Source organism: Gossypium hirsutum, chromosome D13, assembly GCF_007990345.1.
Source record: "Gossypium hirsutum isolate 1008001.06 chromosome D13, Gossypium_hirsutum_v2.1, whole genome shotgun sequence".
Taxonomy (NCBI): Eukaryota; Viridiplantae; Streptophyta; class Magnoliopsida; order Malvales; family Malvaceae; genus Gossypium; species Gossypium hirsutum.
Genome location: NC_053449.1, coordinates 11,763,656 through 11,834,999, shown reverse-complemented (window position 1 = coordinate 11,834,999; position 71,344 = coordinate 11,763,656). Strand labels below are relative to the sequence as shown.

The window sequence follows — 71,344 nt, the reverse complement described above, 5'->3', positions numbered from 1 at the left end:
ACATTGAAAATGTGCTTAAAAAGTTTGATCTTTTCAATTGTATACCAACATCTACACCCATGGATCCTCAAATAAAATTAGTATCTAATGCTGGTAGGAAAATTGATTAATTGAAATATACAAGTCTAACTGGTTGTCTTATGTACATAATGACTTGTACAAGACTAGATATTTCATATGTTGTTGGAAAATTGAGTAGGTACACAAGTAATCCAAGTAGTTTGCATTGACAAGCTTTGAATAGAGTACTTAGGTACTTAAAGAAAACTATTAAGTATGGATTGTGTTATAATGGATATCCTCCAGTTTTAGAAGGGTAATCGGATGCTAGTTGGATTACAAGTTTGGAAGATCATGCATCTACTAGTGGATGGATCTTCATTCTTGGTGGAAGAGCCATTTCTTGGGGTTCCAAGAAACAAACATGTATTATTGATTCCACCATGGAAGCAGAATTTATTGCATTAGCCACTGCATCTAAAGAAGCTTAATGGTTAAGAAATTTACTTTATAATGTACCTTTATGGCCTAAGCCAATTTCACCTATTTCTATCCGTTGTGATAGTGAGACTACTCTAGCAAAGGCATATAGCCAAGTATATAATGGAAAGTCTAGACACATTGGTTATGCCCGACAATTAATCTCTGATGGAGTGATCACTATTAATTATGTGAGGTCAAGTGAAAATTTGGCGGATCCTTTGACAAAAAGTCTTGCTAGAGATGCAGTAAAAAGGACCTCAAAAGGGATGGGACTCAAGCCCATTAATTAGAGTCACCCATAGTGGAAACTCGACTCAACGCTTGGTATAACGTCAAGTTTTGAGTTCAATGAGTCAAAGTACATCATTAGTATGTGACTGTTAGCACTATAAATAAATTCATCCTAAGATTAAAGTGCTAGGTACCCGTAATGATAAGGGAAGGATGAGTAATGTAATCTTAATGGACCCATAACATAAATATGTTAGAGTTTTATAATTACGGGAACACTCTTGATGGGATCTACCTATGTGAGTGGAAGTGTGGCCGCTTCTAGGAGCTCAAGGGCTTAGCTCTGACAGCACTCATGAAAAGAGGACATAAACAAATGGCCATAATAGTGTCCCTAGATACTATGCATTGACCGATGTTGAAATCATTGTGTGAGATGTATTCGGTTAATCAAATGGAATTGTTGGTTCAAAACTTAGTCTACCATGCAATTTCGATTAAATTTAACATGTTTTCACTAAGTGAATGTTCAATCGTAAGATACCTTCATTTATGCAAATTTATTTCCAAGAATATCAAAATCCAAAATATTTTGAAAATGGGGGGAGATTATTTGAACATTTTCAAATATTTATAGTGTTCCAATAACTATAAATGAATGGGTGTAATTAATCAAAAGTTATATTATTTGATTTTTTGAAAAAGAATTATAACTATTTAAATAATATTATTCGAATAGTTATAATATTAAATGAATAATTATGTGTTTACTTTAAAGACATTATCATTCAGAAAGACACTTATTGATGAAAGATGTCTCTATGAAGAGACATGAAAATTCCTATAAATAGGAATGAGATTTCATTTGGAAAACACACCAACAAATTCTAATATTCTTTCTTTCCTTCCTTCATTTTCTAATATTATTTGATTATTTTATAAAGTATTATTGCAAAAATCCTTTATAGAAATTGAGTTTCTTGTCATACATTGCTCAGTGTGTAGTGGGTTATTCTCGTCAGCGCAAAACGTAAATAGTCATTGGCTTCATTGTATCCTCAAGGTTAATTTGCTTGGAACTCATTTGCACACCGAAAATAGGTGCGGACGAATGTAACTTTAAAGATAGTGACTTAATACGTGCCTTAGAGCCTTGTCCTATTTCTTCTTTTTTTTGTTTGAGTTTCGTTCGTGTGTTCGAGATTTTCTTCACTGGAGATTTGTAATAACATATAGTGGTGAGTATTCACTAATCTTATGACATGCCATCTATTCCCAATAGAACCACCTTGCAATTTTGCCAGTATAACCAATCATACAGGCCATAAAATCTGATATTTAAGCACTTAATTCATGATATAAAAATTCAATTTAAATCATGTCACTTAGCAATTTTAGTTCAAACATAAATCAACACAATAAGTGTCTTTGTCCATGGATCTAAAATCAATCATAAAACCATCATCAAGTGCTCTAATATACAGTAATCCATGCTCGAATTATTATTCAATACAATCCAAATCAATCATACCAAACACACAATTCACAATTTTCATAAACCATTTACAAAATGCTTATATAAAATTAAAATCAATTTTAATAATCTAAACCATTTGAGATACAATTGAATCATTAGAAACACCATTCAAAACCTACCTTACCGAAAACTTATGGTATAGCCAAAACACAAATTTCAGCCCCTAAATGACCTTTCCTACACCAAACACCATATCTAAACATAATTTCTAATCTATCAAGAGAAAACATAAGCATCAATTTCATCAAACAAAGCATTTCATAATTTTCTGAAAAATCAACTCATGTTTTATGTTAAAAACGATTTTGTCAAAATTGATTAACCAAACGAGTTTAATCTTTTGTTTTCTGATAAAAAAAATTTAATAAACATGATTTGAGCTTAAATATCCATTTAAACTTGGATTCCAACTCAAAACCATGAATTCACCGTTGATGAATTTCATGTTCAAGAGAGAAGAGATCAAGATTTGAAAAATCATTTTTGTAATACCCGATTTTGTCCCAGGTAAAAGACCTAAAATACAAACGGGTTTGTAAGACCCAAAATGAACCGAGGCCCGAATACAGCGGCCCAAAACAGATGAAAAACCCTAGGGTTTCTAAACTTCGGCCGCCGCAACTCCAATCTTCCACACAGGCTGGATCTCCATGCAATCTTCACCGCACGACAGGGAAAGAAACAAAATGGAAAGAAAATCAAAAGATTGAAAATCAAATCCAACAGATTTACTTTCTATGTTGTTATTTTATTATAAAATAACCATTGAAATATTGTAATGGGGGGATTGGAAAAAAAAACACAATTATTTTTACAGCAAAAACACAGTTAGTTCAATACCGAAAGAGCAGAAATCGTTCCAAGGTTGATATTTTTCTCTTTATCTTTGTTAATCTACAGTTTTTTTTATTATATGTTTTTATCTATATGCTAAGAAAATAAATAGAAAGAAAAGGAAAGAAACGACCTGAGTGGTACCCAGAATCGCCGTGAACGGTCAGAAACGGAAAGGTTTCTCAGAGATTTGAGGCTCCTGCAGCAGTGTTTTGTGGGTTTCGGGTCCAGATCTTGGTTTAGGGGCTTCAAAGGGACAGGATAGGAGATTTTCTCCTTTTCCAGCCACCGCAGATGGTGGTGCCAGTGCCGGAGATCGACGGCCGGGGCAGTGGCCGGTGACCAGCCGATGACCAGACTGGAGGCCAGACAACTGGGGAAAGAGAGAGCTTTTGAAAGTTTTTTTTGTTTTTTTTTTGGAAAAAGGGTTAAAATGAAATTTTTTTGGATATTTAGTGGCTTAAATAGCCAACTAAAACGACGTCGTTTTGAGCATGGGTCGACCCGAATCCGACCCGACCCGGCCTAGGATCCGCGTGTTTTTTTATGCGGAGGGGTAAATTGCGCTTTTAGCCCCTCCGCCTTTTAATATATTTCCAATTAAGTCTTTTTTTTATTTTTTAGATTTACCCTCTTATTTATTTCAATATCAATTTGGTCCAATTCGCAACAGCGCCGTTTTAGAGGAGAAGGGATAATTTCCTTTCCTGCCCCTCTACGTTCTTTGCGCGTTCAATATGGTTCTCTAGTCTTCAATTATTTACGGATTGGCCCCAGATTTTTGTCTACAGTTCAATTTAGTCCTTTTTTATTTTCTTTATTTTTAAATTAATTGATAATGTAATTATTTTATATATATATGTAATTTTTCTTATCTATATATGCATATATATTTCTATTTTTTTAATAAATATTTTTCTATATTTGTTTTTTTAAATGAATATTTTTATATTTATACGTATATATTTATGTTTTTAAAATGATTAAATATTTACTTATTTTTTATTTTATTTTTATTATTATATATACGTCTAATTATTTATTTTTATATATTTTCATAAATACATTATAGATTTTGCTATATATAAATTTTATAATTCTAGATTTTATATGTAAATCCACGTGCATGTTTTTTTTGAAAAAATTCAATGTATATATTATGTACCTTTTATTCTTTATTTTTTATTTAGTTCTTTCATTTGTTTATTAATTTTTGTTTTCATTTATATTATTGTGCTCGTTTATTTAATACTTTGCATGTCATCGTTTATTTTTTATGTATATTAGTTTCATTTGTTTATTTGTATACATTATTTCTCTGACATGGTTATATCTATTATTGTTTTATTTATTATTGTGGCATATATATTATAATATTACGTCATCTTTTTACTCGATTTTAAAAATAGAACTTTTCAAAATAGGGATAATACTCGTATTTAGGATTTTTAAGAAAATTGAGCCCTAACGTATTGGGTTCCGATTTTCTTCGTAAAATCTAACAATCGAGGATTGCTCTTTAATCAAACAAAATAAAACTTGTCATCGAGAATTCAATATGTTGTGTCCTAACGTATTGGATGTGACATGTTGATTTCTCGAGACAAAGATTTTTTTTTTAAAAAAAATAAAGGAAATATTGAATGTTTGGGATCTTAGGAAATTGTGCCCTAACGTATTGGGCTGCGATTTCTTCATAAATTTTAAACAATTAGATTTTTTTAAAAATTTTATTACATGAGTTTTTTGGACTAACTTATCTTAAAGAGAATAAAATGTTGTGCCCTAACGCATTGGGTGTGATATTTTTTTTTAAATGAGAAAGTCATAATAAATAATTTAATTTAATTAAGGATCGCATTTTTTTAACTCTCAACTTTAAGATATTAATTAATCAATTTGGCACCAATTTTTGGGCGTTACGAGGGTGCTAATCCTTCCTCGTACGTAACTGACTCCCGAATCCGTTTTTCTGAAACTCGTAGACCAAAGTCATTTTTTAGGTGATCCAATCACACCTTAATAAAAGATTGGTGGCGACTCTCAATTTTTGTTTTTTTTAAAGTCGACAACTAATTTTTGTTTTTTTTTCAAAAATAAAAAAAAGTTAGTTTTGACAACTTGGCGACTCCACTGGAGACTTTTTAAAAAAAAATAAGAGAGTCGAGCACAAAGTTGATTAATTTTTGTCTTATGGTCGAGAAAATTTTATTTTTTCTTGCTTAATGGATTTAAGTATTATTTGCATTACGCATTACATGAGTTGAATAATTTTACCCTTTTAAGTGGGAGCGAGAAACTAGTCCTTCGTGAGGTTTTCACCTTCGTGCAGGGTAGTGGACCGCTTCCGGGATACATCCGTACCTATGTCTTCGTGAGATTTTCATCTCTGTGCAGCCATAGGGAAATGTATTCCCCTGAACTGAACTCGGTCCATATGAGCCTATAATGGGTGAGGATTGAAGAATCTGCTAGTTCGGGTACCCTTACTCTAGAAGCCAAACCTCATATAATGAACCTTAGGAATCCACCCTAGGTAGGACTACACTAAACCCTAGTAGATATCCGAGTAGGTATTTTACTATTATATTATATGTTTATATGGTATTGACTTTTCGTGTTTTATTTACATGTCATGGCATTTCATTTCATTATAAAAGGCGTCGGTTCATATTCAGTTGCTAAATAGAAAGCTCATCATGAAAAAAGTGTTTCTTGATAAAGTGGAGGATAATGCGGCTGTTCGAACTTGGTCTAAAACAACACAGCAAGAAAAGGGTGATAGTTTGGTGGACGGGCATATGTCAGAATTATGGGACTTTACGCGCATCAGTGTAACTCAAAACAATTTGCAAGAAGTGAAGGATATCTGGGGTCAGTGGAGTGATGAGGTTAGACAGTTATTTTATGATAATTATGGGGATCTACCTTATTTGCTTGATCTAAAGGTAGACAAGCATTTGTTTCAAGCCCTTCCCCAGTTCTGGAATCCTGCTTACAACTGTTTTACATTTGGGAAGGTCGATTTGGTGCCTACGATAGAGGAATATGTGGCTTTACTTTGATGTTCAAAGTTTCAAGTGGACAGGGTCTACTCAAGAGCGGTAAATGTGCCAATCTTTTCAAAGAAGCTGATGAGTATAACAGGAATGAGTGAGCAGTGGGTTGTTGCATGGATTAAGCAAAAGGGTGATAGTAAATGCGTTCCTTGGAGAAGTTTGAAAGATGCAATTCTAACACACCCAGACGTGAGAAAGAGGTTAGATGTATTTGCTTTAAGTATATACGACTTGGTTGTCTTCCCCAAAGCCTTGGGGTATGTGGATGAAGCAGTCACCGATTTATTCGACCATCTTGATAAGAAGGTTACACCGATTCCAGCAATTTTGGCAGAAACCTTCAGGTCATTGAGTGCATGCCGAAAAGTGGGTGAGGGTAGATTTATTAGATGTGCATAGCTACTACTCGCGTGGTTTTACAGTCACTTTTGGAAAGTGGATAAGGTTTCGTATCGGGTTTTCTCTGAAAATTATTCACCACTAAGGGAGATAGTTGCTACGCCGAGGAGAGATGACATTTTGGAGGAAAAGTGGATGGCAATTCTTCAAAATCTTCAGGAGAAGGACGTGGAGTGGAGAGCTCCTTAGTTGCTTCCAGATGAGATTCTGTATAGGTGTGGTAATTTTGATTGGGTTCCTCTGCTTGGTATTTGGGGAGCTGTTGGATATGCCCCATTATTGGTGCTAAGGCAGTATAGGTCAAGGTAATTTATACCTGCGACCCAAGGGATAGCTGATTGCGAATTTTCGTACAAGGATGATGGTTATGGAAAGAAGATTTAAGAGATGTCTAGTGCGTGGAAACAGACTCGTCGAATGAAGAGTTTAGTTGTGGGTCCGATGACAACTCCTGAGTATCATGAATGGTGGGTTAGGAGGATCAACGATAACACACCTAAGTTAAAACTGAAAAATAGCCAGTCAATAGAGGAATCTTTGCGAGTCATCCCTTCTGAGTTGGAAATTATAAGACAGGATTTTGAAAGAAGAAATGCGGATTTAGAAAAGAAGATAGAACAGATAGAGGAAGAAAAGACGAACTTGAGATTAGACATAGACGTTTAGAAGCTCGAAACTGAGAAATTAAGGAAAGAGAAAAACAAGGTTGAGGAGGAGTTGGATAGTCTGAAGACGGATTATAAAAAGTTGCGTTTGTCAATAGGAACTATCGGGTTGGGGAAAAATTCAAAACAGTGGCGTAAAGAACTTCGAGAAGAAAAGGACAAAGTCGATAGATGGGAAGGAAAATTCCAAGAGATGCAGATGCGAAACGAGGCCTTAGAAAAGAGTTTGTCGGATAGCCAAAGAGAAAAAAGTGAATTAAATGATAAGGTGACCGAGTTGGAAAGATCTCTTCATCAGTATCGGAATCGAAATTCTGCAATAAAATTGAAAGCAAGCTTGAGCAAGATTGAGGAAATGAATAAAAGAATCGAAGAGCTAGAAATGGAGCTGCAAAATTGTGAGATCCAGATCAAGTACTTGAAAGCAAATGAGAGTCGTAATAATGAATAGCTCCACTACTTTCAGAGTCAAGTTAGGAGCAAAGATCATCTTATGGAGGAAGCTGTGGTCTAGATTCGAGAAGTAGCTGATCACATACAGACTTTAGCAGTACAGGCTGACATGCTGAGTGTGAAGTATGAATTAGAATCGAATCGGGGGCAAGAATTAGCTTTGTTACTTAGAAAGATTAGAGTTCTGGGTACTAGGGCAAGGTCTTATTTGTAATTCACTTTATGTAAAGAAATTTAATTTCTAGTAAAGTTTTCTTAAATGGAATTGAATCAAAATTCATGCATTGTATTTGCTTCGCATGCATTAAAAACACTAAAAGATTCTAATTAATTTAAGCCATTCCTCAGATAATCTGGAAACCAACCAACCTACCAAACACCGCTACGGTACTCGATCGAAAACCAAAGACATGGACCAAAGGCTAGAATAGTTCCAAAAGGAAATGCAAGATCAGCTTCAACAACAAATGAATGAGTAGCTTGAGAAGATTCAACAAAAAATGATGGATAAAATGATGGAATCTCAGGGGAATATGATGGCTAAGTTGACTCAGTTGTTGACTGGAGGAGTTGATAAAAGGAAAAGCTCTGTGCTTAATGTTGAAGAAGGAGACAATGAGGGATCTGTCTATCCTCCAGGCTTTACCCCTCAGCAAGTTGAAGTATATCCGCACAAATCCTCTGTCACCATTAAGCCTTAGCAATTTCAGGTCGGCATTGCAACGCCAACGAATTTTCAGGCTGGATTAGACCCTAACCTCAGAGACAACCTTGTTAATCCTGCTATCTCTGATTTCGATGAAACATCTGAAAAGGAGAAAATGAATAATGAATTGCCAAAACAGCTAGAGGAAAGGTACAAGTGGTTGGAAGAGAAATTTAGAGTGATGAAATGTGTCGAGAGCTACTATGGGATGGATGCTAAAGAATTAAGCTTGGTTCCGGATTTAGTACTCCCTTACAAGTTCAAAATGCCAGAGTTTGAGAAGTACAATGGCACTAGTAGCCCCGAAGCTCATATTACCATGTTTTGTAGGCGAATGACTAGGCATGTTAATAACGACCCACTACTGATACATTGCTTCCAGGATAGCCTCACAGGGGCAGCGTCCAAGTGGTACAATCAATTGAGCCACACGAAGATTAATTCGTGGAGAGATTTAGCACAAGCATTCATAAAACAACACAGTCATGTGACTGACATGGTACCTGATAGAGTCACTCTACAAAATATGGAGAAGAAACCCGGTGAAAGTTTTAGGCAATATGCACAGAGGTGGAGGGAGGTTACTATCCAAGTTCAGCCGTCTCTTCTAGAAAGAGAGATGACAATGCTTTTTGTTAACACATTAAAGACCCCATTTATTACTCACATGTTGGGAAGTGCTACTAAAAGTTTTTTCGACATAAGTATGAATGGTGAAATGATAGAAAATGCTATCAGAAGCGGGAAGATAGATGTGGGAGAAAGTAATAGAAGGTCAGCCTCAAAGAAAAACGAAAATAAGGTCAATAACACCAGTTATTCAAAGACTATTATGGTGAATCAGCCGAGAAAGGTGGCTATTGACAAACAAGGAATCGGCACAAGGCAAAACAGGGAAAAGCCCCAATTTACGTCCATTCCAATTTCGTAGAAGGAGTTGTATCAAAAGTTATTTAATGCACACGTAGTTTCTCCCTTTTATTTAGAGCCTCTACAGCCTCCATACCCCAAGTGGTACGATGCAAACGCACAATGTGATTATCACGCGGGAATAGTGAGGCATTTCATAGAACATTGTACGGCGTTCAAAAAGCTGGTTGAAAGACTTATAAGCATGGGCGTTGTTAAATTGGATGATTCGCCTAAGACAGAGAATCTGTTACCTGATCATAACGGAGTGAACATGATAGGTGGGAGCATGGGTAGAAGAATCAAGGAAGATATTGCAGAAGTTAAAATTCCTTTGAGATGGGTCTGGAGGAAGATGATAGAAAGGGAATTATTTGTTTTGGATTCAGAGAGAAGCTTTGAAAGAGTGGAAAACTACTGTGAGTTCCATCATGAGAAGGGACATGAGATTCAAGAATGTACTGAATTTAGAGCTTTGGTTCAAGGCATGATGGATAACAAGGAAATAGAGTTTTACAAAGAAGTTGAGGAGGAAGGGAGTATCTGCACATCCGAATCCACGAAGGTTCCAAGAGTAGCGCAGCCGGTGGTCATCATTTCGCGACCAAAGAATAATGAAGTGAGAATGCCAGTAACACCAAGGATCATAATAAAGAAACCTGCAACCTTTTCTTACCAAGATAGTGAGAGGGTTTCGTGGAACTACGAGTGCAATACAACTGTCTCTGGAAAGGAGACTGCAAAGGACCAAGGTGTGTGTGCCGATCCAGAACCTGTGAAAGGAAAGGCCATAGCAGTGGAACAAAAAAGGAAAGTAGCTGAGCCTGTGCTATCTATCAATGAGCTAGTGAAGGAGGAAAAAGCTGTGGAATTCCTTAAATTTTTAATCATAGTGAGTATAATGTGGTCGAACAGTTTCATAAACAACCGGCTCGCACATCCATACTAGCCTTGCTCTTGAATTCTGAAGTACACCGTAGTGAGTTGATGAAGGTGTTGAAATAAACCTATGTAGCCAATGATATTTCTGTCAATAAATTGGATCGGTTGGTCAATAATATCATTGCTGATAACTTCATGTTCTTCAACGATGATTAGATACCACCTGGGGGCACGAGATCTACTAAATCTTTGCATATCACTACACGATGTAAGGGGTATACTTTGCCAAGAGTGTTGATTGATAATGGATCAGCTTTGAATGAGTTGCCATTATCCACACTTAACAGTCTTCCCATATATAGCTCGCACATGAAAACATGCCAAAATATAGTGAGGGCATTTGACGATGCAGAAAGGAAGGTCATGAGACGAATTGAGATACCCCTATTGATCGGCCCAATAGTTTGCAAGGTAGATTTTCTTGTGATGGATATCAAACCCTCCTACAATTGCTTACTAGGGAGACCATGGATACATTCGGTGGGGGCCGTACCTTCATCGTTACATCATAAACTAAAGTTGGTGTCAGAAGGTCGATTGGTGACGATAAACGCTGAAGAGGATATTATACCGGCCGTATCCAATAAGGCGTTGTATGTGGATACTAATGACGAGTCGGTGGAATGCTCTTTTCGATCTCTGGAGTTTGTGAATGCAACATTTGTTCCTGAGGGAAGCAAGATTCTGGTGCCTAAAATATCCAATACTACAGAGATGGGTTTGTAACTGTTGGTAGGAAAAGGAGCTTTACCCAGAAGAGGATTAAGGAAATACCTGAAAGGGAGAATTGAGGTTCCAGTGCTGAAAGAAAAACAAGACAACTTTGGCTTAGGGTATAAGCTAGACAGAGGGCAAAGAAAAAAGGAGTTGGAAAGAAGACATGAAAGAAGAAGGGCGCGTTTAAGTGGGAAGGAGATCAAATGAAAGCTAATGATAATTCCCTACATATCCAAAACCTTCGTATCTGGTGGGATCATTCATTCTGAGAGAAGGATGTCAATTGAGGAAAGCATCGAAGAGACGTTGGAAAATATGCACATCAATACCATAAATGAGGATACAAATGAAGGGGAAAGTTTGTTAGACATATGTCCTTATGAGCTTGGGAGTGTTCTAGATAATTGGACTGCAGAAGAAATACCTGAAGTCTTTAGAACTATCTCAGAGTAATATTCAGAACAAACTTGTTGTTTTAGCCTAGAAATAATAAGAACTCTTTTGTGAAAAAGGCTTATGTTCAAATATCATTATTTTAATGAAATACAACTCTTTTGAGCAAATATTCTTTTATTCTTCCCATACGAGTAAATGCCTTAAATTATTCTTTCAATTATAATCATATTGCACAGATAATTGTACATAAATTGATACATTCTTTTGTAACCATATTAGGTCCTTGTATATCAATGATGTGAATGACGCTGCTACAAACTCAGAGTTTTCTTTTGAACGAAACATGTGTTTAGAGGGATCGTGGGACTTTGAAGGCGACGTAGATGGTGGTTTATCTTTGGATTTGTTGAGAATGGTAGAACAGAAAGAAAAACAAATTCTACCTCACAAGGAATCAATAGAAGTTGTGAGCTTGGAAGAAGGGAAATATGTGAAAATTGGAACTGAGATCTCTGCCAAGGCAAGACGAGACCTCATTGAATTACTCCAAGAATTCAAAAACGTCTTCGCATGGTCATACCAGAATATGCCCGGATTGAACACTGACATTGTGGTACATCGCCTACCTATAAGGGAGGATTGTAAGCCAGATCAGTAGAAACTAAGAAGAATGAGGCCCGATATTGTGCTTAAAATAAAAGAGGAAGTCAAGAAACAGTGTGATGCGGGGTTTTTACAGGAGGTCAAATATTCTGAATGGGTAGCCAACATCGTTCCAGCTCCTAAAAAAGATGGAAAAGTGCGAATGTGCGTGGATTACAGAGATTTGAACAAAGCGAGACCAAAAGACAATATAGCAGCATATTCACTGTTTTCCTTCATGGATGGTTTCTCAGGGTACAATCAGATAAAGATGCACTCTGAAGATATGGGAAAGACTACATTCATTACTTTGTGGGGAACATTTTTCTACAAAGTAATGCCATTCGGACTAAAGAATGCGGGAGCAACATATCAGAGAGCCATGGTAGACTTGTTCCATGACATTATGCATAAAGATATTGAGGTTTATGTTGATGATATGATTGCCAAATCCAGAATAGAGGAGAAACATGTACAGGTCCTGAGGAAGTTGTTCCTAAGACTAAGAAAGTTTCAGCTCAAACTCAATCCAACAAAATGCACTTTTGGAACCAGGTCAGGAAAGTTGGTGGGCTTCGTAGTCAGTGAGAAAAGAATCGAGATTGACCCAGACAAAGTTAAGGCAATACGAGATTTACCGCCACCATGTACTCAGAAAGAAGTTCGAGGTTTCTTAGGAAAACTGAATTCTATTGCTCGGTTCATTTCACAGTTGACTGAGAAATGTGACCCCATATTTCGTCTTTTGAAGAAACATAACCCAGGTCTTTGGAATGAAGAATGCCAGGAAGCTTTTGAGAAGATCATGCAATACTTATCCAAGACTCCAGTGCTGTCACCGCCCAGCCCAGATAGACCATTGATTTTGTATCTAACGGTGTTCGACAACTCCATGGGATGTGTGTTGGGTCAGCATGATGAGACTGGAAAGAAAGAAAATGCGATATACTATCTCAGTAAGAAAGTTACTAACTGTGAAATGAGATATTCGTCTATTGAAAAATTGTGTTGTGCCTTGATTTGGACGACGAAGAGATTGAGGGAATACTTGCTTTATCATAGGACTTGGCTGATTTCAAAATTAAGGCAATACTTGCTTTATCATAGGACTTGGCTGATTTCAAAATTAGACCCTTTAAAGTATATGATGGAGTCAATGGCGTTGAATGGAAGAATGGCTAGATGATAAATCTTACTCTCTGAGTTCGATATAGTATATATGAGTCAAAAGGCCATCAAAGGGAGTGCGATAGCAGATTTCTTGGCTAGCAGAGCTTTAGAAGATTATGAACCACTGGACTCTGACTTCCCAAATGAAGACTTGATGTATGTGGCAAATGCTGAAGAGGATCCCTAGGAAAATCATTCTTGGAGGTTAAACTTTGACGGAGCTTCGAATGCGTTAGGCAATGGGATTGGGGCAGTTCTGGTATCTCCAAATGGAGATTGTTATCCTTTCACCTGCAAATTGCACTTTGATTGTACTAATAACATGACTGAGTACGAAGCTTGCATCATGGGTATTCGGGCAGCCATAGAGCGGAAAATTAAGACACTAGAAGTATACAGAGATTCAGCATTGGTAATATACCAACTAAGAGGGGAATCGGTGACAAGAGACCCTAAGTTGATCTATTATCGAAGATTGGTTCTGGATTTGATTGAAGAGTTTGAAAACATTAATTTTCACTATCTCCTGCAGGAAGAAAATCAGATGGCTGATGCTCTTGCTACTTTAGCCTCCATGATTGAAGTGAATAAATTAGAGGATATAAAGCCCATTCAAATTAGTATTTATGAAATCCCGGCTCAGTGCTACAGTATCGAAGAAGTGGAGAATGATAATCGCCCCTAGTACCAAGATATATTGCTATATGTGAAGAATCACGAATATCCTGATCAGGCATCGGAGAATGATAAGAGGACATTGAGGAGGTTAGCTATTGACTATGTCCTAGATGGAGAGATTCTATATACAAAGGGAAAGGATCGAGTACTGTTGAGATGTGTGGAGGTTGTAGAGGCGAAGGAAATTTTAGAAGAAGTCCATGAGGGTGTTTTTGGAATGCACTCCAACGGATTCACCATGGTTAGGCAGATCATGAGATTCGGATATTACTGGTCCACCATGGAAAGAGATTGCATCAATCATGCTAAGAAATGCCATAAATGCCAAATTTATGGGGATAAAATGCATGCGCCTCCTTTACCTCTTCATGTTATGACTTCTCCATGGCCTTTCTCCATGTGGGATATGGACGTCATGGGACCAATATCACTGAAGGCTTCTAATGGACATCCTTTCATTTTTGTGGTTATTGACTATTTCACTAATTGGGTAGAAGCAGCCTCATATGCTAATGTTACGAAGTCAGCAGGTAGTAAGTTTTTGAAGAAAGAGATCATATGCCGATGGAATGCCTGAAAGGATCATATCTGACAATGCGCTGAATTTGAATAACAGCACGATAGCGGAAGTCTGCAACCAGTTCAATATTAGACACCATAATTCATCACCGTATCGTCAAAAAATGAATGGTGCAGTAGAGGCGGTCAACAAAAATATCAAGAAAATTGTGGCGAAAATGGCTGAAACTTACAAAGATTGGCATGAGAAGTTACCATTCGCTCTTCTTGCTTACCGAACATCTATCAGGACTTCTACAGGAGCAACACCTTTTTCTTTGGTTTATGGGATGGAAGCAGTCCTACCCATTGAAGTAAAAAATCTTTCTCTCCGGGTATTGGCTGAATTAAAATTGGATGAGGCTGAATGGATCCAATCTCGGTATGATCAGTTGAACCTTATAGAAGAGAAAAGACTAAAAGCTATTCGTCATGGTCAAATGTATCAGAAGTGAATGATGCGAGCTTATAACAAAAAGATTCGTCCCAGAGAATTTCATGAGGGGGACTTGGTGTTGAAAAAGATCCTCCCTATACAAAAGGATTTCAGAGGGAAATGGATGCCAAACTGGGAAGGACCTTATGTTGTAAAAAAGACTTTTTCTGGAGGTGCTTTGATTTTGGGTGAAATGGATGGTAAAAACTTACCGAATCCTGTAAATTCAGATTCCGTCAATAAATATTTCACTTGAAGGAAAAGAAGGAATCAAATTGAAAACCCACAAAAGGCACTTTGAATAAAAAACGGAGAGGCCAACGTGAAAACCCGCAAAGGGCGCCTTGAGACCAAAGGGGATTTGAGTTGAAAACCCGAAAAGGGCAGCTCAAACATTGATCAGATTGGGGCATGTGGTGATCTTGCTATACCTAAATCAACATGAAAAGGATATGCGACATCTTGGGGCATCGACAAAGTACTGTGGATCTTCTAAACACATGTTAAATTCAAAACGATTCTTAGTTTGCATAGAGAAGTTCAAGCTGTGATATCCAAGGCACCTAGTCTTCATATATATAATTTGTTTGTTCTTATAATACTTTATTCATTGTTCTTGAATATCTTTTTCTTTTCAAGACACTAGCTCTCAATTCCTTTTTCTTTTATTCATATTTGATAATTCATTTCTGGGACAACAATATCTTGGTGCGAGCATATTGCGTTAGAATAATGATTAATGGACTAATAAACTTTCACAAAGAAAGTTTTGAATATTACTCTAGAAGATTCTAAATAATACAGTAACCTGAAACGGGACTATTGTTTAGAACACACCAATTTTAAATTTTTGTCGAGATATCTTGTTAGTGACAAAGTTTTAATCACCAAGAGATAAGAAGAAGTTCCTTTTAAAAAAAGAAAAAGAAGAAGAAATTTTTCGTTTATGCAAGAGAATTGGGTATGACACCCTGGGAATGGTGTAAAAGACCAAAAGAAATTTCACATTGTCTATCCTTGAATTGTGATAGTGGAGGATTGAGAAAAGGCCAGATCTTTTCACACTTGAGTTACCACGAGAGAAAGATAACACAGATTTTAAGTTCTAGTGGATTGAACTTTGAAGTTCACAGTAGGGGGCAATTTGATTAAGTGTTTTTCAGAGATGCTAACTGAGCAAGAAGGTATTATAGCACATTAGTGAGGAAACCTTAATAAACTTTGAGTAATAATAACTCAAGCATTAAAATATCGTTTTCATGACATTTTGCATTCATTTCAATGTCATTCATACACGTCTAGCCAGGAGCATTTTATTCATTCTAAGCATGACATCCTAATCTCTAGGCATAATTAGGTTCATCATATAGGTCATGTTTCACAGAAAATAGATCAGTAAAATCATAAAGCCTTATCTCCCTAAGCAACAGTGGAGCAGGTTAAAAAGTAGCAGATCCTGTCTTCCTATACTGGTAGGAAGTGGATCGAAGATGCAGATCTTGTCTTCCCATACTAGTGGCGAAGTAGATCGAAGAAAGCAAATCTTGTCTTCATGTATTTGCGTGAAATAGATCGAAGATAGCAGATCATGTCTTCCTATACTAGTAGGAAGTGGATCGAAGATGCAGATCTTGTCTTCCCATACTGGTGGCAAAGTAGATCAAAGAAAGCATATCTTGTCTTCATGTATTAGCGTGAAGTAGATCGAAGATAGCAGATCATGTCTTCCTATATTGGTAGGAAGTGGATCGAAGATGCAAATCTTATCTTCCCATATTGGTGGTGAAGTAGATCGAAGAAAGCAGATCTTGTCTTCATGTATTGGCGTGAAGTAGATCGAAGATAGCAGATCTTGTATTCATGTATTGGTGTGAAGTAGATCGAAGTTAGCAGATCCTGTCTTCCTATATTGGTAGGAAGTGGATCGAAGAAAGCAGATCTCGTCTTCATGTATTGGCGTGAAGTAGATCGAAGATAACAGATCCTGTCTTCCTATATTGGTAGGAAGTAGATCGAAGATGCAGATCTTGTATTCCCATATTGGTGGCGAAATAGATCAACGAAAGCAGATCTTATCTTCATGTATTAGCGTGAAGTAGATCGAAGATAGCAGATCCTGTCTTTTTATATTGGTAGTGAGGCAGACTGAATATGGCAAATCTTATCTCTCTAGAGTTGCAGAGAGCAGATCGCATCTAGTCTTATCTCCCTGAAATTGCAGTGGAGTAGATTGAGGCACTAGTTCCTATACCTCTAAAGATGCAGTAAAAGAGAATGAGGCTACTTGAAGAAGAAGAGTACCAAGGTCTAGCACGACCGGGCCAAATCGGACATTTTTAAGTCTTTGCTCCATTCCTGTTACACGATAACGAGCAAAGAGGGGCAACAATCGGGTATTACAATTTTAATCAATTTAAATAAATAATAATAATTAAAAAAACTTTAAAATGAATTTAGAGTTGAGAATTTACCTTCAATCGATCTAGAATCATAAACATTGAAGATTGGACCAAGATCTTTGAAGAACTCGGATGAGTTTTTCCCAACTTTGAAAATCTTTTTTAGAGAATTTTGAGAGAATTTGGAGAAAATAAAAGATGAGATCTAATCTTTGATATGTGGACTTCGAAAATGAAAAAGAAAAATGAGAGAAAACGCTTAGAAATCAGGTGAAAATTGTGTGTGAAGTGAGGGGGTTGCAGTGTTTTTGAGCTAAAGAACCCTCACCTGATTTTAAAAAATTGGGGAAATTGCCATTAGGCCACTACACAGTTCTCTTGTTTTACAAAGTAATCTTTTCCTTCCAAAATGTTTCATCTGAGACGTCGATGTCACGACATCGCACCCTAATGTTTCGACATCCTAGACATAACACAACCTCGCAACATTAAAGGGCCAAGTTCATCTGAGACGTTTTGTCATCCATTATCGGCACTTATTATGTTTCCTCTTATTTTTATTTTTTATTTTATTACATTATATTTCATATTTTTTGTCGTAGTATTTTTTTTAGGTACTATTTTGTCCACTTGGAGCACACATAACCCAAGATCATCATAGCAACAAGGATTCGACCAATTCAGGGAAATTTTCTTGTTTTTGCACCTTAATTATTTTACACTATGGGCAATGTATGTTCTATAGTGTGGGGGAAAGTACATAGGATTAGTTTGTGTATGGTTTAATTTGTGTGTTTTCTTTGATTATTTATTAAAAAAATTATTATTGTTGTATGGTGCTTGGATTATATTAACACTGTGAATAGTGGTTGAAAATAATGAAGCATGTAATGATCTTTTCCAAGCATGAAATTTTTGATTGATATGAGATAATTTGATTATTTTTAAGGGGAATTGATTAGGTTATTTAATTAAATTGTAGAATAGATTAGAAGTACCTAAATAAGAATGTCTGATGATGCCATATGAGATTAAGTTTTTTAGATAGTTGTAGAGACATGAATGCTTGGATTGATTATTATTCATTTGGTTTAATTCGAAGTATGAAAGAAATTGTGTATGGTGGGATGCTTAAGGATAACCTAAAGCATTGTTTGAATAGCCAATTCTCAAATGACTATACCTTAATGCTATGAATCCCTATTCTCCTTATTTGAGCCTAGTAACTCCTTTTTGATGAACCTACAAAAATTGAAACCCAAAGACCATACATAAATTTTAAATTTGAACTCTTTCCTATCCTTGGTCCCTTAATATATTACGAAATAAATGTCAGGCCATAGAGATTGAGGGTTTAGGTAGATACATTACAGTGGTTTAAAAAAGAACAAAAAAAATAAAAGAGAGAGAGAGCGAAAAAGGAAGAAAAAATGTGATACAATAATTAAAATAAATTCAAAATGGAAAATAAACGATTTTTTAACTTAGTGGACAGTTTAGGTGGCTTAATAGGTAAAATAATGTTAAAATTTCCATTATATTAATGTATGTTCATAATTTATAAATTTTTAAACATAGAAAGAAAGAAAACAATTCTCGTTTCTTCTCCATCCACCAAAACTCTATTTTTGAAAGACAGAACCGACCTTTGATCTCTAAACTTTAACCCCTCAATTAGTAAATTCAATTTAGTCAGTTTATTGTAATTTTTATGTTTTTGAGGTCCCGAGAAGTTGACTTAGCTAACCTTGGATCAATTTTTGAAACTGTTAAAGTATCTAAATGTTATCATTGATGAATGCATGATGAAATCGGTGTTATCTGGTTAGATTTGGTGCTTAGATATGAAAAAGGACTAGTTTGTAAAATAAAAATTGTTAGTTTTGAACTTAGGGACTAATGTGTAAATATTTAAAAATTGACTTGAAATTTTTATAATTATAGATAATAGAGGGTTATATAAGAATGAAATTGAAATCGGATTAAAAAACAAAGCTTAAAGGTGAAAGTTATAATTGTTTCGATTTTAGAGACTAAATTGAATAAAATAAAAAACTTGAGGAAACATCTGATAGCTGAAATTGAATTTTTACATAACTATAGTAGGTTTTTAATTGATTTTTGGAATTGATAATTTAATTGAATTATGATATAGATCGAGATTTAAACCAGTCGAAGGATAACCAGAAAAAAGGGAAATTTATGAATTAGTCATTAACACCTTATCGGTTTTTTTTCCCTAAGTAATTTCATAGGGTGTGAGGAGTCTAAATCATATTTCCTTTAATGTTGTAGATATATTTATGTTTAATTAAAATTTGAATTATTTATGTTTTGGTACAAAAGGTGAGATTTGGACTAAAATGTATAGAAATGAATATGGGCTTATATGTTGGATTTCTCTGATGAACCTAGTTCAGGTCTCGTACCAATGGATAAGGAAGATTACCAATGATTATCGAGATCCAACATTTGTTGTCGACTCGAAGATACATGTGCCACTAGTTTAGCTCAGACGAGTAGCCTGATGTTGTTTTATAGGTTTAGCTCGAACGAGTAACCATACACATATGTTTACAGCTTTGGCCAAGCTATTTGATGTGTCGATAAATGTTTACCTCAGTTGGGTAACCTAACACTAATATATGTTCAGCTCGTACAAGCAACCTGAGGTTGTTTAAAGGTTCAACCCGGATGGTAACCTAACCTGTACATTACAACTTTGGCTAAGTTATTTGATGTGTTGATAAAGGTTAGCCTGGACAAGTAATCTGACACAATTATATGTTTAGCTTGGATGAGAAATTGATATATTAGAGATACTTGAGACACAACTTTAGCTCGGACGAGTAATCTGATGTCATTTAAAAGGTTTAGCCCAGATGGGTAACCTGACGTATATTCATATATTCATTCAGCTCAAATAACTTGGGTAATAGAATAATTTTGCATTTTATGAATTTGATATCTTAAAGTGGTTAAATGTTGAATTTATTATGTATATGGTATTGAAAATTTTAGAATGGATTGAGTTGAACTATCTAAAATACATTGTTTGGAATGTGTTTGAACATGTTTTATGTAGGTTTGGAAGTGTACAAATGCACTAAAGGTGCAAACGATTGGAAAGAGTTATTACGAACTTAGTTAATATGTTTATAAAATGTACATGGGGGAAATACATGTAAATAATCAGTATAGTGGTATGTGTTTGTGATTTGAATACTTTGATCTTATTATACCAATGTACTAACTTGTGGTTGTTTTGTGAATTGGTACAATAATGCTTAAGAATGTCAAAGAAATGTCATGTTATGCATCTTTGTATTTCTATTGATAAAATTGATATGAAATTTAAGTAAGTTAAGTGAAATCTCGCATGAACTTACTAAGCATTCTGTAATGTATACCCCGTTGCTTTTATTTTCCTATAGATTTTGACTTGTGGATTGTATCAATCGAATTCTCGAGGAGCTCACGCTATCCATCTCCTAATTCGATAGTTCTTTGATCATTTGAACTCAGTTATATGTGACATTTACTTAGGGTTTTTCATGTTAGCTTGTAATGATAAGTTTGATTTGGAACTATATTTGATATTGAACTTATATTGTAAATGACAAATGGTATATATGCACAAGTTGAGTAATATGTTATAATATGAATGTTTGATATCTATAGTTGCATGCTTGATCATGAATTTAATTGAAGATACAAATGGATAAGTGTTATGAATTGGTATAAATAGGTTGAATGGCTTGTATTGATTTATGTATCCTTGTTGTGAATTGGTGCCAAATGTGGCATATTGGTTTCTTAGATTGATTAGATGATTATATGTTATGTTTTGGCATGGAATTGGCATGTTTTGAACATGTTTAAATGATGTCAAGTGTATTCTTATGACCTATTTGAAAGGTTGGTTTGTAGCAAGTACCAAATGACCAAAATTTACCAAAAACAAGTTCCTCGTCCCAACATCAATATTCCCTCGTCGCAATGTCGGCCAACAGTTTGTGGCGTCCTGATGTCAAGTGGTTTGACATTGTGATGTGACATACCATTTGGTGACATCACAACATGGAGAAAATCTCATCACAGCGTTGGCCTTGTACTTTTTAAACTTTGCAATTTGGTCTTATTCGATCCTGGGTTGACTTTAGAACTTATGTAAGTTTGTATTAAGCTTGGGAAAGGTTTTAAATTTGTTTTGAATGATTTATAAAAGGGTAGGTAATGATTTTCGACTCGAATTATCCATTAAAGGTCTGTAACTATTCTATTTGTACTGTAGCATTCTGTAGCTCAATCCCAACGATCGGGACGAGCTAGAGGTGTTATAACTAATTCGTAACTTGAGTAGACTAGTAACTTTTTTTCGGATAATTGGCTTAGTAAGAGTTTTCACCAACCTAGCAATCTTTTAGTTACGATCCTTAGAGTACTTACATGTTTTTTTGTAAATAAAAACTATATTTCAATTTTGACCTATTCACTTGCAGATACCACACTTTCATTCCATATTCAATTGCATATTTCTAAGCCTCGGTGCGCGCACGCTGGGGCGTGGTCAATTCTCCAAATGCACTCTATACTCATCAAACATCTCCTGTATACAAACTTTTACTAGCTCATTCTCATAATGTGCATCATGTATATCCAACACTCTTTCCTTAAAGCATTGGATATAATTCATAAGACCCCCTTCAAAATTTAGTGCTCCCTCCCCAGATCAATCAATGTAACCTTCTCTTAGGTAGAAAAAAATTTCTCCCTAAACAGCCTGCACATTTTCCCTATGACTCTACAGAACCGGAAGTAAGGTTGACATACCAGGTGTATGCCTTCTCTATTAAAGACTTTGAAAATTCCTTCAGCTTTAAGTCATCATCCAATCCATCAACTCCTAGTGTCTTGACGAATTTCATTACATTTTCATAAGTATCACTTGAGTTTGTATTGGATGACTTATATTTAGGGTTGGTGTAGTCTTGCAGGTATGGTTTAGCAACTACCCTAACAGGGAGTGGTAGTTTGAGGTCAAACTTAAAGAAATTAAGGCTTGTTTTTTTTTCTTCTAAAAAATTTTGTTGTCCCCCTTTGGTAACAAAACTATGGGTTTCATTGGTTTGTGCTACCAATGAGGATGCTCTACGCTGAGAGTTTTTAGTGACATGGTTTCTCGTGGAAGTAACAAATGTGAGAGTGGTAAGTGTGTTAGTGTTCACGGTGTTGGTTGCATCGATTTTTATGGGAAGCACAAGAGTAGAAGCATCAGATGTATTCTCTCTATTTTCATTTTGGATAAGGGTAGGTCTAGTAGAAGTGTTTATTACGGGCTGGAGGTGAGAAGGGGTGGTGTTGGAAGAGAATGTGGGTGAGGATATAGTTTCCATTATCTTTTTGTTATTCTCCTCTAACATTTGTATCATTTCTTCATTTTGTTTTCACCATCTTCATCAAGCCTTGAATATATGAAGGGATTGGATTATTTGAATTTCTAGAATCCTCTATAATTTTTGGTGGAAGTTGAAAAACAATGCGGTTGGTGTTTTACTGAATGTAAGCGCTCCTCCCTAGTGGAGTCACAAAAATGTAGAAGGTTCTTTTAGTTAAGTGAAGAAACATTACAAGTTAGTAAAATGAAATTTCGTCAAGAGATAATAGAGAGAAAGATTGGAGTAGACTCTAGAAAACAAGTGCGATGGTAGGTAGTGGTGATGGAAAGAATAAAGGGCTAAGAAAGGTTAGAGCTATGGTGGTTGTTGCATTTGTAAAATGAAAGTTGTACAAAATTTTGTTAAAGAACTCAAGTTTACCAAACCATCAAAAAAAGTTTTCAAATGAAACTTTTAAGCCTTTATTTATAGGCCTTAAAGAAATTATTAAATAACAATTACAATAAGAACAAAGAGGAATGATCGTGCTAAAATAAGATATAGTGGAAGTGAGAGAAGTTATTCATGTCACGAGCCATGAATCAAAGCCCATGACCATTGCACCTCCCATGGAGGTTAATTGATTAAATGAGGCTCATTTGACCTACTTGAATTGGCCCGACTCGTGGAACATATAAAGAAGCACATCTGCTTGAAGCATTAGTAGCCTAATGAAACATTCCAGTAAAACTAAAGTTACTAGGGTAATTAATGTAAATCCTAAGAGATAATGATGTATAGAGTTTAAATCCCTTAGGACTCTCATCTTGTAGATTGGCTTTGATCTTAGTCGTTAATGTAATTCGATCTGTATCGTTGAATCTAGAGGACCTCAACTATAAATAGATGTCTTCCCCCTCATTTGTAATCACCCAGTTGTAATAGAATACTTTTGAGAGCATTTACTCAAACACTTAGTGTGTGATATTTTTATTTATGGCTTTTCTGATATTCGTTACTTCTTTCTCTCTTTAGTTTGCTTCCGCTTTGCTTTGGTACTTTAGATAATTTCTGAAAGAATTCTTATTTCCTAAGAGTAGGTTTACTTGAGCAAGATTTGAACCTAAGAAATCGCCTAAGGCCGTTAGGTTTGCCAAACTAAATTTCTAGCCCTATGACAATCGATATCAGAGCCAATGTTTGAAGGCACTGATTGAGATGATGAAAGGAGGAGACGAGCAAAATGTCTCGATTGAGATTCGTGAGAGGTCCAGAAAAAATAACAGTTCGAGGGATATGCTGTCAGCCTTGGAAGGTAAGGTGACCAATCTCGAGGAATCTATGGGTGGTGTAAAGGAAACACTTGAGGTAGTTGAGGGACGCATCGATGAGTTGGACATGATAAAAGAGCAAGTTAGGGACTATGTGATGGAGACCCTTAGTGCCAATCGAGATGTGATGAAAGAAGCCTTCAATGTCGCTGTAATAGCCCGTTTTCAGTGGTGTCAAAAATAATGGTTTTGGGACCACAATTTCAAATATTGAGTTAGTGTGTAAATATTTATTAAGGTCATACAAAAATTTGGTTAGGAAATTTTAAGGTTTAAATAGTTAATTAAGTAAAAAGGTCTAATTTTTAAAAGATGCAAAAGTTAGTTTCTATTAGTTAAAAAGGTCAAATGGCTATGAAATTTTAAGTTAATGGGTTTAGTGGGTAAATATGCCATATTACATGTTAGTGGACAGTTATGGACAAGGTTTAATGGTAATTTTTAATTATTAGTAAGGGTAAAATGGTAAAATAGTAAATAAAAACATAATCAAAAGAAACAAAACATTCATCTTATTCATTTTAATCAGCTTGATTGAAATTTCACCATTAAAGAACCTTAAAGGATTCGGCCAAGCTCTTATTTTGCATATCAAGAATTGAATCAACTAGACTTGAATCGAGGAAAAGCTAAGGTGTCGGATTAATCATCGACTCTACTTTTACCACTGTATTAGTAGAGGTAAGTTCGTATTTCATTTTAAATTATTACATTTGAATTTATAAGATTAATTGATATCTTTATTTATGTATATATGAATTGGGTTTTGGGATTATGTTGATTTGGGAAAAGGAAAAGACCGTGATTGAAATACATCATGGTATTATACTCAAAAAGGAAAAGACCATGGTTGAAAGATACCATGGCATTATATTCGGTATTCTCGAATCAATGAAAAGGTTGAAAATGATATCAAATGAAAAGGATGATACTTGAAAAGGGTATCATTTGAATGAATTATTAAGTAAAGGTTTGTTACGTGAAATGGAATTGTCATGTTCATTTGAAATGAAAAGGATATTGAATATGTGATTGATGATTTAAGTATTGAAATCTTATTCATGATATGTTATATGTTGTTATGATTAATATGTTCTTACATATATATAATTACTAACTTGTGAAGTGGTGTGATTAGAAAGAAATGTATATATATGGTAATGAGCAATGTTTGAATGGTTTAATTGTGTATTTATTTATTCATTTGGTAAGTTTAAGTTTCCTTTATATGAGCTTACTAAGCATTAGTTGTTTATGTAGTTGCTTTCCTTGTCTTGTAGACAGTCAAAAAGCTCAATCGGTTGGAATCATGTCGGAGCACGATCACACTATCTAGACGTCATTTTGGTAGTTTTTAATTGTTTTGGCAAGTGGTTATAAATGACATGTATAGGGTTTAAGTGTAATAGAGCTTGATGTTAATGTGGCCATTTGGTATGTTTTGAGATATGCTAAGCTTAAGTATGCTTTAATGTTCTTACTTGAAAGTTGTAAATAATGGTGTAAATAGTTGTGTTATTGAACACTTATGCATGTCATATGACTATAGGAAAATCATGGTTGAATCATATATACATATATGTGAAATGATTTTGGTATATTTGTTTGTGGTTAAAGAAAGAAATTGAGTTGTTGGTATGATAGATTTTGGTGTATGTTTGTGGTGCCTTTTGATGACATATTGGTTAGACATAGGATGGATGAATATTTGGCATATTTTTGGTGTTTTGAGTGTCCTTCTAACCATGTGAAATAGGCTAGACATGGTGTGTTTGGTATGCAAGAATTTAGGCTTGATTTGGCTTGTATTAGGGGCAACTCGTGTAGCACAAAGCTTGAGACATGGGTTGTCACATTGCCGTGTGCCACACACAACCACCCTATACAGTCGTGTGTTATTATTATTTTAGGTGCAGGCTTTACACGGCCTGAGACACGATCGTATGTCTTAAGTCAATATGTGATACGACCTCGCACACGACCTATGACACGGCCGCGTGGCCATATTTAGAATACACACATGACTTGGCACACGGTCTGCGACACGGCCGTGTGGCCCTATTTCGAATACCCACACGGGCTGGGACATAGTTGTGTGTCCATATTTTGAATGTCCACACAGTCTGGGATATGTCACACAGCCTAGACACAAGGTCGTATGACCCCTGTTTCCAAAATTTTCAAGTTTTTCCAAAAATTTTTATTTTATTTCAAATTGATCCCTGAATGTTCCCAACCCATATTTAGGGCCCCGTAGGCCCGGTTTACCCTTGGACATAGATCTAACTTTTCAAATTTTTTGATTCCTTAGAGTTTGTTTTGCCCGTTCCTGGTGGTATCAAGATGCAACTATGACGAGATATTTTATCTCTTTCTTCGAGAAATAGATATTACCCGAAAAAATTTTCAGTTCAATCTTTTTTTCTCCACTCGGACCAATCCAGCCACTTGGCTTCTTGTATTTAAAGTGATTTGGGTATCTACTCCAATGGTACTATTGTTTCGTACCATTATGAAAGAAGATTCAGATAAAATATACACTTTCTCGGGAATGAAAAAAATCAATCTACTTTCATTTGGTATTTTAGCTTAACCTTTTTGACTCCTCGATACTCAATCACATCCTCCCTTTTGACGATTGAATGCGCCCCTAGAGTCCCATATTTAGTAATTCTTGAACTCTTTCTTCTGTATAGAGGATCGAAAAAAAAAGCAAGAATACTTTTTCTATGGAAAATACCATTTATAGGTGTTTCCATCGAGATACCAGAATGGGAATGCAACATTAGTTCTTTCTATTGGTCTTCAATCAATTGAAATGGAATAATAAATCTATTTCTTCATCTCTTTGCCAATAAGTCAGCATTCTCGTGGAGAATAGCAGAATATATGAAATCACAATGCCCAGTACCTATTATTTGATTCAATTCTGAAAAATCGTAAATCCTATCTTCTTTTTTTTTATTTGAAAAATTCGAACTAAATAAGTTGTGTCTCACTTGATCATTATTCATTGAGAATCTAGAAATATATCTTCGTTTGGCAAAAGGATAATGAATGTTTATTTGATCTTGATCCTTGTGGAGCGAAAAAGGAACTACACCAAATTTGTTCGAACCCCCTGATAATATCCACATATGGCTTGTTTTTGGTAAGAGATGGACATTACTATATGTAAATTTGGGTGAATGGTACACATCGGTACTCCAGTGCATTTCCCTCTCGGACAGAATAAATATGTTATCGAACCCTTTCCTTCAATTTTAAAGTGTATGTTCCCGCTCGAATCTCAGCAATCACTTGTTCTGATTCTACATATTGATCATTTTGAACTAAAAGAAAACCTTTTGGCGGAATAGTCACCTTATTTATAATATCTTCGCTATGAATAATTACATACAAGTCCAGATAACATAAAAAAGCAAGTGACGTGTGCATGTAGGATGAACCAAATCCTCATTGAATTTGATTTTTCCATTAAAAGGGAAACTATCTCTCTAAGGATTGTGAAAGATGTTCCACTAGAAATATTCTTGTTATTGCTTCGAATCATATTCCCCAAATAGTGGATCCCACTCTAATAGCCCCGAATAAATTAAATACATGTATTAAGATACGAAGGCTTCTTATTCCACAACAACGTAAACATTTTTTCACTCTTTCATAAATTTTGCTATATTTAAAATAATTTATTAAATGTTAGTATTTAATTCATATGATTGTTTATGTTTTGAAGTTAAATGTTCTGTTTTGTGTAGTAATACTTCGTAACCCTAGTCCAACGACGAATATAGGTTAGGGGGTTACAGTCACCAAGGGTGATCAAACAAAGAATAATGATTCTCTCGATGCTATGGTCATGGCTTTGAAGGAGAAAACTGAGGCCATGACGGTAAAAATTGGGGAGCTTAATGGAGAGCTTGTTGTGTGCAGAGTTGTTGTGGGAAATAGGATGCTGGCTTCAGTTCCTAAGCAATTTAGAATGAATGTCCCCAAGTTAGAAGAGTTTAAGGGGATGAGGTCTACAAAAGATGTGGACAATTTTCTCTAAGGGATGGAACAATACTTCCATATGATGGGCATCGAGGATGATGCCACTAAGGTAAACACTGTTGCAATTTATTTTATTCATGTCATTCTCTTATGGTGGCGTCGTAAGTCCATAGATGAGAAACGATGTGGGACTGCAATTGAATCTTAAGAAGAGTTCCAAAAGGAATTGAATAAGCAGTTTTACCCACAGTATGCCGAGAATGAGGCTTGGATGAAGTTGCATCAGTTTATGCAACAAGTGTAACACCCCTAACCCCTCTCCATCGTCAGATTAGGGTTATGGGCATTACTAACCAATCAAAATATTTAATTACATCGTAAGTAGTAGTATAAGCTAACTAATATCATCATAATATACAGGGGCACACCATGTCCATCAAATACTTGCACAGTAGTGTCTTATATAATTAAATAGTGCATCATGCTATGCAATGCTAAACTTGATCTTCCACTGTCTACACTCTTATCATTATTTATCCCTTCTTGAATGCAAGAAGTTAGATACATAACAAGACTATTCCAATTATTAGCATCAGAGTATTGGCCCAGACACCAACTATTATAACCTTCGATGATGTTAGTAGAATGCACTTAATTTAGGTTTGCTAATTCATTCCAATTCAGAGTAAAAATTACTCTTACAATCCCTATTTTGAGTCCACGAGACCCTAAAAATAGTTTAAAATATAAAGCGAATAATTTGGAACAATTCTAAAAGTTTAAGGTAATTTTTGAAAATTCCTAAAAATAGGGGACACATGGCCGTGTGAAATGCCTCAAACCGTGTGACTCTCGAAATTGGGACACACGGCCGTGTCCCAGCCCGTGTAACTTACTGACTTGAGACACATGGTCGTGTCTCAGCCCGTGTCTCTGCCCGTGTAACTCATTGACTTGGGTCACACAGCTGTGTCCCAGCCCGTGTGAAAACTACACCTATACTATTTTTCAACACGCCCGTGTGTGGCACATGGTCGTGTGGCTAACCTTTTACACCTAAATGTACCTTAAAACTCAAGTTTACCATTTCATATTAACTTGGGCACTAAGCAACTCAATTACCAGCCATCTAACCTATTCAAAACACGATTAAGCATGCTTAAAATGAGCCAAAACAATATATTTTAAGTGCCTAACCAATGTACCCTTATTGGTACCACATTTTATATCATCAATACACTAGCAAAGAAATAAACCATTCAAGCTTTCCTTCATACCAATTTTTCCATAATTGAACTAATATTTATCTAGTTTGTCTACCAAAATATTAAGTTAAACACATACCAATCTATAAGCTAGGCTAACATACCAACATAGCCTTACCACAACCATATATATGATTAATCATCATTTTACTAGCAAACCAAAATATCAACACCTTATAAACAACATCAACAAAAGACTCCCTAGGTACATGCCATTACAAAATAAGATATCACCACACTTGAGCTTGGGATTTGTTGTTTGATGTTGAGTCGGCGATAAGTCGAAAAGTACCTAGCCTGCGCACGGAAAACAAAACCGCACGTTGAGTATAACTTAGTAGTATTTCTATAATCCAAACAATTTAAGCTTGATATGAATAGATAAGATATAAGGATACAATAAGTAATGCTGTAAAACATATGTATCAAATTAGTAATGTCAATTTACTCCTTCTTTATTCACATTCAATGGAGTTCACAAAATTTCGCCCATGGTAACAATATTTCATATGTTCAAGCACATATCAATGGTATTCCATATATATATAGCATTTGGTAATCCAACTAATGCAATGTCATGATTCATCTTTTTGATCAATACTTGAATTCATTTCAAGATTCACATATCATTTCATTATTTCATATTTCATTTCTCATCTCATATTCATTTCTCAACTTTGCCATCACAATATCAAACATATAAATTTATCATTTAATTTCTCCTAATAACACGACTCAAACTTGGACGGATACACAAATCCAACCAACACACCAGTTTGGCACCCAGTGCCTCATCAGATAAATTCGAAGTAATAACTACGCCCAGCGCTATATAAATTGACACCTAGTGTCTCATCGGTTAAACCGAAGCAAATTGGCACCCAATGCCTCATCGACTCGAGGTCGAAGAAATCCCTAAGCTCTTCCTATCCTATGGCATGCAATCTATATTTGACTCAACCCGATACAGGTAATAGGGTTTCATTTCACTTTTCAATACAACCAATGTCTCAATTTCACATATATACACATTATCACATATAGTCAATTCAATATTCATATAATCAACATATTTCATAATACACAAAATCAATCCCTTTCAAATCCACTATGAATCCAATTCAATCCCAAAGTACCAAAGTACTCACCTCAAATGCTTACCATATGCAAACAATTAAATATGCAACAATCTACTATTTAATTCGGATTATAGAAACACAAACAGTGAATTCTGAGCTATTCGAAGTCAATTTTATCCTTCCCCTTTTTACTCGAGGATTCCGATACGACGTTAGCTACGGAATAAAACAATTAAAATACATTAATATTACACAATTCAGTTTTACATTAAATTTCAAATTTTACACTATATTTGCTTAAACTTCAATTTAGTCCCTAAACTGAGACTAGTTTTTAACCTTCACATTTAACTTTATATTTTTATAGTAATTTCACTCTAAACTAAATTTAGCTCCCTTTTTTCCAATTCGACCCCTTAATTTTTATTTTTTCTCAATTTAGTCCCTATTGCTCAAAATCAACAATTAATTTCACAATTTAGTCCTTTTCTATTTCTAACTTAAAAATCTATCTATTTCATCTCTAATACTTAAACTATTCAACAATAGCAACATCTAAAATCTTAAATAATACTAAAAATTACAACATGTGTCAGGTAGCCCTAGGTACTGAGATTCCAAAAATATGAAAATTACAAGAAAAAGACTAAATTATTTCATTAACCAATTTGAGTTTGAACCTTAAGTCCCTAGGCCATGCGTTCTCCTTTTTCTTTCTTTCTTTCTTTTTGCATGCTATCATCTCTTTCAACTTTCTTATTATTCTTTTATTATGTTTTCTATTCTTATGATTATTATTATAACTAAATATATAACATATATATAATATACACATGCACATTCATTTAACCCATGACCGGCCACCTATACAAAACCATTTATTAAATGGTATAATTGCTACTTTAGCCCTTTTCGTTTATTTCAATCTATAATTCAACTTTTAACTCTTACACGATTTAGTCCTTGTACCTTAACAACTCCTAATTTCACGAAAATTACTTATCCAAAATTTAATTAACTACACAACTAACTTCGTAAATATTTAATAAAAATATTTACGAGTCTGATTTACGAGAATAGAATCCCGAAAATAAACTTTTTGACACTCTTGACTATCGAGTCGTTACAACAATACTCTGTTCAAGAGTACGTCAAGACTTCAGTGAAAAGATGCTTCAAATCTCTTACTTGAATGAGAAGAAGCTTTCAACTGGTTTGAAGATAGGCAGAAACCTTGGGCGAAGCAAGAGTTGCGTCGACAAGGTATCACTGAGCTTATTATAGCCATGACCGAGATGAAATCTTTTGTCGAGCTTGGTCTGAAGAAAGACAAGTTCGAGTCTTTCAAGCTAAAAGAGACGGCTAATGATGGAGGAGACCATGATAAAAATGGAAATGATAACAGTGGCAATGGCAAAAATTGTAGTAATGGGAGACCACATAACAGGCAGTGGAAACCTAACAACAAACCAAATGGGCCAATAAAATGCTTAATTTGTAATGGTCTGTATATGGTGAGGGACTGTCCAAAGAAATCTTCATTTTTTGCCATTAAAAAAGATGATGAAACCAGACAGAGCATCAATGAGGCTTGGTTTGATTGTGCCTTTTATCGCAGCCAAGAGGGTAAGAGAGAATGAGAAGAAGCTAGTAAAGTGATTTTTATGTTGTGGTTCACATAGAATGTGAGAATGTCCAGAGCGATCCAAGATATCCACATTCAAAAAAGAGGAATTGGAGCCAAAGAGTTGAGGCATTAAAACTTGGGTCAATGATACTCAATTCTATGAAAGCAAAGAAGAATCACAAGTAGAAGGATTGATGTCTGTGGACATCAACATCACAGACCGAAGGAGAAGTGCTCTTGTCGATACGAGGGCATCTAATTTATTCATATTAGAGAAAGTCGTGGGTAAAATTGGTCTTTTAGTTAGCAAATAAGTTAAGAAGATCAAGACTATTAATTTCAAAGAGCTTGTAATAGTGGAAGTAGCACATGAAGTTGAGCTACAGATCGGTCAATGGAAAGACAATGGAGACTTTAAGGTAATTCACTTAAATGATTACGACTATGTTCTTGGCTTGAACTTCCTTGATCGGGTTAATGTTGTCTTGGTTCCTTTTTCCAATTGCGATTATATCTTGGATTATCAAAAACCACGATGTGTTTGTTGGAAAAGACCCAGTTTGAAAACGATTTTCTTGCACAATGGAAAGTTAAAATTTTGAAAATCGACCCGATTTATGATATTTATAGCAATAAACCTTAACCGAATTCATACCTGTGTTTTTGGATAAATGGATCATTGATGTTTTCCATCTTTCAACCAAACAATATTCTTCGCTATTCTTGTACCATGAGCTGCTTCGAGTGTGGGCTCGAACCAATTGAATCAAAACACAAGACTAGAAAAAGTTTTCTTTTTGGGGTGAAAATAAAAATTCTCTCTTCTTTTATATAACTGGTAAAATTTTTATTCTAAAAAGTATGTTTATAAGTTGATAATAAATTCTCTCTATTTTTCAGCAGAATAACAATCTCTCAAAAGTTTTCTCAATGGCTATATCATTGCCATTTATTTATAGGAAGAGAAGGTAGAACCTTTGTAGAGTTGTAGAAGTTGGTTTCTACTAGAAAAACAATATCCTAATTTATCTAGGATATAGGAGGCAGCAACCCTAGTTAATAATACTAGGGTTTTTTTGTCCCACCTCCTTACATGAGGGGTTTTGGGCCTTTCTCACATCTGGTTCAATTACGAGTACTTCAAAGTCCTTTTTGACCCAGTACTCTGTAATATGATCCAATTCGATTCAGTTTTTCTATTTCCTAAAATAAAATTTAATATCTACATATTAAATCATTTTTTCACCCCGATTTTATCCAAGTAAAATTTTGACAATTTTATCCCCAATAAAATTTTGACAATTGTACCCTTAGAAAAATTTTGAGAAAATTCATTCAATATGTCACAACTCAACATGTTCACTACGATAAAATGATTTATTTTCATTTTCGGGCTTCAAAACAATCCAAAAACATAAACTCATTCTTCCATCATTTTTTAAGTAATCCTATATAGGATTGCAAGTTTCTATTTTCATTTCTATTTCCATTTTTGGAAACCTACATTCATTTTCAAATGATTCTATTTCTCCATTTCTGACAAAACCATAATCATTCTTAAATGTTTCCCATTTTTCTTTTTCTATTCATTTCGTTCATTTTTATTCAAACATGTAATTCATTTCTGGTTTCAACGAGCTAGAGGAGGGATCGATTGAACATATGTAATTGAGGCTTAAATGATTTATAATTAAGATCCAGTTTTTCACATATTAATTATAAAATCATTTAGTCACGAAGTCATTCCATTATAGTATCGTGAATGAGCTCTCCCCAACGATATACCATTATGAAAGTAACTACTTAGTGTTCATCCAAATGACCTTATCATTAGTTTGTTACCCTCATAAGATATCCTTGATCTCTTTGGGATAATATCCGTTCTCTCAATATGATCCTATCTTATCTCATGGTAATCATTACATCTTTTTTCGTGAAAAGTTAATCACTATCAAATAGTGATCAAGTCATCCGTCACAAAGACAGACAACCCGTGGCCACATTTTTTTTTCATCAACCATGTAATTCCAATGAGAGGATATCATTTACCCATGTTTTGGTCTATTAATTCCACTATTGTGAATGATGCCACATATTAAAGAAGTCGTACACCTAAAGCACCAGCTTTCGATTCCTTATCTATTTAAACTCAGGCTTTTACTTACATAAAAGTGTACGAGTCATGAATACATAGTCTGTCATCCACTTCGGATTTATGTATGCTACACTATGAATGTCATCTATGTTAGTTACATCTATGTCTCTATCTTCTGGGAGTCATCCGCTCTGATGCCCAAGACAAGGTATCTCCCCAATTGGACTTGATAGACGACATATTAGTCTTTTAATCAATTTGCTCATTTTCGATTAGACTAAGGACATGTTTAGGTTCATCTACTAATACAAGTTATCTTTGTATATTATGATCCGACCACATAATACCGCTTAGTATTAGTTAAACATTAGACAACCAGTGAGCAATGTTTACTTCCATTTTGCTTTGCGTACAAAATCCATGTGAGGAAAATATACAAAGTATTAATGTAATTCATGAATAATTTTATTAACCTATCTGTTCGAAAAAATTACAAGTGTACTTAGACGAAAATACTACACTTAGGCCACCAGATCCAACAGTGTTGTGCCTGTAAGTTGAGACGTGAGGGTTGGAACCAAGGTACTATTGGCAATCCAACTAGCCAAAGATGTTCATTGTGGGAATAACATTATCTTGGTAGTTCGGAGGAATGCTACAAATACCCCCTTGGAAATGCTAGAGGTGTGGCAAACCGATATGAAGCCTGTTGAGTCATTAGTGGGGCTACCACCTATGAGAGAGGTGGATTGTGCATCATACTTTGGGAGAAAAGTTGTGATGCAATCTGGGTAGTTGAAACAATTAAATGCAACGTGCTATGTACATCTCATACACTTATCTAGTATTTTTTTTTATTTTGACTTATCGTTGGCTTGGCAAAAACATAGGGGCCCTTTCCGAATTCTAAAGCGGGTAAGCTTAGGGGCTCACAAAAAAGAGTTGGCGAGAATATTCAAGGTTAATTCGGTGCTCAATGTGAGTATGTCGAGGCTTATTTGTGAGGATCAAGAGGATCCCAATCAGGGCAAGTCACACTGGAGGCAAGTAAGAGCGGTGGCCTCTTACGATCAAGATGTATAAGAAAGAAATGCAGTTCGGGGTAGGCAACGATGGAGACATAAGCTCAACCAAATTTTCCAAGGAGCAAAACTATCCGATAGAAAAACTAGTTGGGAATCAGTCGAGGTATCGAGGCTATTCCGGGACGAGTCAAACCAATGTCATTTCGAGACGCAATGAGGGCATTGCGAGAATATGTAGGAGAGAACGTCACGAGCCGCAGATTAAAGCCCATAACCATTGCACATAGAATGTCCCATGGAGGTCAATTGATTAAATAGGGCTCATTTGACCCACTTGAACTGACCCAACTCGTGGAAGATATGAAGAAACCTATCCGCTTGAAGTTTTAGTAGCCTAGTGAAACACTCTATTAAAACTAGAGTTACTAGGGTAATTCATGTAAATCCTAAGGGATAAAGATGTATAGAATTTAAATCCCTTAAGACTCTTATCTTGTAGATAGACATTGATATTGGTCGTTAATGTAATTCGATATGTACCATTGAATCTAGGAGAGCGCAACTATAAATAGAGGTATTCCCCCTCATTTGTAATCACTTAGTTGTAAACCTTCAAAGTAATAGAATAATTTTGAGAGCATTTACTCAATCACTTGGTGTGTGCTATTTTTCTCTATAGCTTTTTTTGTTTTTCGTTGCTTTTTTTCTTTGAGTTTGCTTTCGATTTTCTTTGGTGCTTTAGAGAATTTATGAAAGAATTCTCATTTCCTGAGAGTAGGCTAACTTAGGTAAGATTTGAATCCATGAAATCGCCTAAGGCCATGCGGTTTACCAAAGTAAAGTTCTAGCCCCATGACACTTGAACGTGGATAATGGAAGATAAGTTATATGAATAACGGGTACAAGGATGATTACATGAAAGTTACACCCACTTAAAATATTTTAGCAAGAAGGGTTTTTAATGCAAATGCATTGTCTATTCAAAAAAGAAATAAGAAGGAAGCATTTGTATTCCAAATAAAAGTTAAGAAGTTCAATATCCGTATCTAAGCCTCCAAGTCATGCATTCTGGGACATTCCAAAAGTGGAACAATCCAAAAATCATACCAACCTTTCATTATTCCCTAAGGGAGTTGATCCCAAAAGTGCTATTGTAGAGAGCAATATTTCCTACAACTACCATTAATAGAACAATTAACCGAAAACAAGCATCTACAATCACAAACTTTACATGTTTGACCTGAGTAAATCAAAAGTGAAATATAATCCTTTAATAATATATTCAAAATGTGAAAGCATCACCATTGGTAATGCCAATGTTGGGCGTTCTATTTTGATTCATGATTACATTCTTTTTTTTTCTTAACAAAATTTGGGTTTACAGTTCAGCAGTGAAAATTGAAACGCAACAATTAAAGGAAAAGCAGTCAGGTTAATGCCATTGCCTCATACAATGTCCTTATTATCAAGCATAGGTTTATTAGGTTTACGCTTTTTGCAGATTAAATTGACCTTTTTTTCCATCTTTAGTGTTATCCCAACAAAGTAAATATTTTTTTTTCATTCTTTATATTCAGCCTCTCAATTTTTTTAAAAAATATTTTCATAGACGCAACCGACCTTAGGCCATTTGTGGACATTAATTAAAAACGCGAAAACAACAATGAGAATAAAGCTATCGGTCCCTTGGTTTGGAATAATGTGAGACGAGTTCCATTCCTGGTCGTTCTTCAGGTTCATTTTTGTTCTTTTTTCCCCTTGATATTTTAAGGTGTCACTTATCCCAAATTGTTTAGCAAAGGCAAAGACAGAGACATCAATGGAGCCAACTTTACTCACAATTAGTACCTAACATCCATCCTCTTGTCTATAATTTGACCATACAAAATGTCCAGGTCCAGGGATCATACAACAATGTATCACCACTCAGATATACAGCATTTAAAGCTCTAAAAGGGGTATGTATATACATTAACAGTGGTAAAAGCCAAATGGATCTACTCTTCAGCAACCACCACTTGCTGGTTCAATTGAACTCAGAAGCCCATTCCCCCTTAGCTGCATGCAGTGTTCTTCAGCATCAGCCTGTGCACAAATAATCACCACTGCCAACCCATTGTAGTGTGCTTCTTGCATTATATTAACTGCATTGTCTAGGGTCATCCCCGGGATCACTTTCATCAATATTTGGACAACATATTCCCGTTTATTGTAGTTGTTGTTGTGCAGCATGACCCGATAAGGTGGGGCTATTTTTCTTGACTTCCTGAGCAAGTTAAAAACATAAATGTTAAAAGAAGGTTTTATGAAGAAAGCAATATTAGATAACAGATATAGCATGTGCATGCGTGCCAATACATGAATAGTTAAGGACACCAATTTACATGAATAGTTAAGGACACCGATTTAACATCACAAGTAACGAGTGTGGTCACAAAATAGATACAGGGTGTGAAATTTGAAATCTCCCCTGTTTGCAGTTGGTTTCTGGATTGTAAAATCATTTTTATAGGGAGAGCAATTTTGTTTTGAATGACCAACTAAAAAAAGGAGGGTAACCAGCAAATTTACGATAAGAATGCTCATAACAAAACAATATCAATGATGAGTATTTCACATCAACATATTAAAAGGTACAAGAATACATTTGAATTTGGGGATGCACCTCAGATCAAACTCAGATTCACGACCAGGAGTGGTTCTCTCTATAACTGGCTTCTCCAAGATTCCTCCTCCTTTACTTGGTCCTGTGGTCGATATAGCCATGAGAATGCCACGATTGATGCATGGTCCTCTGCACAGTGACCGTTTCTCTCCTGTTTTGCATAGTTTCAATTTAACACACATTGATAGAAAGCATGGAACCATTAGTATTAAGAGCTCTACTGATGCCAATCTAATTTTGACGACCAACAAGGAACGGAGGACAGTTTTTGGATATTGAAACAGAACACCGCAATTATAGCTTTTGAAAAGATTAATAGTTAATATCATTCATTTCATTAGCTCAAGAGGCTCAAAGCAATGTAGGTTCACCATATCCGGTCAATAAAATAATTGGTAATTGGAAATCAAGACTCAAGAGACTCACTAAATTACTGTCTGTAGGAAAGCAAATGAGATTAGCAAACAACACAAGATTAGCATAACTAATATTCAATTTTCCGGTCATCAATAAGGAAAATGTACTATTCTCAGGTGTTCAATATATTTTGCAACAAGTCAAAAACTAAGATTCAAACGACCATTTTCAGATTTCAGAGCTATTCTCGATAGATCTAAAGATGGCAAACTTTCTCCTTTTCTTCTCTCATTTTCTTGGATGAAGAAGTAAGTAGCTATATAAATGGATCCAATCATCTATAACCAAATTCATACCCTCAAAACTATACAACAAAAAAGGTCTCTGGCTGATGATGAGTGAGCTAAAAGGCAGAGAATCTAGATCTCTTTCCCACTAACAACTAGCAAAAAACTAAGCTGACAATACATCAATAATGTTACCCTTTTAGGACAAAAACAAAACATCCTCAAAGATTTTCAAATAATACCAGCAAAAGGAACTTTGTAATTAAAATATGTATGTTTGTATATATTTCTTATTCCTAAGCATTCTTCACAAACCACAGTCTCAACGTAATAAAAACTTTCTGAAAGAGAGTAGCCATCCCAGAAAATGAATCCGCATAAAGTTCCATCCTTTTTAATCCGCATAGTTAATAAAAGCACTTCTGTATCTATAACTTGGATTATTGGATGAATAATTTGGAGGAACTAAGCAGAACATAAGCGATAATAGCCAGCTAAACAAAGTGGCTGCGATACCCAGATGCGTTTTATGGTTTATTCAGTAATAAATCAAGAAAATTTACAAACTTCACTTATAACCCAAAATTAAAAACCCAAAAAAGAAGAAAGTGAAGAGAAGGAAGAACCTGGTTTAGGACTAAAGACGGTGTTTGGTGAGAGAGATAATCTACCACGTATGGCAGTCTCCATGCCTCTCTGACCCTATATTTCCACACACAGTCTCTCCTCCCTTCCGTCTAAACGAAAATGGTTTTCAACCACTTTTTCTTTTTTCAGTTTTCGATTTTTTTTTTAATTTTCGATATTTTTTTTGGTGGCTAAACAATCCAAAGTCTGAAAGTTAAAAGCATTAGATATTTGGAGTGGATTGAGTTTATGAGTCTTTTTTTATTGTTTAATTTATTGAGAGATAAATTTATTTATTTTTAAATTTGATAGAGAATAAAGAAATATTTAAACAAATTTCTTATTTGAATTATTCGAATGGTAAAATTTAACTCGATCAGAACTCGAAACTTGATTCAATTAACTTGAAATTCAAATTTTTTCGATTTTTCTAAATCAAATCAAGTTTTACTTGCTTCTACTTTAATTTAGTTATTTGTATCTACCTAAATTTTTTAATTTTTCATTTTCATTTTTCATATATCTTTTTCCATAAAAATTTAGTCATTTGTATATAATTGGTAGATAAAATTATTTTTGGACTTAACCGGTACTTTTAAACTTTAATTTTATACACTTTAATACCCCAACAATAAAAGTAACACAGCTAATGTGATATCACTACACCAAAACAGGCTTTAGCGGCGCTTGGATAAAAAACGCCGCTAAAAATCGAGCATTAACGGCGCTTTTTGGAAAACACCGCTAAAGATCGAGTACTAGCGGTGCTTTATGAAAAACGCCGTTAAAAACAAGAATTAGCGGCGCTTTCCAGAAAGCGCCGCAAAAAACCTAAGCCTGATGATGTCTGAGTTTTCGGGGCTTTAGCGGCGTTTTTGGGAAAGCGCCGCTAATGCTCATGGATTTAGCAGCGTTTTCGGGAAAGCGTCGCTAATGCTCAGGGCTTTTAGCGACGTTTTTGATAAAGCGCTGCTAATGCTCTATTTTTAGCGGCGTCTTGTAAAATGCGCCGCTAATGCTCAAGGATTTAAAATAATTTAAAATATTTGTTAAAAATGGAAAAATTAAAATACTATTATTTAAAATAATTTTAAAGTTTTTTGGATACAATACTGATTTTTTAATTTATATATTAAATAATTTCTTATATAATCGTAAAAGAGATAGTATTAATTTTAAAATATTGAATTAATTATCATTATAGTTTAGAGTTTTTGGTTTAGGTATATGGTTTAGAGTTTAAGGTTTAGGTGTTACCATTTTAAGGTTTATGGATTATGGGTTTAGGGGTTATGATTTATGGTTTACGGTTTTTGGTTTATGGTTTATGGTTTAAAGGCTGGGGTTTAGGCTTTAGAGGTTATGTGTTAAGGGTTTATGGTTTTAGAGTTTTAGGGTTTAGGGTTTAGATTAACTAGTGTTTTCTAATTTATATATTAATTAGTTTCTTATATAATTGTAAAAGAGATAATATTAATTTGGTTCTTCAAAATAGTGTGAAGATTTGGTTCTTCAAAATCGATATAAGCTATATCCAAGGGTACCCCATCTTATCCCATCCCGGTTCAGTATTTTTAGTGCTCGGTTCAGTTTTTTTATCCAATTCAGTTTTTTGCGTGTTTTGCCTTGCCCCCGCCGTGATCAAATAATTATATATGGATTTAGGGATTGTAGATTAGGGATTATGGTTTAAGGGTTAAGAGTTTGGGGGTAAGAGTTAGGGATTTAGGGTTTAGGATTTAGGGATTTAAGGGCCGGGTTAGGGTTTAGGGTTTAGATTAATTAGTTTTTTTAATTTATATATTAAATATGTTCTTATATAATTGTAAAAGAGATAATAATAAATTTAATATATTAAAATTATGAGTATAGTTTATATTATTTAAGAGATATATAATAGATAGACTTTGTGTATATTGAATGGCTAATTTAGGGTTTAAGACTTATTTCAGATTTGTTAAATGATACAATTTTATGCAATCAATTAATGCTTTTATATTTAAAAATATTTAATCTAAACCATTTGATATATTTGATATGAATATATAGGTAACTATTTAATTTGGATAGACCAAATTATAAGAAAAAAATACAAAAATAAAAATGAGATAAAAATAATATGGATATATAGGTAATTATTTAATTTGGATAATTCTAGCTTAATAATTAATTACAGCCATTTTATCATTTGTTTTCTTATTAAAATATATAATATTTATTTTGAGAGTACTTGGTTTTTTTATTTTATAAAAAATTAAAATAAAATTTTTTAGCATAGCAAAACGACGTCATTTTACTCAAAATAAAATAATTTTTTGCGGCGTATAAAATCCATTCTTTTTTTCTCTTAAGCAATAGCGGCGTTTTTATAAGATAACAAAAAAAATTCATTTATAAAATCCCTTCTTTTTTTCCCCTTCTTTTTCCCAAAATTTCAAATGAAATCCCACCTGAAATCTTTCTTGTTTTTTTCCCCATTTTATTTTTTCCAAATCCTTTATTTTTTGCCCTCAATTTCTCCAAATCGACAGCCCTCTGCATCTCTGTTGGTCCCACCCATTTTCGCAGCCTCGACTTTGATGAACGAAACGACTACCTCAAAGGCGTCGTCACCGATGTTATCCATGACCCAGGCCGCGGTGCGCCCTTAGCTCGCGTCGTTTTCCGTCACCCATTCCGTTACAAGAAGCAGAAGGAACTGTTCGTTGCCGCTGAGGGTATGTACACCGGACAGTTCGTGTACTGTGGTAAGAAGGTCACCCTTATGGTCGGAAACGTGTTGCCTCTTAGATATATCCCCGAATGAGCTATCGTTTGCAACGTCAAACACCATGTTGGTGATCGTGGGGTTTTCGCTAGGGTTCTGGTGATTATGCCATTGTTATTAGTCACAACCCTGATAACGACACTACCAGGTCTCTAATTTCATACTCTTGTTTTAGTTTTAATTTTGATTTCTATTTATTTGCTTTAATTATATGCCTTGTTTATACAAAGTTTGGGTTCAAGTATAAATTATTGAGGCTTAAGAGGAAAAATCTGACATAATTTTTGCCATGAATGAATGAATTAATGCATTGTTTATTTATTTCTACATCACTGCATCATTTTCACATGATTTTGTTCCTTTTTACCTTTTCGACAAACATCAAAACAGTTGGTTTTAATAATCTTCAAACTGAATTATTGTATCAAAATAAATCTGGACATCCTAATAGTGTTCTGCTTCTTATTGTGTCTAGTAATTACATGTCAAAGGAAAATTATTGTTTGATTGCGAAGATATGTTGAAGCTTTTTATTGTTGTCATGGTTACGGATTTTGGGTTAGGATTGATTTCTCTTGGGTGTTAATTAGATTTGTGTTTTTAGCTTATTTCCATGGCAATTTTAACTTTTAATGCTTAGATTCTCTGGGATTTTCTATGCTTAGTTTCATATTTAATGGTTGTGATTTGCTGAATCAGTGTCCAGAGCAGAATTTAAAAGCAATAGTGTGCTTTATGCCCCTTATGATTTTTTTTCACTATTGTGTAATCTGTAAGCAAATAAAAATATCAACGTTTATGATTGGTGTGGGAATTGATGTTTCCCAGCGATTAGAGCTTGAGATTCCTAGTTGGAAGAGTTTAATTCGAACCTTGCGATGTTAACTAAAGCTTATGGGATTGAAAACAGTCTCTTCTTGTTGTGTAGCTCGTGACTTGGCGGGTCTTTGCATGCACCTCAAAGTAAATATTGAGATTTGATTGTCAATCAACATGTCAAGCTATAGAACTGATGTTCTAAACTCGGTTTAGTTGTAGAAGTCTGGTTTTCATCTAATTTGTTTTCTGTTTATGCTAAAGAACTGTGGCCTTTTTTATCATTTATTTTGTGCAGGAATTAGTGGTGCACCTCAAGATAACAACATTATGCTTTGGAATGCTGTTATATTAGGGTATATTATGAAATAAGACTAGAGAACCTTTATGTACTTGCTTTTTAGATTAAAGTTCTATTAAATTGTGCTAATGTCTTTACTTGATGGATTTGCAGACTTGATGACACCCTATGGGATTTGCAGACCATTCATCCGACCATGCTGATTTCCATCTTGACATTTTATTTGTTCATATTCCATGTAGTTTATATTTGCCATCTTGAAAACAACTCCGCCGAAAATTTCAACAGTCTTTTTATATTTGTATTTTTTTTTCAAATGCCATTTTTCAAATCTTTTCCTTTAAATTTCCAATCCCTTCAGAGCTCTGAAAAATATTCAGGTACTTCGGTATTTTTCAATTTCGCATTTTATTTCCTCCAATCTTTGAATTTAGTTCCAATTTATCGTCATTTATTTGCTGAATTAACTTGTAAAATAATTGTTAGCACCTAGGGTTTTTTTTTTATGTAGAGTTGTTTTTAATTTTAGTTGGAGAATATATTGTGGTTTGATTGTTTGTTAGGTTTTGATATTCATAGGGTTTTTAATTCGAATTTCTAGCTTAAGTAAGGACCTCATTTCTTTTGCCTCAAATTAATTAAATTTAATGGTTAGTATTTGTAAAATTTAATGTAATGTAAAATTTTTGGCATGTTATTAATTGTAAAATATTTGGTATTTGGGGGTTTTTCATTGTTACTGCAATTATATAATTGGTTTTGATGCAGAACATATATGTTTCAACAAGCAAATATTTAGGGATGGGACACTTGTATTTTAAGCCTGAAAAGTCATTAATAGGTTGAATAAATACTGCTTATAATTTTTGTTCAATTTTTTCTTGAATTTTGGTGAACTCCTTTAGTAATTATTTGGGGCTTGTTATGTTACGAATTGGTATTGAGTAGATATAGATATTCTCTGAGAATTTTTTTTACTTGCATCATAGCCATTTTTATGATGTTTGCCTTGTGTTTACAAAGATTTTGTATTTTGTTTTCTACCTAGTTTTTTTTTCGTGCTGCCTAATTTGTCGAACTTCTAGCGTTAGTGAAGTTTTTATTCAAATTACTTGTGTGCTATCATAGGCGCTATTGGCTGGGGTTTACAAGGAGCTACGTCAGGCATGGAGGATGCCAAAGAGCAAATTGTATAGGAGTCCAAAAATTCCACGCTACCATCTCAAGATGAGGTAGTGTTCTTATCTTGGTTCATTGTGGAATATTTGATTGGTTAAAGATCTTAGCTACGTACAGGATTAAAATTTTATTCTCTGGAGTTCTATAGTTGCTTTTGATTGATTGGATTGGTTGGAATTTTAGGTGTTCATTTTTAAAATTTTCATAACTTATTTGTTCTGTTGTTTCAGAAACTGAATATGACCCATGGTTTTGCTTGGCACTTTTACATTTTAAATTATCTTAACATTGTAATAGCCCAATATTGCCCGGCCCAATATAAATATTAATAAGAAAATGTCCAAATACATAAGGCCTAACGGGGCCCAACCCGTTTTAACCTAAACTCCCCACTGTCCAACCCATTACAGGCCCAAATCAGAAACCTAAACTAGCCTAAACTTGGGAAATCAGAAACCCTAGGCAAACATTCAGCCCTAGCACAAGCGCCGCAACAACGGCCTCCAACACGCCTCTTCCGCTCCACTCCAGCCTTTGCCTCCGTACGTGTCGAGCCACGTCACGTGTACCCGTACCTGTAAGAAGGACGAACAACACAAGGACAACACAACACACAAAGAAACAACAAAAAGAAAGAAACGAAACAACAGAAAAGAGGATTATGTATTTTTCTTTTTATTATTCTGTATTTTTGGCTATATAAGCCAAGATTCGAACCTTGTATTTTTGGGTACGCACACTAAAATACAAAGAAATTGAAAAAAAGAAATAAGAAACCAGTTCGAAGAAGGTGATTTGGAGTTTTTCTTTCTCTCGCTTTTTTTCATTAGAGATTCTTTGATCCTTTTTTTCCTTTTATTTACTGTTGAGAAGGGAAACAGAGGAAGAGTGAGGAGTTTACCTTCGTTGCGGAGCCGAATCCTTGTCTTCTCTGTCGTAATCGGAGGTCGACCGAGGGATCGGAGAGTCTTTGAGAGATCGGTCTGCGAAGGGGCGCTGAGGGTTATAGTTTTAGGTTTTTTTAGAATGAAATAATGCTGCTGTTTTAGGGGTTTTTTTTAACCTATAAGCAGAACAATAAACGTCACTGTTTGATACCAATTTAATGGTTTCAAAACGGTGTCGTTTGGAGGCTAGACCCGCACGGTGACCCGACCCGATGGGAGGATCCGCGCATTTTATTTCAATGGTTTATTTGCGCCATAGATCCTTTTGTGTTTTGATTTGTTTTAATTTAACTTTTATTATTATTTTGATTTATAAGCTATATTTGATTTCGGTTTCAATTGAATCTGTGGAAACGACACCGTTTTGAAGATTCTAATCCATATGCCAAAGAAGATTTGTTGGTTAAATTGCTGTACTGGTCCTTTTGATATTAATTGGCTCTCATTTTGGTCATTTGCGCATTATTTTCAAATTTACCTTAAGATTTTTGTTTGAATTCAAAAGTTGTCCATTGTTTTGTCTTTTTATTATTAAATTAACTAGTTTATTATCAATTGTTATTATCTTTATTTTTTATAATAACCCTAATTTTGTTATGATTTTTATTATTTTATTATATGTTATTATCTTAAGTTTTTGTATATTATTATTTAACTTCTACAAATATTTTATTTTGAACATTTATATATATATTCATTTATATTTAAAAAAATCACACAATAGCATTTCATGATCCTTTCATATATGTATATATATAATTTATATTAAAATTATTTTATTGTACATATGTATATAATATAATGTTATTAATCTCAAATCATAATTTTTTATGCACAAATATTTTATTCCTTTTAAATTTGCTATTCTATCTTACTTATTTTAACTTATATATATTATGACTATATATATTATTATTTACATTAAGATTTTTTTTACTTATAAATCAAAACATATATCAATTTTAAAATTTATTCACCTTTATTTTCTTACAATTTTTTTTTCTTTAGAATTTACTTAAACATTTTATTTTTAGTTCCACTATTAAATTGTTTGAAATTTTTATATTAATTATTTTTTAAATTTTGTGTATATATATATATTTTGAATCTTGAATTCATTTTTATTTTATTTTGTGAATACATTTTATTTCCCTTTTTAGATTAATAATTCTTGAACGTTAATGTAGATATTTACATGTGATGTGAAATTATTGTATTTATGCGTATGGTATTTGTTTATTGGTATTCATCTATTATTAGTGTTTATTAACTTATATTGTGGTTTATGAATTATCACCTCGCATCGTGCATTGTTATTCCATTGTGCTTTATTCGTTCAAAAAGTCGTGTCTAATATGGTTTAATATCAAAACCGATTTATTCAAAAACTTTCAAGATAATGCAAAGTTCGATATTTGGAATCTTTGAAGGAATTGAGCCCTAACGTATTGGGTTCCAATTTTCCTCGTTGCATCTAAATAATCGAAGATTTTCTTCTATCAAAACATATAAATAAAAGCTCATTCTCGGGAATTCTATACGCCGTGTCCTAATGTATTGGACATGACATGTTGATTCCTCGAGATGAGAATTTTTAAAATAATAATAAAGGCAATGTTCGATATTTAGGAATTTTGTGAAATCGAACCCTAACTTACTGGGTTTCGATTTTCTCATTTGACCCAAATAATCTGATATCTTTCTCAAAATGCATAGGTTTTTAAAGTCAAGTGATGAATTTAATTTTGAGGATTTAAAATGTTGCACTCTAACTTACTGAGTGTGACGATTTATTTCTTTGAAATAAGTGAATCTCATTGTCCAATTCATTTTACTCAAATTTTCTTTTCAAAGGATCATATTTTAAAATCTTTTCAAAGTTTCGACACTAAGACATAAAATGATCAATTCGGTACCAATTTTGGGCATTACGAGGGTGCTAACCCTTCCTCGTGCGTAACCGACTCCCGAACCTGTTTTCTCAAAATTCGCAGACCTAAAATTATTTTCTAGGTGATCCGATCACACCTCAATAAAAAGGACTGGTGGCGACTCCCATTTCAAAGTCGATCCCCATTTTTTCAAATTTAAAAATGGTTTCAACAAACACCTTACAGTTTTCTTCTTCCTATGGATACCATTATAGCTTGCAGTTGAATGTTTCTTTTAGGTAAATCTTGTGACACCTTTTCTTTCTTTGTTCACCTCACTTTATAGCCTATTTTTTCCCTCCTGCGTTGGATCTTTTTTTTTTTAAGTCACATGATCTCAAATTTCAATTTCTTTTAACATTTATTGGAAGAATAATGTGGTCTCATTTGATTGTTTCTCCTACCTGGTTCTTACTTCTACTCGTATTTCTTTTTGGATGAATAAATTTATTTGTTTAATCCTCATCATCCTGTACAATATCATGCTTGCAAGTTTCTGTTTTCCTCCTTATTGCATATTTACTATCCTGTTATCCCTCTTTTGTTCTCCTTGATGTGGATATTTCTTTTGAAGAAGTACTTACATTTTGCTGTTTATTCATGCTTACAGGATAGGAGCAAATGGTTTGGAGAACTCGTAAGCACTCCTCTGTCACTCCTAAGCCAGTTGTTTAAATTATTTTCATAGCCTACTTTAATTGTTGTTATTTGTGGGAAAATTAGTCTACATTCTTTAAGCTGATCTTAAACTGCTTCCTGCATTGTTTCAGCCTTGGGAAGAAAGTTTACGGGATGCACACGAGTTTGGAAAACTTGTTCTGTTTTAGAACTTGGATCCAGCTTACTCTTCAGCAGAAGTGGAGATAATATTTATTATGAATCACAATTAGGTTGTCTTTGAAGCATTTTGTATTTACACGCATAAATTTCTATTTTCTTTCACTTTTCCTCTTCCTACATGTGTGGTTTGCACCTTTTTATCTTTCTTATGAATAATGCATGTTTATATTGCAGGATATAGTTTGGAATGCCTTCAATGAAACTTGCAGAGCAAAGATGGTGCAGCAGACTGCATTGGATTTTTTATTACCTTGCAATGTGTATAATCATAGGCAAGTTCAACTAGTCAGTCTGTTTCTCATATGTATTATTTATTTTAGTTTTGATTCTAAATTTTTATTTTTACTTTAATATTTACGACAACTTGAGTTCTAACTTTTGGATTTTAATTGTGTTATTAATTTATTATTTTAAATTCTAAAACTAAATTCATTAATTTTTATATTTAGTTTTAAAGTTAAAATTTTCATAGAAAATTTAATTTAAATAATATTTTTTTATTTATCCTTGAAAGTATATTTAAAGTTCAAATTAAAAAAATAAAACATAATATAATATTTATTATAAAATAAATATTATTTGATTAAAATATATTTTTTAAATGTTATGTTTTTAGTGGCGTTTTTGCGAGAAGCGTCGCTAAAGGTTTGTTCTATATCGGCGTTTGTGTGAAAAGCGCCGCTAAAGGTCTATTCTATAGCGGTGTTTGTGGGAAAAACGCCGCTACAGGTCGATTCTATAGCGGCGTTTGTAGGAAAAGCGCCGCTAAAGGTCATGGTCTTTAGTGGCGTTTGTGGTAAAAGCTAAAGGTCTTCGTCTTTAGCGGCGTTTGTGGGAAAAGCACTGCTAAAGGTCATGGTCTTTAGCGGCGTTTGTGGTAAAAGTGCCGCTAAAGGTTTGGTCTTTAGCGGTGTTTGTTAGAAAAGCGCCGCTAAAGGTCTTGGTCTTTAGCGGCGTTTTTGGTACTTTTAGCGGCGCTTTCCTAAAAAAGCGTCGCTAAAAACCTATTTTGGTGTTTTGTATTGACTACTAATAGCACTGAAAACACGTGCTAGCCCAATATTTGATAAGTGACAAAAATTATAAACTAAAAAATTTATTTAAAATTCATAAAAATTATAATTTTTTTACAATTAAAAGAATCAACTTGAACAAATAGTTATCTAGATTCATCCAAACATTTTTAAAGTAATTTATATATTTTTAATTTTTAATAAAATATTATATTTTTATATTATTATGAAATTAAAAATATATAAAATTTATTATTTCGCAGCCTATTTTATAAAATATAAAATATATATTTGTATAAATATATAAAATATGATTTATAATAAAATATATAAAATCTACATAGATTTTATAAAATATCAAATTTTATGTATTTTAAATTTAATAATGCTATAAAATTATGATAATTTATGAAAAATTAAAAATATATAAGATTACTAAAAGAACATGTTTGGAAAGAATTTGGATAAATTGTTCTTCAAGTTCCAATGTACTTGGATAATTATTTGTCCAAATTCACTCCTTATGTGTAAAATGTTATATATTTTTTTTATTTTTTTAAATTTCTTCCACATGTCAAAATGTGGGGTTACCGCGTGTTATTATTGCTATTGGTCATCAATACTATGTTAGTGTATTTTAATGGTGTTATTGCGAATTAAAACTTAGGTACCAATTAAGTGCAAAAAATTTATATAGGTGCTAGTTAGGTACAAATGGCCGATTTCATAAGTATCATACCAAATCCCATCAGTCGAATCATTTTTTCGAGAAATACGATACATCTAAGTCATACAAGTAAAAAAAATCTAATCATTGATAAGAAAAAGAAAAAATGTGAGCGGTGATTGGATTGATGATAAAATAGAATCCTGGGTCGCGAACAGTGATTCGATTGATGATAAAGAAAGAGAATTCTTGGTTCAGTTCTCCACCTTAACGACAGAAAAAAGGATTGATCAAATTCTATTGAGTTTGCTTCATAGTGATCATTTATCAAAGAATGACTTTGGTTATAAAATGATTGAACAACCGAGACCAATTTACTTACGATACTTAGCTGACATTCATAAAAATTATCTAATGAATTATGAGTTCAATACATCCTGTTTAGCAGAAAGGCAGATATTCCTTGCTCATTATCAGACAATCACTTATTTACAAACTTCGTGTGGGGCTAATAGTTTTCATTTCCCGTCTAGTGGAAAACCCTTTTCGCTCCGCTTAGCCCTATCTCCATCTAGGGGTATTTTAGTGATAGGTTCTATAGGAACCGGACGATCCTATTTGTTCAAATACCTTGCGACAAACTCCTATGTTCCTTTAATTACAATATTTTTAAACAAGTTCATGGATAACAAGCTTAAGGGTTTTCTTATTGATGATATCGATATTGATGCTAGTGACGATATTGATGATAGTGACGCTATTGATCGTGACTTTGATAGGGAGCTGGAGCTTCTAACTATGACGAATGTGTTAACTATGGATATAATGTCGGAAATAGACCGATTTTATATCACCCTTCAATTCAAACTAGCAAAAGCAATGCCTCCTTGCATAATATGGATTCCAATCATTCATGACCTGGATGTGAATGAGGCGAATTACTTATCCCTATTAGTGAACTATCTCTCCAAGGATTGTGAAAGATGTTCCACTAGAAATATTCTTGTTATTGCTTCGACTCATATTCCCCAAAAAGTGGATCCCACTCTAATAGCCCCGAATAAATTAAATACATGTATTAAGATACGAAAGCTTCTTATTCCACAACAATGAAAGCACTTTTTCACTTTTTCATATACTAAGAGATTTCACTAGGAAAAGAAAATGTTCCATACTAATGGATTCGGGTCTATAACCGTGGGTTCCAATGCACGAGATCTTGCAACACTTACCAATGAGTCCCTATCAATTATTATTACACAAAATAAATCAATTATAGACACTAATATAATTAGATCTGCTCTTCATAGACAAACTTGGGATTTGTGATCCCAAGTAAGACCGGTTCAGGATCATGGGATCCTTTTCTATTAGTTAGGAATGAGCATGAAGAAATTAAAGTACAAGGGAAAAAGATATACTAATCCATGCTTTTATTATAAAAAATTTAAAATGTGCTATTAATCCCTACACTATTATAGAATTTGAGATTTAGCCACCATACTTTAAAAGTTAAAAATATAATCTTCTTATTATTTTCCATTTAAAATTCATAGCCTAATGATTATTGTTGTTGATAGGTTTTGTTAAAATTTATCAATTTAACATGTTTATTTTTTGTTAATCATATGTCATGTGATGTAAGGATAACCTAATCAAAATTTCAAGTTGACAAATTTTGACAGAAAATACTTACGACTTCAACGATTGAACTGAGAGTTTTAAATAAAAAAGTAAGAGGACTTAATTTTTAACTTTTTTAAGTACAAGAATTAAATATTAAATTTTGTCAAATTATAAGAATTAACAACATATCTCAACCAAAAAAACAATTTTGATGTTCTTTTATAAAAAAAAATCTCAATTTTAAATATAAAATGCTTTTGTCCCTAGACTCCTTATCTCATATGGTATTATTCTACAAGTGAATTTATCCACTCCATCAAGAGAAAAAGGACAGCTCCATCAAGAGAGAAACGAAAGGTAAAGAGTCTCTTGCAGCTTTTAAAATTGATATGAGAAAAACCTTCGACAAGATCAATTATGATTTCATTCTTATTGTCATGAAGCATATGGGATTTGAACGTGAATGGATCAATTTAATTCATCAGTATATCTCCACTATCTCTTACTAAGTCCTTATTAATGGCTCTCTTTTGAAAGACTTCACTCTTTTCAGGGTTTGCGCTAAGGGGATCCTTTTTCCCTTATTTTTTTTTGTTTTATGCATGAACATCCTCTCACTTATGCTTCATAAAGCTGAAGTGAATGGATCCATTCATGGAATTAATATTTTTAAGAATACTTTCTATTAATCATCTTCTCTTTGCGAATGATTGTGTTGGTGTTGAAATCAAAGAACAGACAAGCTCAACTTATGTCTTGTGCAGTAAGCCTCGATACTTTCTAAGCAAACAATCGGATTCGAAGCAAAAGAAAGAAGGAAAGCAAAGAAAATAGAGAGTATCTTGATGCACAAAAAAAATGATTTCATTCATACATTGAACAGTGGCATAATGCCAATACATAAACCAAGCAATTTGCTTGTCAAAATCAGCAAGTATTCACCTAATTGCTACCTACCACCACTAATACATTGAAACTTGAAGTAATTAACTTGTACATACAAGGAAAGCTGAATTAACAGTTCATTCATCAACAAATTACATCAATCATCAACCTAACATAATTCAAAATGAACTAAAAAATACATTTCATCAACTAAGAATTACAAAATGAACAAAACAGGAACAGTTGAGCTTGTTCTAGCAGCTCCTGCATGGCTTATTGCTGTCTGCTTTATTGTTGCATGCTGACCAACTTCAACACTCCTCCTTGGTTAGCATGTTGCAAACTCCTAGTTTCTTCCTTAAATACTCGAACCTTGTTGCATTAAGGGCCTTTGTCAAAATGTCAGCAAATTGATCCTCTGAATTGCAATGAATCAGCTTCATCTCTTGTGCCTGCTCCATCTCTCGAACAACATGAAGTTTAATGCTGAAATGCTTTGTTCTTCCATGGAACACTGGATTCTTTGCAATTGCAACAGCAGATTGATTGTCATAGAAGATCTCTGTTGCTTCCCTTTGATGCACATTTAAATCAGCCATGATTTTCCTTAACCAAATGGCTTGATTTACAGCACTTGCTGCTGCAACATATTCTGTTTCAGTAGTGGATTGAGCCACCAATTTTTGCTTTTTTGAGCTCGAACAGAACATGGCTGAACCAAGATTAAAAGCATACCTTGAGGTGCTTTTCACGTCATCCATCGAGCCAGCCCAATCACTGTCAGTATAGCTAACTAACTTCAAGCTTTTAATTTTCCTATACATCAAGCCATAAGTCAATGTACTTTTGACATACCTGAGCACCCTCTTTGCAGCTTGAAAGTGCTTCTCATTGCTACAATGCAAGAACCTTGAGAGCAAACTTACAACAAACATAATGTCAGGTCTAGTGGCTGTTAGATACAACAAACAACCCACTAAACTTCTGTAAGTAGATTCACAAACCCTTTCAAAATCACCATGGCTCGATAGCTTCTCTCCAACAGCAACAGGAGTCTTTGTTGCTTTGCTGTTTTGCATGGAGAACTTGGTCAAAACCTTCTAGGCAAAGGCCTTCTGACTTAGGAATATCCCATCCTATGTTTGTGTCACCTCCATCTCAAGAAAATAGGACATTTTCCCTAGATTAGACATTTCACACATCTCCTGCATTTTGGTCTTGAAATCAATCAACATTGCTTGGTCTCCTTCTGTCACCTACAGGTCATCAACATACAAAGACACAATAAATTGTGTCTGTACTCCTACCTTCTTGACATATAAAGTTGGCTCACTCTTGCTTCTGTCAAATCCCAAACCAGCCAAGTAGCTATCGATCCTGTTGTATCAGGCCGTTGGAGCCTGTTTTAAGCCATACAAGGCTTTCTTTAACTTGTAAACCATATGCTCATTGCCAGCTATCTCAAACCCCTGTGGTTGTTCAACATAGATATCTTCCTCAAGAAATCCATTGAGAAATGCTGACTTCACATCAAGCTGATGGATTTTCCATTCCATTTGAGCTGCTAAGGCAATCAGCAGTCTGATGGTATCGAGCCTGGCTACTGGTGCAAAGGTCTCTAGATAGTCCAAGCCATATTTCTGGCTGAATCCCTTAACAACCAACCTTGCTTTTATCTTGTTCAAGCTCCCATCAACATTATGCTTGGCTTTATACACCCATTTCACTCTAATAATCTTCATTTTTACTGGTTTTCAACCAATTCCCAAGTCTGGTTCTTCTCGATCATGCTGATTTCTTCAGCCATTGCTTGCTTCCACCCTTGCTGAGCTTCAGCTTCTTCAAAACAGCTTGGTTCAGCTATAACTACTTCTGCTCTTTCATAAATTTCAGCCTATGGTCTAGTGCCCCTGTTTGGTTCATCATCAATGTCCATTTCAGGATAATTTTTATCTGGCTCAACTTGGTCTGTTGCAAGATCTTCTGAAACTACCTGTGGCTCATTCATTTCCCAGTTCCAGCATGCCTTCTCACCAAATACAACATCTTTGCTAACTGACACTTTGTTTGTTGAAGGATCTAGGATCCTATATCCCTTTTTGACTGTGCTGTAACCCACCAGAATACTTGGTTGAGCTCTTTTAGCCAACTTGTCCCTTTTAACAACAGGCACATGTGCATAGCAGATGCATCCAAAGACCTTTAAGTGAGCCAGTGATGGCTTGAATCCAAACCATGCCTCAAATGGTGTTTTCTGAGCCAAGGCCTTGGTTGGAAGCCTGTTTTGAATGTAAGCAGTAGTGTTAATTGCCTTAGCCCACAAGGTCTTAGGTAGATTCTTCTCAATCAACAAGCATCTGGCCATATCCATTAAGCTTCTGTTCTTTCTCTCACTCACTCCATTCTATTTAGGAGTATAGATGTTTGTGAGCTGATGCTTAATGCCAGTTTCATCACAAAAAGCTTGGAATTGAGCTGAGGTATACTCAGTCCCATTATCTAACCTTAGGGTCTTCAACTTGCAGCCTGTTTCAGTCTCAGCAGCAGTCTTGAAATTCTAAAATACAGAGGCAACCTCTAATTTCTGTTTCAAGAAGTAAATCCAACAAAACCTTGAGAAATCATCTATAAACAAAATGAAATACCTGCTTCCATTCAATGACATAGTCTTCATGGGGCTACACACATCAGTGTGTACTAGCTGTAGCCTTTCAGAAGCTCTTCAGGCTTGATTCGAAGGAAAAAGAAGTCTGGGTTGTTTCCCTAACTGACACACCTAACAAACTTCCTATTTTTGAACTGAACCTACTAAGTTTTCAGCCAAATCATCTCTGTATAACTGGTCCATTGATCTGTAGTTGGCATGACCAAGTCTTTGATGCCAAAGCTTGGATTCATTTATTGTAGCTGTATAGGCAGTGTCTAAGTCCTTTGTCCAATCAACTACAAAGCTCTTATCAGCCATAATGATTGCCATAAATTTGGATCCACTTGGATCACTGATTTGACACTGCTTGCCTTTGAACACTACAGAATACCTTTTGTCTAGAAATTGAGCTATGCTGAGCAGGTTTCTGTCAATCTCAGGCACTAATAGCACATTCGAGATTACCTTGGCACCAATGGAAGTGCATATCAACACATCACCCTTACCTTCCGCCTTTAGGAAGTGCCCATTACCAATTTTAAATTTGGTTCTGCAGCTTCTGTCCAATGACTTGAAGATAGCAGCATCTGGTGTCATGTGGTTGGTGCATCCACTGTCTAGGAGCCAACCATTTGAAAGCCTCTCTTGAGCAGCTGAGCATGACATAACAAAAACTTGCTCCACTTGACCACTGTCTTCCTTGGCTACTCCAGCCTTAGCCTTTGACTGTAGGGATTGATTCTGTCTTGGTTTGCCTTTATTTTTGTAGACCCTCTCAACATGTCCCATCTTCTTGCAATGTTGACACAATGCATCTAGTCTAAACCAATATTTTTCTTCTGGATGACCAGGCCTTTTACAATGCCTACAGGTTTGGTCTCCTTTCCTTGTAGCATCAAACTTTGGCTTGTCTTTCCAAGCCTTCTTGCCTTTGTAGGCAGTATTGGTCTTTACCTGAAAGGCACCTTCTTGGTGCTCCTCCAGTCTGCTAGCTCTTTTCCGCTCTTGTGTATAAAAAGCATTAATCAGCTCTATTAGGGAGATACTGGTCAGGTCCCTTGAGTCTTCGAGGGATGAGATTTTTGCCTCATACCTCTTAGGCAAGGTTGAAATAACCTTCTCCACTATCCTTGCTTCATTAAACTACTCACCAATGAGCTTTATGCTGTTTACCACAACCATAATTCTGTCTGAGTACTGTTTGACAGCTTCTTCTTCCTTCATCTTCAAATTCTCAAAGTCCCTTCTCAAATTTAACAACTATTGCTGCCTTGTCCTCTCTGTCCCTTGAAACTCCTCTTTCAACTTGTCCCAGGCCTGATTTGGTGTTTCACAGGCCATAATCCTTGTGAAAATCACATCTAACACTGAGTTCCGGATGCAAGACATGGCCTTGTGCCTCTTGGTCCTTTCATCAGCATGTTGCCAAATCTGAGCCACTGTTGGATTGGCTCTGAGTGGCTCTGGTTCAACATCAGAGTTGACCACCTCCCACAGATCGAAAGCCTGCAGGTAGGTCTTCATTTTGACCACCCATATGTGATAGCCTTCTCTATTGAAGACTTGTGGTGCAGCTGGTGAGAAGTTTGATGAGGCTATCTTTTGTACAATAGGTCTCTTAATATTGAGGCTCTATATACCAATTGTTGGTGTTGAAATCAAAGAACAGACAAGCTCAGCTTGTGTCTTGTGTAGCAAGCCTCGATACTTACTGAGCAAACAATCGGATTCGAAGCAAAAGAAAAAAGGAAAGCAAAGAAAATAGAGAGTATCTTGATGAACAAAAAAACTGATTTCATTCATACATTGAACAATGGCATAATGCCAATACATAAACCAAGCAATTTGCTTGTCAAAATCAGCAAGTATTTACCTAATTGCTACCTACCACCACTAATACATTGAAACTTGAAGTAATTAAATTGTACATACAAGCAAAGCTGAATTAACAGCTCATTCATCAACAAATTACATCAATCATCAACCTAACATAATTCAAAATGAACTAAAAAATACATTTCATCAACTAAGAATTACAAAATGAACAAAACAAGAACAATTGAGCTTGTTCCAGCAGCTCCTACATGGCTTGGTCTTCATGGCCTGCTTGCTGTCTGCTGTCTGCTTTATTACTACATGCTGACCAACTTCAACAGACTGTTACATCTTTTTTAATGCTTCCATGCAGACATGCAAATCTCTCAAGGTTATGAAATTTTGTCCTCTTTCGGGTTTCCAAATTAATTTTGCTAAGTCTAAGCTTTTCTTAGTCTTTCTAGTAAGCATTATGTAAAGAGATGGTTTATTGCCATTTTTAATGTCAAAAGAGTTTACCTTCCTGAACTAGGGGAATTTCAATAGAAGAAAGAGTTGTTTAATAACTTATTAGACAAGGTTAACAACAAAGTTGCTCTCTAGAAGACAAAATGTTTGTTGCCGGGTGGAAAACTCACTCTTATTAAATCCACTGTGACTTTGCTTCCCCTCTATTTTCTTTTAGCTTTAAAAGGCCCCACGAACATGTGTGATGAAATTGATAAAGTAAATAGTGCCTTCTGATGGGTTCATAACATAAACACTAGGAAATTTCATCATTGTCAATGAGATAAACTTTGTGCTCCCATCTCACAAGGGGGATTGGAAATTCGTAAGACTAAACTCTTCAATGAAACGCTCCTATCGAAAGTCACCTGGTGAATAATGATAGACCAAAACTGCATACTCTCAAAAGTCCTAAGAGCTAAGTATTGCATTCATACCCCATTTGAATCTGTTAACCCAAAACCTTCAAAATTTTGGGTCTAGAAAGGCATACTTATTAGTGGTGATATTTGCAAAAGATGGAAGGATGTTCAACTTTTGGATGGAAGAAACAACTGGATCTGCACTAACTCTAACCAACCCCTTATTGACATTGTTAAACTGTATGCTTCCAACTTTCAAGTTCAAAGTTACCTCTATCCTCATCTCAATAGTTGGATCAAAATAAGTCCCTTAGATCTTTTGATATCAACAGAGCTTCAGATCTCCTTAGTAGAACACTTTCCATATAAGGAGGAGATGACAAAATAGTCTGGAAAGCCAATCACAATGTGGTTTTTATGGTTAAAAATGTTTATTCCCTCCTTTTCCAAAAGATCCCCTCTACCACTCTTTGTTGAAGATGATCATCCATGTAGCTGATTATTTTTTAGTGTTTGCATATAACTGTCACAGTTTGGACACATGTATGCAGCACGTGTGTATGCTGCTTAGCTTTTAGTTTTATTACTAGTTCTTTTGTTATGGTGTTTAGATGTAAATGAACTAAGTTGGTAAATTACTTCATCTGTTTAGGTACTAATTTAGACAAATCAACATGTATACAAGTTATGTTTCACTTGTTACTAGGCAGATTAGTGGGGTTAAGTGTGTTTGATGAAACAAATGACTTATATTGTAATCTTTTGATGAATGAAAATTGAGAGATAGAACAGATAGTGCAGTTTAGTTTGCAAATTTTTTTAAGTTGCATTCTTTGGCTCATTTTCGTTTTTGCTCTCTTCTTTCTTTGCTTAAGCATCAAAATCATTGTAGCCACTTTGAATATATTGCTTTGTTGATTGACTTGATTCTTTTTCTATTTGAATCGATTGATTATTGTTTGAATCAATTCTTTGTTGTTTAACTTGATTCAAAACCCAACAGTGCTATCAAAAGCCATTAATATTTAAGGGTCATTTTCCTTGTTGTTTCTATCAAAATATCTTTAACTAGTTTTCACCTCCTCCATCACCTATTTTCAATGGTTAAAAATATCGTATCTGGGTGGTTAAAATGAAGACTTATAGTCAAGCTTTTGACTTGTGGGAAGTTATGAATGCTGATATTGAACCACCACTATTGAGGGCCAATCCAACTATAGTGCAGATAAGACAACATAGTGATGATTGTGCCAAAAAGTACAAGGTAATGTGTTGCCTGCAGAATGGTGTTTTTAATGTGATATTCACAAGAATCATGGCCTGTGAGACTCCAAAACAAGCTTGGGATAAGCTAAATGAGGAGTTTCAAGGGTCAGACAAGACCAGACAGCAACAATTCATTAATCTCATGAGAGATTTTGAGAATTTGAAGATGAGAGAGGCTGAAATAATGAAACAATATGCAAAAAAGACCATGGCAATGGTCAATAGCATCAAGCTACTTAGAGATCGATTTAGTGATAGAAGGGTGGTTGAAAAGGTCATAAACACACTTCCTAGGAGGTGTGAGTCAAAAATTTCCTCTCTTTGAGACTCGAGGGACCTATCAGCAATCTCCCTTTCAGAGTTGATTAATGCTTTATATGCTCAAGAGCAGAGAAGGACAAGTAAGCAAGAGGAGCACACTGAAGGAGCTTTTCAGGCCAGAAACAGAGAAGGCTGAAGCTCCTCAAGCAATGAAGAAAAGAAAGGCTGGACAAAGAAGAAAGAGAAGAGTTGGAGAGATAGTGGAAAGGAGAAAAATCCACCATGCTCTCACTACAAGAAGACTAATCACCTGGAGAGTTATTGCTGGTTCAAATCTAATATTCAATGTAGAAGCTGCAAACAATTTAGACACATGGAAAATGTGTGCAAAAATAAAGGGCAATAACAGCAGAACCATGTTCAATCTCAGGCTGCTGATGGAAACCAAGCTCAGGAGGAGCATCTGTTCACTGCATCTTGTTTTGTTTCAAGCAGCAAAGTCAATAAGAGTTGGTTAATTGACAGTGGCTGTATAAGCCACATGACCTCTGATGAGAGCATTTTCAGGAAGATTGACACTAGTTTTGCTTCGAAAGCCAGAATTGGAAACGGCTAGTTTATTGAGGCTAAAGGAAAAGGTGTTGTGCTAATCAGCACTCCAATAGGTGCTAAAGTAATCCAGACGTGTTTTTAGTGCCTGAGTTAGATCATAATCTCCTTAGTGTTAGTCAATTGCTTGAGAAGAAATACTCCATTATTGTTAAAGATAGATGTTGCATTATATTTGATTCATTGGGATAGGAAGTTATGATCGTCTCAATGAATAATAGAAGCTTTGTGTTGGATTGGAACTTTGTGGCATCGAGGTCCTATACCAGTTCAGTGGATGAATCACATATCAGTCAGATGTTCAAGTCAAATTTGATTGAGGATATGACTAAAGTTGAAAATTGAAGCTGAAGATGAAGACTTTGATGACCTTCCTATTAAAGGCATCAGGCCTATTGTTGAAACTTATCACAGATGTGACTTAGTAGTGTTGCAGCTTGCAATTTTTAAAAAAGTTGCACAAGAAAACTAACATTGGTGCTTGCTGTAAAATGGTCAAGAAGGAGTGTTGCAAGTTGGCCAATCATGCAGTAGCAAGCAACAGGGTGAAGTGCGAGCTCACCAAAATGCAAGTTTTGAACTCAGCAAAAGTGTGAGTTGAAAAATGTGCAAACTGTGCAAAGTGCAAGCTGCAAGTTGAATGAAAAGCGAGCTACAAAAGTGCGAGCTCACCAAAATGCGAGCTCATCAAAATGCGAGCTGGCCAAGATGCTAACTGGCTGATATACTGACCAAGCCATTTGGAAAGGTCAGGTTTGAATATTTAAGGAAGATGAATGGTGTGAGCAACATGGAGGCCAATGAGGAGTGTTGAAGATGGCCATCCATGCAGCTGGTTGTTTTTTTGGTGTTTGCATGTAACTGTCATAGTTTGCACACATGCATGCAGCACGTGTGTATGCTGCTTAGCTTTTAGTTTCATTACTAGTTCTTTTGTTATGTTATTTAGCTGTAAATGAGCTAAGTTGGTAAATTACTTCAGGTGTTTAGGTACTGATTTAGATAAATCAGCATGTCTTCAAGTTATGTTTCACTTGTTACTAGGCAGATTAGTGGGGTTAGGTGTGTTTAGTGAAAACAAATGACTTATATTGTAATCTTTTTATGACTAAAAAATTGAGAGACAAAGTAGATAGTGCAGATCAGTTTGCAGATTTCTTAAGCTGCAGTCTTTGGCTCATTTTCATTTTTGCTCTCTTCTTTCTTTGTTTAAGAAGCAAAAGCATTGTAGCCACTTTGAATAGATTGTTTTGTTGATTGACTCGATTCTTTTGTTGTTTGAATAGACATTATTATTTAAATAATTCTTTGTTGTTTAACTCGATTCAAAACCCAACACTCTCTCAATCTCAGCAAGTTGCCTGAGTTAATCAATTCCTTTCAAAATCATCATTTTTCTATGGAAGATTTGAAATAATTGCCTCCCCACTAAAGAATCGAGAAAACTCTCTACTAATGATAATCTCTATCTTCTCTAGAAAGAAGATAGGGAAACCCCCTATGCATCCCTTCTTAAATTGTAGTTTTGCAAGGGCCGTTTAGTTTGGTTCCCCTCTTTCACTTCACTTCGACTCTCTTACCAACTCATTCATCTCTTGCTGGATCCTACTGGCTCTAGAGAAATTGTATCAACTGTCTGGATTCAAGAAACTTCTACATTGCTACGGTCTATACCCTTTGGATTATATGAAAATTGAGAAATGAACTCATCTTCTAAGGATCTCGTCCCTGTCCTATAGGTGCTATTAAAAGAATTTTTTATATCTACCATTCGATGCTCAACTCCTTTCCTGCTAATATTTCTCAGACTATTCAATTAAGGATTCAACCTTCTCTTAGACTTGGTAAACACTTCTCCCAATGGTTCTTATCGTTAAGCATTATTAAAAATCGACAAAATGATATGACTGGAAGAGTGGCCATCGTTCAAAACTCAAATGGATTCCAACTGTTGTCCATTCATAGCTTCAAATTTGCTACCAAACTTCAGGCTAGAATTTTTATCCTCTACGCTGTTCTTTTGTCCCTTAAGTCTCACAATATTTCTTCTTGTAGGTTGCTGGACAGAGACAAAAAATGAACCAACATTATTCTTGGATGCACCAAAACAGGGTGGAAACTTGAACCAGCATTCAAAGATGTCCAAAATCTCTTCCAGTTTGTCACCATTAGTCAGCAACTAGAGGGCAACCACATACTAAGAAGAGAAACAGTGAAATGGGCAACATGTGCTTTGAGAGCCTTCATTAGTTTCTCCTTGCCATAAATGTTCTTCCTTGATAATGTACCTAAAAGATAAACTAAAACTAGAAGCTAGCCAATGATAAGTTGAAGTCTTAGTGAGCGTGTGTATACGAATGTTGCAAAGTCTCAGCCAGGGTTTTGATGAATGGTAAATGATCAGTCCTTTTCTTCAATCAATTTCTTTGTTTACATTCAAATGAAAATAAAAAATTAGGTAAACTGTCTTTGGATTTATAAGTTTTAACCACTTTATGCTATATATATATAAAACTTGCTCAATTTATATATAATCACTAGGACATTGAGTGGCTCGAAGGTAAAGCAAGTATTTGATCAGTGGATTCACATTAATACATCCATCTGAAACAACATACAATGCTCATTCATTCATGTATAAAAACTGTATGTTGAAGCATCTGCTATGATATTCCTTAAACCTCCAATTGTTGATGCCATCATAATGAACACTCCTACAAATATGCACCCCTGAAATATATTTACATATAGAAGAAAACACCCATTATTATCAGCAAATTTATCTATATGTATTTATATATGTATATGAAAAATCCATTACCCAATTGATGAACCAATTGAGGCTGAACCTTTTTGGTTTCTTGATCACCAACCACATTATGCTGGGAAGATGTAAGCCAAAAATTTTGATGACAGATATAGATTTAAGTGAGTTGCAGATAGCAATACTGAATTGAAATCAGTCATATATGTTTATATATATATGTGTGTGTGTGTGTGTTGCTTACAAAATATGAAGTGGGAGCAAAGCCAAATCCACCAAAGAAACCCAGAAGATCTCCAAAGAAAGGGAAAGTGACTCCTATGAACAGGGTAAATGCTGCAAACATCCAATATCCATTGTTCTTATAATTAACTAACATATCTAACTCATTTTATAACTTACGGATGGTCGTGTAAGTAAAGTTGGTTCGTATAGAGGAAACCTCACCTACGTAAGTAGATCGACTTATGAGCCTGAGAGCAATCCCTGGTGGGAAGTTGAGCCTTTTGATCATCATGTTCTCCAGCAGGTCAAACACAGGCATAGCATAAACCTGGTAGCTTCCAATGACATGAACAACCACCATCAAGTTAGCAGAGGCTATGAGCCATGCAGGTTTCTTGAGTGCCATAAGTACATTATCATCGACATCTTGACCGAATGCCCAGTATCCTATCATGGCTACCGGGAAGTAGCATATAGCATTTATGAAATAGGCTCCAAGTGCACCTTTCCACATCGGTATTTTCGAAGGCCTTTCTGGGGTTGATGGAATTGTGGCCTGAATTTCAAGGGCAACTGCATGACCTGCAAATGCAAATGAAATTTGGCCTAGTGCATTGAACACTCGAAACATGAAGTCAGTCGGACTTGTGCTCTTATACTCATAGCTCCCACCATTGATCTGACCGTGACTCAAGGAACCTGCCCAGGCTATGGTTGAATAACTCAGAGACATAACTGTTGCAGCTAATGAAACAGCAGCAACTGAATTGAAATTGGGAAGCTGAGACAGGAAGAAATGGGTGCCACCAAAAATCAAGATCCAGTAGGACTGCCTGAGCTGTGTGCAGCTGGTGCAGGCAATCTCCATGAACTTTTTGAGGCACTTCCCTCCTGTAACCATGTACACAATGTCACATCCAACTTGAACAATCAGCTGCTGAGGCAACACTACCCATCCTCCGAGTTTCGGTCCAAAAGCATATCGCCCAAGGTCAATGTATCGATCGAATCGAGTTCCAGGGACACACTCATGCAGTTGTATCATCTGCCACATTGTATTCAAGGTCATGCACCATGATAATACCAGAACCATTGTTCCTGGACCCCTAAGATCAGAAAACAGAAGGTTAGTAAAAAATTTCCCAACTTGTCTCAACTAAGCCTTTTTGTTGAATTGAGTTTTAAGTTCCAGCATTGCATACCATCCTAGATAGGCCATGGCATAGGGCAAGCTGAGGACACCTGCACCTATCATGGCCGTGACAGTGTGAAAAGTGGAGTACCACCATTTGGCTCTGCGAGTAGGATCGCCTTCTGCCCATTTCCCGATGGATTGAACTTCCTGTTAGAATCAAAAAGGAAAAATAGTCAATTGGTGTTGGCCATTGGCCAGGAAATACAAGCTAACTCATCATGTTCTCACCTTTGGAGGGGATGTTGAAACCATTTTTTGCAAAAAGTATTGAATTGGAAGATTGAGGTATCTCCTGAATGTAAGGAGTTGGGTCATCGTCACCATCTGTTTAAGTAGAGGACTTGGGACTTGTTAGTGATACATGATTTACTTTGCTTCATGGAATAAAGTTAAGAAAATGACATCCCATTTACTTTGGTTAGCTCTTTTTCTCTTTTTGTGATATTTCTTCTACCATTTCCCTCAAAACCTTTTATCCCAACTTTTTAAAAACAGCATCTTAATCTTATAACAAAGTAACGCAATTGTTTACTTTATTTAACCCTTTTCCTTTTTTGAAACGAATATCTTTTTCCATCTCTCAAGACCCTCTCCTACATGCCCTTAAAAACCCCTAATAAAATTGAAGGAAAAACCGATGCATACAATTTATGTGTATTTAGCACTCTCCAAAAATAATTAATTAGTTGGGAAAATATGAATGGGAAACTAACAGGATCCTTGGTTTTACTGGAGTCACAATTTATCAAATGATTACAATAGAATGATATGATTCATATGCAAGTTCCACAGTCATATAATACCAAATAAATTCTATTTTGATAATAAGCAAGTGGTTCTAGCATTTTCATATTGGAAAGAAATTTTCAAACTCTGATTCTTAATTTCTTTTGTTTTCAGAAGTATGTATATGTTGATATAATATGTGATGTTGGAGGTTGGAAGCGGTTCATATAGTGTGTAGAGAGTTGCTAGCAATGGTTCCGGAGAGTTTGGAAGAAAATGGAAGGTTCTGATAAGAATTTGACACAACATTAGTATGTGAAGTAGAGTCTTAAAGACTTATGAGGATGAGGATCCTTGAACACACCTCCTACTACTTGGGGTTGGTGATAGTGTCATAGATATGATAAAATGTAATTTCACCACATCGTGGAGAGTTGATAATAAAATTATGACGGAGGTAATAAAAAGTTTGGTTTGCGTAGTAAGCATATAATAAATAACATCAGATGGGGAGTTTTCTTTTATCCGATCAAAGTGGTTAACTTAACAAGGTATCTCATAACAAAAACAAATAAGGTTAGAGATCCCAAGGAATGAGAAGTGACAGCTTTGGACTTATGGCGACAGATACTGAAATGTTCTACTCCACCATGATGCAAGTTAAGGAATAAAAGGACTTTTAATGGCTGGCAAGTAGCAACACGAAGCCCTACTAGAAACTTCCTATACTTTAGCAAAAGGACATTGTTGGCTTTTCTGCATTTTTTACGAGCTTTGGGACCCTAAGCCAATGACGGGAAGTTTTATTGGTTGGTGCTTTGGATCAATCCCAAAATCATTATACATTCTTTCTATGTAGCTTTATGGTAGAAATTAAGGCCATAGGTTCTGAAATAATGATTAAAGCAAGGAGGCTGCTTGTTTATGGGAAAGTTTGGTACGGGTCACTGTCTTTATTTTGAGGTGTCCCCACTCCCCCCCCCCTTCTTCCATTGGAGGCCAAAAGCTGAATGCAAACAAAATTACAATGATAACATAAATATTTTCACTAATCTTTCATTTAACATTGTCGTCATTTTGACATCATAGTGCTCCAAATTTATCTAGACTAGATCTTTTCTAATGGTTCAATCTACAGGGAAGTTGCTTTTTGCTCATATAGGCTGGTCTGATTCCTTGGTTTAAGCTTTCTGGCTTCTTATTCAGTGTCTACCTCAGTGGACATTGACCTCTTGTTTTTTTCCCCACCTTGTGTGGAGGGGGCTTTTAAACTTTAAACATTAATATAGAGAGACAAAAGATGATACGGGGGTTGCGCGTGGACCAAGATCGAGTTGCCAAGTCACGGAAAACTCCTACAAAAGCTCTAAACAATCAGATCTGAAACGAAACAGAAAATTAAAAGATTAGAACTTTAAATTTCCAGATCTGAAATAAAATTCCCAAATCAGCAAAGAATTAAATTGAGAATAGAAATAAGTGTTAGGGTTCTTGAAACCCTAAAGGAGATTGCGATTCTGCCCAATTGAACACCAAGATAGTTTTCCCCAAATTTCGGCAATCTAATTTCACCCAAAAAGAGTATGAATGAATCAGCAAGAACCCTAGAAATTGGGGCTTTTTGGCCGATTCTTTAAGATAGAAAAAGGCTGGAAACACAATAAGAACAGCAAATAAATTAGATAAAGATTCGGCACAAGCAGAAATAAAGAAAAGAAATTGACAGCAAGCAAATAAAAGAAAAGTCCTAAGAAGCCTTGAAATCCCGAAAGATCTCACAACTCCCTACAAACGACTCTAATCTCCCCTCCAAAGAATATCAATGGCAAGAAGAAGGCTGAAGATGGCTCCCACAATCAAAAGATTGTTAAAACAACTTCTAAAGAAAACCCAAGAGAGAATTCTTGGAGAAAAAACTCAAAGAGAATTCTGCACTTAAACAAATCTAAAATTTTTGATATAATTGAGAAGTATTTAACACGGTGGCTGGCCAAGCGTTTATATAGGCTTTTCAAATATTTTCCTAATCTAATTAGAAAACTAAAACTAAACAAACTCCTAATTATTTTAATTTTAAATCGAAATTCGACCAAGGGCTTTTAATTGGGCCTCTTGGACTGAATATTTACATAAAAATTTAAACTAAGTATTTAAAAAAAATAAAACTTTACAAATTGGGTCACTTTGACAATTTAGCCTAATTTTCAAGTAAGCATAGTTTGTCTTCTTGTTTAGGCTGGGGTTGGGCCTTTGAGACTCGTATCACAAAAGGTATGCTGTTTCAATTCTGTTCTCTTCTCAGAGGATGGGATAAAGCTTTCAGTGATGTGCTGTTGTGATTACAAATTCTTGAATGCTATGGTTTTTTTACCACTTTTATGTTCAAGGTGTGCCAAGAGTAAACATCAGTCTTAGAGACTTGAGCATGGATTGATACTAAGCATTTCTACTATAATCCATGAAAGTTGGTATTCCAAAATCCATCATCAAAACAACTGATGGCTTAGTTACTGCATGACATTCAAAATCGGATCCTATACGAAATGAATTAATGTAGCCTAGCCTTATATTATTAACTAGTTCACACAGGTTTGCATGATAAGATGAAGAGGAATTAACTTTTATATCGAAATTCCGTACCAGCAAATCTCTTTGAAATACAAGTAATGAAATTCATCAGCAAAACCCTTGCTTCCTCCCACCTCATTAGTTACTTTAGAAACACGAATGATGGCACATTATGAATGTACCATGTTAGACGTTATCATCAGTACATAAAAAAATTACTTCATCCCAGATGATACTACATGACTTTCTCCTCATGCTTAGCCACTAAAGTCACTGATAAAGACTAGTTATTTCTAATTAGGCCAGTAGATTCCAAGGTGTTGCTGATTTAACTCATAAATCCCCCTCCTGGCATATTAGGTGGGGCCTGTGATGGAACTTGCCCCTGAGAAACTAATTGTAATCGTCCTGGACCTTGAACGTAAGCAGGACCCATTCCTGAACCAACCATTTGTTGTTGCTGCATCTGAGGGTGTTGCGACTGTTGCTGCAGTTGCTGCTGCTGCTGCTGCTGCTGCTGCTGTTGTTGTTGTTGCTGCTGCAGCTGGGAAAGCTGCTGCTGTTGCAGCTGTGGTAGCTGCTGCTGCTGTTGTTGTAGCTGAGGGAGTTGCTGCTGCTGCAAGTGCGGAAGCTGCTGTTGTTGCAGCTGTGGATTCTGCTGCTGTTGCAGTTGTGAATTCTGCTGTTGCTGCTGCTGTAACTGGGGCTGCATCTGCTGCTGCTGCTGCTGCAATTGCAGCTGTTGTTGGCTGGACATTTGTGGTTTAAAGACAACCATATCCTGACTCCATAAAGAGCTTAGTTCAAATAAATCTAAAGCAATAAGGTAATGAAAGAACAAAATTAAGAGTCCATGTCATTGCTGATTTCACTATTTTCTTTTCAATCTTGGAGCAAAAAGCAAGTAATATTTTTGGATGAGTGGAATTGTTCCCTTTTTTTGGAAAACTAAAAAGTATTACTTTCATATAAAATAGATATGTTACGACCAGTATAGCATTTCAGTGATTACATGTTAATCAAATTTCATTTTGCATTGTAAGCAAAAGCAAGAAGTAAATGGAGGCTACAGAAAATTCATATAAAGCTACAGGCTACTCATCTAGTTTGCAGTTTTTACCATTTCGTTTAATTTTTTTGGTTTGTCTAGAGAGGGGTGGAGGCCTGGTGGCGTGTTGGAACTGTGTAGCTGGGAATAAGTACAGGTTATTGTTATTCAGATTAGAAAAGGCACCAGAATATAACAATAATAATCCACACATGACAAACTAAAGCTTGGACTCAAAGTTAAAACATTCTCACCCCAGGGAAAAGCATTCCTATCAAGCGGCAGGCTTTGTCAGAAACTGAAAGCAGCAATGTCTGTTGTGGCAACTGAATTACAGCACACTGCAGGAATGAGAAGTGGGAAATTAGGTCAGAATAATCCGCAATTTCAAATTAAAAATGATTGATAGGATAATTTAGAGAAATTCAAAGCTTGACATGGCTCCTAGAAACACTCCAGGAGATACAGATACAATTACAAAGTCTCAAGCTTCAGCTGTAAACATCAACAAGAATCTGAGCAGTAAGTTTGCTTATTTGGGGGTCTACATGAGTCCTGGAAGACATTCAAATTGAAATTCAGCATTGCTTCAAATGTAAAATTATCCTCAACCACTTACAAGCTTCTTCTCTTGTAGCTGTCCAAGAAATCCATGCTGATTCATTGCCCTGAAAACTAAAAAATCTGCCTTCCCAACATATTGCCTGATGTTGAATAAAACAAAATTATTGAGAAAATTGAAAGATAAAGGACAATGTTTTCACAAACTAGAACTTACTTGTTATTCATGTGATCCTGAGATATAAGACGAACTATTTGCATGGTTTGTGGCCAATGTGCTGCAAGTCTGAAGCAACAAAACCAGAATCCTTACGTTCTATTAACCTAGATTGGCTTTAAATATATATAAAAATAATAGAGTCATCAAAGAACCTAAAATCCTGTAAGAAAAATGAAAGCCACGTCTAAAAGAAATAGAATGAGTATTTTTATCATTATATTATCCCCACTAGGGACTGAAAAAGAGAAAAAGAAGTTACACATTAACCATTGACTTACGTCTCAGAAGCTGAGGCACTCCGATAACCCTGCAACAAATAGCTCCGAAGTCAAAAGCATGGTTGAAGCAGATTACGCAAGGCATTAAAAAGAATCAAAAAAAAAAAGAAAAAAGAAAAAAAGGAAGTGTGCTGTATTTGAAGTAACATCATCAACAGATGTTCGTAAACATACTTCCAATCTGGTGATAAAGACCGGCTGCCCTTGTCTCTGGCCAGATAAATTTCCCTGAATTTATTGATCATTCAAGAGAATTAGACATGCCACAAGAAAATATACAACAAATAAAGCGGCAAATAATACAAAAATATTTATTATGCACATACATATCACCAACAATATTTCAAGGAATTAACGAGAAAAGAAAGATATACAAGGAGAAAACTGAAGCCAGAAGCATTACAGGTTTTATTATCTTGCTCACCTTCTCAGGCACTACTTTTTCGGAACCAACAAAACCTCTATTTTTATTACTAATTTAGGTGAAGGCAGTGTTTTATGGGGAGACAATAAAGGTGCACAGGGCCCCTCAAGTAAATTGCAAAGCATGGAATGATTTCACAGAAGCATCAACATTCCAATTCCTCTTCCTTCAACAAGAAATTCTACTCGTCATGAATGAGAGTACCCCCAGTTGATCCAAGAAGGGACCAGAAGATTATAGGGAAAATAAGTGATATAACGGCAAATTTCAAGCAAGATTGTTCCTAAGAGATTGTACACAGCATGTCTCCCCCAAGCAAAAGAATAGCTCTCAGGAAATATGGTTTATTGGGAGATCTATAATCACACAAGAATGAAAGAGCCGAAAGTATTAAAGTACCTTCTACCATGATATACGTATAAAAATAATTAAAAAAATGAACTGCCACTAAAGTTTAGAAGGAATTCACCCAGAAGTTTCTACATTTACTCAATGCAAGGAGGTCCATATATTTATCATCACTATCGTCTAAAATCATGCACTAGATTACCTCCCAGACTTTAACATATTTGGATTGTGCTGATTGCAAAGCACTTGACGTCTGTTGTGATAGTGGCATACTAGCAGCTGAACTGTTGCTCACTCCAAGTGTCTGCATTCCAGACTGTACTTGTTGAGACATGCCTGGAGTAGGAATCATTGTGCCATTTCCAGAAGAGACAGTTGATTGACCAAGGGCACTCATGTTCTGGCTCATGCCAACTCCACTTTGCATCATTTGGGTACCTGAATGGTTTCCTTGGCTCATGCCAGGTACTGATTGGCCTATATTCACTGCTCCTTGAACATTGCCCGTTGGTTGTGAAATTCCAATGTTTGAATTCCCAGCCACATTTGAACTTGCAGAAGAAAATGTACTAAGACCTGAGTTTGGTGGGACCTGTGCAGTCCCTGTAAGAGCTCCTGAGCCAGTTAATGAAGTCATAGTCGGTTGCCCAGATGATAATACAGCATGAGCTGGAGGCACAGAGGATGCCATTCCACTAGATATCATATTGGACATATGCATGGCCACTGGTGTTTGACCCATTGATTGAAGTCCTATAGAAGTTCCTCCAGTGAGAGCAGCAGAGCTCATAACCCGTGCTTGAGAAAGATTGTTTAGTATGTTCACATTTGCAGCAGCTGGAGGCACAGGACGTGAAGGTTGTGTCATGCCACTTACAGAAGGTTTTAGTTCTTGCATGTTGTCACCACTTGTCATGCCCTCCTGTGTATTTGTCAATGGCGAAGAGGTTTGCAAGGTCGGGATTGCTTGAGAAGGCACTCGTGGAACAGAGGGAACATGTGAAAAAGCAGGTCCAGTTGCCATGGATGTTATCGTTGTGGGCTCCTGAATAATAAAATATGCTTAAATATCCAAATAACACAGAAACAACTTTTCATTAACTAAAGTAAATGGGACTTACAACTTTTACAGTAGCAGTGGCAACATTTCCAACAGAAACAGGTAGCTTGCCCACCATAGATCCATTCACTAAAAAAGAGATAAAAAGAAAGTCTTACGCAAGAATTGGTCACAGCATAAATAACAACTTCACAGCAAGTCAAATCTGTTTATTTCTCCAATGCTCAATTTTTATTTTCCTAAGTGGTGTGTGAATCTGTATCTACTGTACTATCTACAGACTAAAATTAATAAATGAATGAGGCGCACAGCAAGTTAACAGATGCAGAACAGGTCTTTTGTTTCCATTATTAAATTCTGCAATGGAAAGGGATATGTCTAGGCTTTTTAGATAATTGTTCTTTTACTTCTTTGATGCTGAAGAAGAAACATATCAATCAATAAGAGGCAAAGAGCTTATGTTACAAGGTAATCACTAAGAAGCCTTCTTTAGTGATGAAAACTGAAAAGAAGATCTCAAGAATCTAGCATAATGAAGTCAGACC

At 35.1% G+C, this 71,344-nt stretch overlaps 6 protein-coding genes and 1 long non-coding RNA gene across 10 annotated transcripts in view; 4 read left to right on the top strand and 3 right to left on the bottom strand.

Moving 5' to 3' along the window:
• Nucleotides 1-36,819: 36,819 nt before the first annotated feature.
• LOC107918437 (ATP-dependent Clp protease adapter protein CLPS1, chloroplastic) lies at nucleotides 36,820-39,217 on the bottom strand. Its single transcript, XM_016848002.2, has 3 exons — nucleotides 38,943-39,217; nucleotides 37,673-37,823; nucleotides 36,820-37,273 (listed from the first exon to the last, which is right to left on the bottom strand). Exons 1-3 carry the CDS (start codon nucleotides 39,004-39,006, stop codon nucleotides 37,012-37,014), a joined length of 477 nt encoding a protein of 158 aa, XP_016703491.1. The 5' UTR covers nucleotides 39,007-39,217; the 3' UTR covers nucleotides 36,820-37,011.
• A 1,003-nt stretch (nucleotides 39,218-40,220) lies between these two features.
• On the top strand, nucleotides 40,221-41,749 carry LOC107919384 (60S ribosomal protein L8-like). The gene is made up of 2 exons (XM_016848856.1): nucleotides 40,221-40,302; nucleotides 41,475-41,749. The coding sequence occupies exons 1-2, from the start codon at nucleotides 40,221-40,223 to the stop codon at nucleotides 41,747-41,749; spliced, it is 357 nt and encodes a 118-aa protein (XP_016704345.1).
• LOC107920726 (uncharacterized) lies at nucleotides 41,357-44,809 on the top strand. The gene is made up of 5 exons (XM_016850562.2): nucleotides 41,357-41,858; nucleotides 42,825-42,882; nucleotides 42,981-43,207; nucleotides 43,956-44,059; nucleotides 44,237-44,809. Exons 1-4 carry the CDS (start codon nucleotides 41,816-41,818, stop codon nucleotides 44,021-44,023), a joined length of 396 nt encoding a protein of 131 aa, XP_016706051.2. The 5' UTR covers nucleotides 41,357-41,815; the 3' UTR covers nucleotides 44,024-44,059; nucleotides 44,237-44,809.
• A 2,378-nt stretch (nucleotides 44,810-47,187) lies between these two features.
• LOC121225789 (uncharacterized) lies at nucleotides 47,188-48,087 on the top strand. Its single transcript, XR_005923684.1, has 3 exons — nucleotides 47,188-47,521; nucleotides 47,655-47,774; nucleotides 47,899-48,087. It is a non-coding gene; the product is annotated as an uncharacterized lncRNA (long non-coding RNA).
• Nucleotides 48,088-50,085: 1,998 nt separating this feature from the next.
• LOC121224934 (protein Ycf2-like) lies at nucleotides 50,086-50,517 on the top strand. The gene has a single exon (XM_041108586.1). The coding sequence runs from the start codon at nucleotides 50,086-50,088 to the stop codon at nucleotides 50,515-50,517; it is 432 nt and encodes a 143-aa protein (XP_040964520.1).
• An 11,372-nt stretch (nucleotides 50,518-61,889) lies between these two features.
• LOC107918424 (lysine histidine transporter-like 6) lies at nucleotides 61,890-64,035 on the bottom strand. Of its 2 annotated transcripts, none has more exons than XM_016847986.2 (6): nucleotides 63,795-64,035; nucleotides 63,574-63,713; nucleotides 62,594-63,477; nucleotides 62,391-62,482; nucleotides 62,204-62,272; nucleotides 61,890-62,112 (listed from the first exon to the last, which is right to left on the bottom strand). In XM_016847986.2, the coding sequence occupies exons 1-6, from the start codon at nucleotides 63,888-63,890 to the stop codon at nucleotides 62,014-62,016; spliced, it is 1,380 nt and encodes a 459-aa protein (XP_016703475.2). In that variant the 5' UTR covers nucleotides 63,891-64,035; the 3' UTR covers nucleotides 61,890-62,013. The 2 variants fall into 2 exon arrangements, with proteins under 2 accessions (XP_016703475.2, XP_016703474.2); XM_016847985.2 differs by having other exon boundaries at nucleotides 62,204-62,264.
• A 2,856-nt stretch (nucleotides 64,036-66,891) lies between these two features.
• The window catches only part of LOC107919383 (mediator of RNA polymerase II transcription subunit 25), a 7,941-nt gene continuing 3,488 nt past the window's right edge, over nucleotides 66,892-71,344 (bottom strand). For 2 of the 3 annotated variants that reach the window (XM_016848855.2, XM_041110253.1), the window contains 9 exons: nucleotides 70,861-70,928; nucleotides 69,942-70,784; nucleotides 69,142-69,195; nucleotides 68,968-68,996; nucleotides 68,687-68,755; nucleotides 68,528-68,612; nucleotides 68,163-68,249; nucleotides 67,981-68,049; nucleotides 66,892-67,641 (listed from right to left, as the gene is read on the bottom strand). In XM_016848855.2, the coding sequence (XP_016704344.2) occupies nucleotides 67,189-67,641; nucleotides 67,981-68,049; nucleotides 68,163-68,249; nucleotides 68,528-68,612; nucleotides 68,687-68,755; nucleotides 68,968-68,996; nucleotides 69,142-69,195; nucleotides 69,942-70,784; nucleotides 70,861-70,928 (1,757 nt within the window). In that variant the 3' untranslated portion in view covers nucleotides 66,892-67,188. The remainder of the gene's footprint in view (nucleotides 67,642-67,980; nucleotides 68,050-68,162; nucleotides 68,250-68,527; nucleotides 68,613-68,686; nucleotides 68,756-68,967; nucleotides 68,997-69,141; nucleotides 69,196-69,941; nucleotides 70,785-70,860; nucleotides 70,929-71,344) is intronic. The other variant, XM_041110252.1, reaches the window with a different exon arrangement.

Excerpts from the sequence above, each read along its gene's own strand:
- LOC107918437 (XM_016848002.2), bottom strand. The coding sequence starts at position 39,006 with ATGGAGACTGCCATACGTGGTAGATTATCTCTCTCACCAAACACCGTC. Across the intron at positions 37,824-38,942 it reads CGTCTTTAGTCCTAAACCAG|GAGAGAAACGGTCACTGTGC; the intron begins GTTCTTCCTTCT and ends TATGCAAAACAG. Across the intron at positions 37,274-37,672 it reads GAATCTGAGTTTGATCTGAG|GAAGTCAAGAAAAATAGCCC; the intron begins GTGCATCCCCAA and ends TAACTTGCTCAG.
- LOC107919384 (XM_016848856.1), top strand. The coding sequence starts at position 40,221 with ATGGGTTTAGGGGTTATGATTTATGGTTTACGGTTTTTGGTTTATGGT. Across the intron at positions 40,303-41,474 it reads CTGGGGTTTAGGCTTTAGAG|CCCTCTGCATCTCTGTTGGT; the intron begins GTTATGTGTTAA and ends CCAAATCGACAG.
- LOC107920726 (XM_016850562.2), top strand. The coding sequence starts at position 41,816 with ATGCCATTGTTATTAGTCACAACCCTGATAACGACACTACCAG. Across the intron at positions 41,859-42,824 it reads CCTGATAACGACACTACCAG|GAATTAGTGGTGCACCTCAA; the intron begins GTCTCTAATTTC and ends TATTTTGTGCAG. Across the intron at positions 42,883-42,980 it reads TGGAATGCTGTTATATTAGG|ACTTGATGACACCCTATGGG; the intron begins GTATATTATGAA and ends ATGGATTTGCAG.
- LOC121224934 (XM_041108586.1), top strand. The coding sequence starts at position 50,086 with ATGGATAACAAGCTTAAGGGTTTTCTTATTGATGATATCGATATTGAT.
- LOC107918424 (XM_016847986.2), bottom strand. The coding sequence starts at position 63,890 with ATGGTGACGATGACCCAACTCCTTACATTCAGGAGATACCTCAATCTT. Across the intron at positions 63,714-63,794 it reads TTTCAACATCCCCTCCAAAG|GAAGTTCAATCCATCGGGAA; the intron begins GTGAGAACATGA and ends TGATTCTAACAG. Across the intron at positions 63,478-63,573 it reads GCCATGGCCTATCTAGGATG|GGGTCCAGGAACAATGGTTC; the intron begins GTATGCAATGCT and ends TTCTGATCTTAG.